This window comes from Petromyzon marinus, chromosome 23 (genome assembly GCF_048934315.1).
Source record: "Petromyzon marinus isolate PM22_M1 ecotype Great Lakes invasive population chromosome 23, UKy_Petmar_22M1.pri1.0, whole genome shotgun sequence".
Classification (NCBI taxonomy): Eukaryota; Metazoa; Chordata; class Hyperoartia; order Petromyzontiformes; family Petromyzontidae; genus Petromyzon; species Petromyzon marinus.
Window position 1 is genome coordinate 2060038 of NC_133689.1, and position 72089 is coordinate 2132126.

At 53.2% G+C, this 72089-nt stretch overlaps 1 protein-coding gene and 1 non-coding gene across 2 annotated transcripts; both read left to right on the top strand.

The window, feature by feature from the left end:
- Window positions 1-1644: 1644 nt before the first annotated feature.
- On the top strand, window positions 1645-1717 carry TRNAK-UUU (transfer RNA lysine (anticodon UUU)). The gene has a single exon. It is a non-coding gene; the product is annotated as a tRNA-Lys (tRNA).
- A 749-nt stretch (window positions 1718-2466) lies between these two features.
- Window positions 2467-34489, top strand: LOC116945160 (RNA-binding protein 24-like). The gene is made up of 4 exons (XM_032959357.2): window positions 2467-2854; window positions 28185-28308; window positions 29352-29406; window positions 30733-34489. The coding sequence occupies exons 1-4, from the start codon at window positions 2687-2689 to the stop codon at window positions 31052-31054; spliced, it is 669 nt and encodes a 222-aa protein (XP_032815248.2). The 5' UTR covers window positions 2467-2686; the 3' UTR covers window positions 31055-34489.
- The last annotated feature ends 37600 nt before the right edge of the window (window positions 34490-72089 follow it).

Genomic DNA, 72089 nt, shown 5'->3' on the forward strand with positions numbered 1-72089 from the left:
TGTGTTTCGCTAAATTCTCCTGTTTGATTTGTACTAGGTGCCTCGGTGAATGTACATGCTCTGACTTTAACATAGCTATTTCTGTGACCAGTTACAAGCTAATCACTCAGCTATTTCAATGCTAAATTCTATGCTAATTCCTGTGTCAAGGGGTGCCTCTGCGGATGTGTATACTTTAACTTAGCTATTTCAATGCTAAATTCTATGCTAATTCCTTTGTCAAGGGGTGCCTTTGCGGATGTGTATGCTTTAACTTTAACATAGCCATTTCTGTGACCAGTCACAAGCTAATCACTCAGCCATTTCAATGCTAAATTACATGCTAATTCCTTTGTCAAGGCGCTTTGTTTCTTCTCACACAGCTTAAAGGTCGTGATCTGAGCGTGGCTTTTTTCACTCCAGCGCTGTCCTCCAGACAGTCTCGTCCCTTCACCTGATGAAGGCCGCTTGTGTTGTGGCCAAAACGTCGTGATTTTTGTTATTTTATTTTTTACCTACGTGACTTTACCCAATAGAACCCGAGAGTATGGATCCTTGCAGTCACGAAAGCTTTAAATCTAGAATTGGCTATGTTGAAGTCAAAGCCTACACATCTGAGCTATTCACAGTAACTGGGTATACAGTAACTGGGTATACACTACAAATATACACTACAAATAGTTAAGTCTCTGGGCCAGGGAGACTTTGAAATGCATAAATGAATAAGCACATCGTGAAAAGGCAATAGGTATATGAGTATAATTACACAACTGCATTTGTGAAAAGCCAAGCAGAGTGAACCGTGCAAAAACAATGGGACGCTGTGACGATGCCTCGACGGGGTTTGTGTGTGGCGGAATGTTTGTCTCATCGCAAGATGAGCAAAACCGGAAACGCAGGTTTTGGGAGGGAACAGCTGGAATGAATTCCAAAAAGTTGAAAATGTAATCGGCCAAGTTCGCTTCGCGTTTTCAGTTTCAACAAAGTTCCTAATTAAATATATATTTTTATTGAACCTACAGTATTAATTTCCTCCTTCCACAAATGTTGTTCCAATGTTAATCTTGGTGGCGCGTCACGAGACAATGTCAATTCTCAACTCGCACAATGAGCGCCAATGCACGATAGAACTGGTCCGCGGAAGGTGAAATCACGGAACTACCTCCGAGAGAACGATTCAAATGGCCCTATTGATGGACATGCCCTGCACATGCACAGTGAACAAAAACAACCTCACGAATTCGTCAGTACCACTGTGTGTGTGGCCTTAAAATAAAAATATACAAAAGGCGAAATTTCAGACAATAACCCCTGTTCATAGCACATGATTACGATTACGAAACGATCCCAGTCACGTGCTATGAAGAAGGGCAATTGCTCGAAACGTTGCCTATTATACATTTATTTCCTTTTAAGACAACCGTCGTATTGACTAATCTATTGAGTTTTTTTTTTATTATCAGGGCTGGAGCTTTACCGGATTGGCTATGATTATGCAGCCATCGGTGTGGCCGCCTTTGTCTCCATCAATGCTAATTTAAGACCCAGGACTGCTTCAGATCCAACCGGCTACTAGAATGTTCGCCATGAGCCTGCAATGTGGTGGCTTTTTGTTTTAGCGCGGTGCGCAAACCACTGCGCCACCGCTCCAGTGGCTCGCTGAGAGCCCGGATAGCTCAGTCGGTAGAGCATCAGACTTTTAATCTGAGGGTCCAGGGTTCAAGTCCCTGTTCGGGCGCAATTATATTTTGTTCTTAAATTTGAAGTCAATATTTACATATCTGAAACATTAAAACATTGTGTATTTATACTTTGGCAGTATGCACATTTTTTTTATTAATAGACGAAGACAAAGATTCCCGCATGTAGCGTTTAACCAGACTGTTGGGGAAAATGTTGTTCGCGAGCACCTATTAAGTCCGGAACGCCACTCGAAGAGGAGTGGTGGGACGTGTGGTCACCACCACCACCACCACCACGCCCGGCCGCCTTTGTCGCCGCACCAGGTACTCATTTAAGTCCGAGTCGACCTAGGGAAGCCTCAGGACAGATTCAGATATCACTTCGCCTCCGATATTAAAACGTTGCAGGAAAATCCAACGCTCAGGTGACCCACGTGTTCAGCATCATTGACCGTGGGAGACAAAGGCGCTCCGTGCATGCTGCCGGCGTTCATCGGTTCTCGTCGCTAACATCACTTTGCCCCAAGCGACTGTGGGGGCTATACGGGGGATCTTTGTCTTTGTGTGTGGATGGGTGTGTTGGGGAGGGGGGCAAGCAGACACACACACGGAGGCCCGGGAGCTTTGTGTTGTGGCTTGCGAGTGGAGGAGGAGGAGGGGAGGGACGGCGAGACTGAGCGAGCGAGCGAGCTGCAGAGCGGGTTGGGTGGTGACCCAGGAGCGCGCTCTCAGCTGCCACTGCCCCTCGTGTGGAGGTGGGGCCCCTGCCAAACCTCGTGTGTGCGTGGGGAGGGGAGAGGAGGAGGGGAGAGGAGGAGGTGGGGGGAGGAGGGTGCGTGAGCCACAGGCAGTTTGTAGAGTCTATAAGTTCACTCTCCACCAAGCCACCGTCGTGTTCGTCTCCGCCGCCTCCTCCTCCTCCTTATTCTCCTCTTCATCGTCTTCTGCTCCCGCCGCCTCGTCTCGTCCGTGCCGCCCGGGCACGGGAACCACGCGAGGGCCTCTGAAAGCGCAGCACCCACGCCATGTACATCATGCAGAAGGACACCACGTTCACCAAGATCTTTGTCGGGGGGCTGCCCTACCACACCACGGACGCGTCCCTGAGGAATTTCTTCGAATCGTTCGGAGAGATCGACGAGGCAGTGGTGATCACGGACCGGCAGACGGGCAAGTCCAGAGGATATGGCTTTGTGAGTACAACTGGCGAGCTGTCGTCTCCTCTTCTCCCATTGATGATCCACGTGCCTCGCCTGTGTGTGTGGTGGTGGTGTGTGTGTAGTGGTGGTGGTGTGTGTGTAGTGGTGGTGGTGTGTGTGTAGTGGTGGTGGTGTGTGTAGTAGTGGTGGTGGTGTGTGTAGTAGTGGTGTGGGTGTGCGAGTGTGGAACGGTGGTGTAGCGGTGAGCGGGCTCCGCTCGCGAACCTGGCGACCCGACTTCGATTCCCAACACCGGTGACGTTTATCTGAAACGGTCCTGGGCCTCCTCTAGGTCGACTCGGCCTCAAATGAGTACCTGGTGCGGTGTGCGGTAAACATCGCCACTGGAGAGACAAAGGCGGCCGCGCGTGGTGCTGGCCACCCACCCCGTCATGTGCCGTTCCGGCCTTCATAGGTGCTCGCTAACAGCACTTGTCCTCTACAGTCTGTGCAGGCTACACGGGGGATCTTTGCCTTTTGTGTGCCTATGAGGAAGTGGGGAGCGGGAGTGCAACGGTGGGCGCGCTGCGCTCGGAACCCGGCGACTCGAGTTCGATTCCCGCTCACGGCCAACGTCAGCGACTGATATATTGAACCGGTTCTGGGTCTCCCCTCGGTCGACTCGGCCTTAAACGAGTAGCTGGTGCGGTGTGTTTAAAAGATCGGCTGCGAGGGAGACAAAGGCGGCCGGCACGTGGTGCTGAGCAGAACCTCGCTCCCGTGGTGTGCCGTGCCGGCCTTCATAGGTGCCACTCGCTACCAGGATTTGCCCCAACTAGTCCATTAGGGCTACACGGGAGATCTTTGTGTGTCTCTGTGCATCCAGTTCGATTCGTGACCCGCGTGTGTGTGTGTGGTGGTGTGTGTTGGTCTGTGGGTGGTGGTGGTGGTGTGTGTGTAAATACTTACCATCAGTATTGCGCAACGAACTCTCACAAATCTGGGTTCGAATCCTAACCGCGTGGATAAACAGAATATAAACAGTGGTGTCAAACAGAGCCCGACCGTGGGCCTCCCATAGGTCAACTCGGCCTTAAACTGGTATCTTAAAACGAGTGGGTTCACAAAGGGCCCCGGAGGGACAAAGGTGTCCGGGCACAATCACGGTCAAACCCACCACCCCCTCGTGTGCCCTCCGCGCCCTAATAGGTGCTCGCTAACAGCGATTACTCCAATAGATTCATTGTGCATATTTTGTTTAAATATCTCGCATCTCGCAATATTGGAGGTGGTTGCAGGGTTCGGCCGACAAGCCCAGAAATCTGGGTTCGATGCCGCTAGCCGGGTGGACTCGATTCTAATAGGCGCTCGCTAACAGCACTTGCCCCGGTGGTCTCTCACAAGCTACACGTGGGGGGTCTTGGTGGTGTGGCGAATCGTGCCTTGTGTGGCGCTGATGGGTGGTGCGGTGGATTGGTGCGGTGGGTGGGGGTGGGGTGGTGTGGGGTGGTGTTTGGGTGTGGTGGGGTGGTGTTTGGGTGTGGTGGGGTGGTGTTTGGGTGGTGTGTGGGTGTTGTGGTGTGGGGTGGTGTGTGGGTGTTGTGGGTGTGGTGGGGTATTTCGTATTCCGCTCACGGCCACCAACATCAGTTACCATTATCTGAACCGCTCCTGGGCCTCCCCTAGGTCGACTCGGCCTCAAATGAGTACCTCGTGCTGTGCGTAGTCATCGCCACTGGGGAGACAAAGGCGGCCCGACGTGGTGCTGGCCACCCACCCCCTCGTTTACCGTGCCGGCGTTCATAGGTGCTCGCTAACAGCACTTGCCCCAACTGGATATGAAGGCTACACGGGGGATCTTTATCTTTGCCTTTTGTGGTTGGAGGGGGTGGTGATTGTGTGGTGGATGGCTGGTCTGTGTGGTATAATTGATCGGTGGTGTTATATGCGATGGTGTGGGGTGTGTTGGTGTGCTGATAGGTGACGACGTGGTGGGTGCTGTTGTTGGTAGGTGGTTGGTGGTGGTATGGTAGACAATGTGGTAGGTGGTGGTGTGGTAGGTCATGTGGTGGGGGGTACATGTTGCTTGGTAGGTGGTTGCGTGGTGGGTGGTAGTGTGGAAGGCAATGTTGCTGTGTGATGGTAGGTGGTAGTGTGGTTGGTGTCAGGCAGGGTGGTAGGTGGTTGCTAGGTGGTGGTGGTGATGTGGTTGGTGTCAGGCAGGGTGGTAGGTGGTTGCTAGGTGGTGGTGGTGATGTGGTGGGTGTCAGGCAAGGTGGTTGTGTTGCTTTCCCAGAGTCGAGTGGAATAAACGTTGCTCGCGTCTGATGCATTCTTCACAAACACAATCGCCTCTTCGCGTTCAACTCGTGCGTGTGTGTGTACGCCTGCGCGTGTGTGTGCGTGTGTGCGCGTGTATTTTTGTCCTCAAGGGATTTTGAAAAGTAAAATTGTTCTGGTGGTTTCATTCTTTAATGTCATGCACTCTGTGTGTGTAAATGTTATATTTACACCTATTGACCAAGTCACCCCGAATGTGCCCGATCTCATCATTGGACCTCTTTTGCCAGTACCAAAATATAATAATAGGGTTTTCCCCTTTTTTCTGGCAACAAAACTGAAACCTTTTTACGAGGATTCATGTCTGCATTAACCACAATACCTGCAGTCAAAATGCAAACAAAAAACATACTATGGTAATATATGCATTGTCCTTGAAACTGTGCCCGATCTCGTAAGATCTCGTAAGAGCTCGAAAGCTAAGCCGGGTTGAGCCTGGATAGGCTTTGTATGGGGTGCCCGAGCAGCCGTGCATAACAGGTGCTATAGGCTGCTGCTGGGGCGATGCAGGTCGTGGCCGGTCGAGTTCACCACACTTCACCACGCCGGTCAGTGCGGTTTGGTGAATGTGCTGAACATTGCCGCATGCGAGCATAGAAGTGCAGTACAACGGATTGTGCTGCACTACCCTCCACGTCCCACGGGAGAGCAGCCTCACAGTCACGTGGCACTCTGTAGGTGACTCTCCTTGCAGGCCAGTATAATATTGTGTATATATTATATAGGCATTGTTCGTGTCGGATTGTGGATGGAGGACTATCCAGCAGTGGATTGATCATGTCTGACGATAAAGAAAATGCTCATGAGTGTAGTGTACTGCACTTATAGATGAACCTGTATATCATACGAAGTGTTCACGGTAAGCAAGCTCGGCTTACAAATGTAGCCGGTACGGTCTCCCGGGGCGCCGGTTTAAGCAATGGGGCAAGGTTCTAAACGTACCACTCTCCCCGCATCGCCTCTGTCCACTTGGCAGGATGAAAGGTTCACATGACGTTCGATCGTGGTGGGGCAAAGTGTGAGTATACTCCCACATCTTTGCAAGACGTCCGGCCCGTGTGGAAGATGAGGGCAAATTACTCCAAAACGTAGCTGCCCAGAGCTCCCTCTGGTGGAGGGCGTTCTGCCAGCAGTGGCTTCGGCAAGAAATTGCAGGGCCGCAGCTTTGACCCTCGACATCAGTTGAGCAAGGAAATCGGGAAGCACGCACGCGCGTGAGTGTTTGTTGTGTATGGTTCATGTCTGCGTGTGGCTTGCTCACAGCACTTGCCCCAGCGGGTCTGTTCAGGCTATACGGGGCGGATCTTTGTCTTTGTGTGTGTGTGGGGACTGGCACCGTAGCAGTTGGCCCGCTTCGCTGCGAACCTGGCGACCAAAGTTCGATTCCCGCTCACGGTCACAACACCAGTGGCGGTTATCCGAACCAGTCCTGGGCCTCTCCTAGGTCAATTCCACCTCGAATAAGTAATGCACCTGCTGCGATGTGTAAACATCGCCTTTTTGGAGACAAAGGCGGCCGGGTGTAGTGCTGGCCACCCACCCCTTCGTGTCCCTTGCCGGCATTCGTAGGCGCTCATGAACAGCACTTGGCGCAAAAAGTCTGAGGCTATACGGGGGGGGGGGGGGTTGTCTTTGGGAGTGTGTCTGTCAGAAACATTCCACAGTCATTTTTTTGTGCAAAGTTTTGGATGAACCCGTATTTGTTATTTTGCAAAGGAGATGTTCGGTTTCAATGGGGTCTCAGCCGGTCGGAATGAAGTCTGTTTATTTAAACACTGGGTGGAGAACTCTTTCCTTACCAAAGGCCGAATAGAACCTTCAGATACTTTTTGAAGGAGCCACACATCAACACGCACGCACACCAAAGTCCCCTCTGTCACTGCAAAAGATCCTGAAGCCGTTTACAACATTTGCATTTGTTCTCAGAAGTATTGAATGATTTTAGGTTTAATGAATGCATGCTGCCTGCTGTGACGAGGCTTAGAAATGAAGTACGTGGAACAAAAAAAAAAACCCTAACAAATTCACGGAGAGGTTGCGGAGTGTTCTTGGGATTTGAATCGAAGGGGATGGTCATCGTAACTGGTCGGAGAAGTCAAGTGGGCTCGGGGCCAGACGCCCAGTCGCGAGAAGGGACGATGGCCGAGGCGAATTGGAGGGTGGTGGCCAGAGGAGACAAATGGGCCCGGGAGGACGTCCAAGGTGGTGGAGCGATGGAATTGGCTCGTGTGTGGCTGCTCCGTGAGTTGTGACATCGAAGGACCGTGAGAGATGGCGACCACTTGGGGAAGACCCTCGACCAGCAGTGGATTGATCATGGCTGATGATGATGATGATTCGTGCACAAATTATTTACGGAATGTGTTCCAACGACTCATTGTTTCCACAGACAAACGAGTCGCACGAGGTGTGAGTGGAACACTGTGATTGACCTATCTAAACTGGAATATTACTTAACTAATTGACTGGATAAAGAGCTGCCCGGTGTAAGACTGTAAATTAGAAACACTCTGATTTTTGCTGCAAGAAAAACAACCTCACTACGTCGACATTAAGCAGTAATCTGTATTAATATCGAGTTGGTATTAATGGGAATGGGTGAGTGGGAATGGTGTACAGTTTCAGTATGAGATGGTGACTCATTTGAGTGCTTTATCTCAATTGTACATGAGAGTGTTTGCGTCTGGTGTAGTGGTTAGTGCACCCAACGTGGAGGCCCAAGTTCATTTCTCGGCCACGGCCGAAATCAATAGGGGCTATCTGAAACCACCCTGGGACTCCCCAAGGTTGTCTCAGCCTTAAATGAGTACCTGGTGCGGGGTGTTTTAAACGTTGGCACTGGGGAGACGAAGGTGGCCGGTTGTGGAGCCGACCACACTGGCCCATCATTGCACCATCTCGGCCTTAACTGGCACTGGCTAGCAATGCTCGTCTCAACAGTCTGCGTAGGCTATACGAGGAATCGTTTTGTCTTCACATCCTCACACCGCCACTGCGAACACAAATAAGCGCGTGAGGACAAATATTCCCCGCGTGGCCTACATACATTGTTGGGACAACGCGGGGCGTGACGGGGTGGTACGGCAAGCAACATGGTACTCGGTTCTAGCGTCATCGACCCAAGGCAGCCCCCCAGGACCGCTTCAGATATTCATCGCTGATGTTAGCCGTGAGCGAGTATATATCGAACTTGGTAGGCGTCCGGTTTGGTAGTGCAGTGCGCTAACCACTGTTCCACTGTTCGCACGCATGCGGTAGGCACACAAAGACCTACACAAATCCGTACAGATACACAAGACAAAGATCCCCCATATAGCCTTGACGGACTGTTGGGGCAACTTCGGTTAGCGAGCGCCTGTGAAGGCCTGCACGGCACACGAGGTGGGGTGGATGGCCAGGACCACACACATCCTAGCAGCTGTCCCTTTGTGTTGAGGGTGTTCATTGTCTTGCTCACTTGGTTTCAGACTCACCTCGCGGCATTAAGCAAACAGGTGAGAGCAGGAGGGGCAGGTGCAACTCGCAACTAAATTCGAAATTGGAATTTGTGCCGAATGTATTTGGTGTTATAGGACTTGCATTAATCTAGCAGTGGAGCGACCGTGGCCAATGATGTACGTTTTGGTGGCAGAGGGTTTGGTATTGTAGGATTTTGCTTCATCCAGCAGTGGATTGATCCCGATCATATAGGGTTTGGTGGAGTAGGGTTTCGTGTTTGGCGGTGTGAAGTTTGGCCTTCATCCAGCAGTGGAGTGGCCATATCTGACAATGATGTAGGGTGTTTTGGTTTGGCATTGAGCCGTCTTAGGTTTGGTTAAATATTTAAACTTCAATTGCCATTAGCCCATACAAAAATATACTAATGTTCACTTTACACTGCATAGGGCACAAAAGCATCGGGCCCACGTGGGGTCGGCTTTCGTGACATTGCTCTCCATATTGCGAGCCCCTTGTTTTCCCTCTGCCTTTTTGTGTTGGGTGTAAGCGCACAAACAACAATGATGATAATAATAAAAGCCAATCTATTAACAGTGTTGGTTTGGACTAGTTTTAAAATAACACACGCGCACAACAATAACAAACGCACCCCGCTCTTATCTTGCCCATATGCACTTGTGTGCCCTTGGCAGGGCCGGATTAACGCAGGGGGCTTTATGGGCTGTAGTCCGGCGCCTCGGATTTCTAGGGCCTCCCGGGAATATATAAAATATAAATAAGTAAATAAACCGGTTTATCGTGCCTGATGTACCCAACAGGTTGTGGGTGGATCGTTATACGTCATTATACGTCACGAGCGTCATGAGAGGTGGTGGCGGCTCGGCGAAGGCCCTAGTCTAGCAGTGAATTGGCCATGCTTGACAGTAATAATGATGGTGATGAATGCTTGAAATGCAATACTGTAGAACTGTAATTAATCGTACAGGTAATTAGGCCATTCGCCAGGCCAGAGCTTAATCTCTCGCTCGATGTTTTCCGGAACGCTGCTAGGCTGGGCTTGGAGAGCAGTGCTTATTGGAGTAAGGCACTACCACTAGAGTAAAAGTTATGCCTCTCCGTGATAATCCCGTATTATTGTACATCTATGTTTCTATAATCTTAGGAACAGGTTTGTAAAACAAAAATGAAGCTAGATGTGACTGGGTGCCTAAATGATTGCTCTGACAGCATTCCGGACTGCTCCGGCGACAATGAAGCACAGGCCAAACCATTGGCAGTGTGTGATATTGCCAGTTTTGTGGCATGATTGACGCAACTTAAAACTTTTTGACCTTCAGTTATCCTTACAATTCGTAGATAAAAAAAGGGAACTGAAAATAAGTATCCATGGTGACTAACAATGGAGTGTCTGACTTTGTCGACTTAGGGTGGTGGTGGTGTTGGTAACAGAGTTCGAGAACAGGACCTGACTTTACTACTAAGGCCCCCCCCTAACGAGAACAGCATTGGCCCCCCTCAAACGTAGTTTGGCCCTGGTCCTTGGCCGTCTGACACACAATCCAGAAGCTCGAGAGAAAGTGGCGCGTACGATTTTGAAGCGGCCCTCCAGAATGTTTGGCTTGTGTCACTTTGACGACACTGCTGTGGGTTTTAGAGTAACGTCACTGCAGTGGCCAAAGTAAATTTACAGTTTTTTTCTTGTTTTGTTCCCTCAAACGAAGCTTCAACCTTGCCCGGGACAGCCCGGGACAGCCCGGGACAGCCCGGGACAGCCCGGGACAGCCCGGGACAGCCCGGGACAGCCCGGGACAGCCCGGGACAGCCCGGGACAGCCCGGGACAGCCCGGGACAGCCCGGGACACAGAGGGCATCTGTCTCTCGTCTACATCTGTCTCCTCTCTTTCTGTATTATTTCATCTCACTGGCATCTCTGTGTCCCATCGGTATCTCGCCTCTCTCATCTCACTGCATTTTCTATCTCATGTCTATATCGATTTTGTTTATAAATAGAAAGGTTGTTGGTGGGGGGCTTCCCAATATGTTTAAAGCGAAGGGCCCCCAAATGGGCCCGCACCCCTGCTGAGCTACAAGATAAGAGGTGTTTGTGTTTTGAGTGTTTTACTCCCGAGGGCAGCTGCATAATTGTGGACGTCCACATTCCAGACGCTTTAGAGATGTTGGGTGATCAGTTGGCAATAATTACTGTGGATTATTTTCCTCTCTGCCTGGGCATCGGTGTGTCAAGAAAATTCAGTTAGGACCGTAATCGAGAGGGGAATGTTGCGCCTACCTTTTCCAACAAAGAAGAAATGCTCGTGAACGCTCGTAAAGCAGCAGCAAGGCTTGTGTGGCCGTGACGAGAAGATAATTTATGCGCAGTCTGTACGAACTCTCGCAGACTGAAGTGATTTAATAACGCTACTAGAGACTGCAGCGTGCCCAGTAAGACCACACATGGCGAGTGGCTGTAAATGTTACAGGCATAGCCCTGTTTGCGCCCAGGATGCGTTCCTGAAAACAAGAAGGTACATTGAAAGTACGTAAATTGGTGCATATTTGGTGGCTTGTAACGTGGTGCAGTACCATTTAAGAGAGGGTGCTCGGTAAACCCATTGCACATGTTTACTGTACAATTATCGGTGTGAAAAGTGAGTGTATAGCATTGATATATTAATATATTACCTTTGTCTATTATACTATAAATATTATTGTTTGTTTGTCACGTAAAAAAAGAGTGCACACTTGTATAAAACATAGTCGCTGTAAATACGGTGTTGTGGCGGTTACGAATCCGAATTGAGTAGAATTGAGAGAGACTATAGCCACCTTTAGCGCGATGTGGCGCATTAATGTTTGCCGTGGAACTTAAATCGTTTGGGGCTGAGTGGGAAAGTTATTAAATTTGAAGAACGTTACGGCGAGGTACACGGTACATTAAACGGGATTGGGTATCAATAGGTTGAGCACGTTGTAGTGAAAATACGTAACGTAGGATGGTGTATATCGGGGTATTACGGTTTATAACGATTTTAATTAGTTAACCAATTGGATGCTCTCATATTATTGCGTGGAATCGGTCGACCAGACTGAGTCTTGACTAAAATTAAACGCCTAAAAACAATCATGCAGTCGCTGTAGCGAATATGCCGCCACCATAAATTGGCAGACAGTACGCCTCCTTCACATATCTGCCCCTTGGCAGATCAACATTTAGTTTTATCCCATCAGCCACACGGCATCCTGGCAGTGCATATAAATTCAGCAGCAGTGGTTCAACGCAAGCAAATTCTTGGGCCGGTTTGAACTTTCGCTGCTTCATCGGCTTGCAAGGCTGATTCGAGCAAACTCGACGACGTTCGGCGTTTCATCAGTAGAGTCAAGCCTGATGAGACGCTGAATGTCGAAACCCGACTCTGCTGATGAGACGCTAAATGTCGAAACCAGGTCCGGTGATGTGCGCGTCGTCCCAACGCTGCTGGTAATTAAAAATACCGCGGTTTGAGAGCAACAACAAAAAGTAAAAGCGAAAACGCTGACTGCGTTTTGACTCCAGTAACGCGTGGGGATATAATATATTCTCCGGCGGCGTTCGGTAAATGCGATTTTGGCCACCCCACGCGCCACTTGGGGCCCGGTGCGCACGCTGCGACTTGCAGGCCGAATATTTTCCAATCGTTCACCGCCGCGCGTGAGTTGTGGGCGACCTAACGATACGAAACAGGTTTCCACCACCACCACCACCACACGCAACGACCTTCCACCCCCCCATCACCACGTAACACTGCATCACTTGTAAATGATCAACTTTGCTTTTATGAAAGCGCCCGTTGGGTTTGTATCGCCAGGGACTGGCGCTGGGGAGTCGCCAATCGGAGATTGTCTGTGCGTTGGCGATTGTTGCCGTTCAATGGGACAGATGGAATATAATTGTTCTCGGTTTATATGGGGAAGCCTTGCCGAGTCTCAAGACTCCATTTCCCGAGGGTTCTGCTACATTGTTTGCCATTTGTGGTCACTTCCCTGTCGAGGGATTCTTTTAATTCTGAGAAGAAGCTATAATATGCCGAGAGAGAACCCACAACGCCATCTGCACAGACAGGTCGACAACCCACTCTCTCCACTGCCGCCCCAGTGGCTTGAAAGGCTGACGGCATACGACGGTCTTTGCGTGATCCGCCAACCCTTGCCTCGCAGTGTGCAGGGGTGGAGCGGTGGCGCAGTGATTAGCGCCACGGCGCCACAAATCCTGGCGATCCGAGTTCGATTCCCGGCCACTGCCAACGTGCGCTGACCGCTCGTGGGTTTTGTTGACCTTCATTTCCTCGAAAGAAGCTCTCCCAGGCGTGTGGAGCGAAGCGTTGGACACATGGGGCCGAACGGCACGCAGCCGGTACGACCTGGAGGCGTGCCGCGGGGGAGAAGCCGTAACGGCGGCGGTGGAACTTTGGGAGCCCTCGTGGTGCCAGTCGAGCGTTTCGCCTCTAACAAAACACTCGGGAGGGCAGGCCGCGCGGAACAAATTGAGACTGATGAACCTGGGAGGCACTCGTGTGTGGCGATGGGTGCTTGTGCAGCAGCAAGCAAGCGATCAAAAAAACGAGCAGAGATTCGGCCCTCTCAGAGCTCCCACAACCCTCTTCCCCAAGGCTCGTCGAAGGGGCCGCAAATTTGTACAGCTTTTGGAGCGGAGAGCCACATACACGCACACACTCCGGATTTATTTTTGCGTGCGTGCGTGTGCGCGCGTCTCCGGAGAAAGGGGAAGAGAGATTGAGCTGAGCAAGGTGGGGGGGGGGGGCGTGTGCCGTTCGTTTTCACTCTGAGAGAATTGAGTCGAGCGCTCCCCAACCAAGGCTGAAACGGGCAACGCGCGTGGGTTGGTCAGCAGGGCGGGCAGCGAGCCGTGCCGCCTGCCGTCGAATCCACACAGGCCACGGCGGGCGCTTGCCTCCTGGACGCGTGGTGAATGAAAGTGTGACTCAAATGGGACCACGGCGCACCGCAACAAACGGCAGAGCGCATCGTCAAGTCGTGTCCACCACGGGCCCACGGGTCCCCGTGTGAGGGCCCACGGGTCCCCGTGTGAGGGGCCCACGGGTCCCCGTGTGAGGGGCCCACGGGTCCCCGTGTGAGGGGCCCACGGGTCCCCGTGTGAGGGGCCCACGGGACCCCGTGTGAGGGGCCCACGGGACCCCGTGTGAGGGGCCCACGGGACCCCGTGTGAGGGGCCCACGGGACCCCGTGTGAGGGGCCCACGGGACCCCGTGTGAGGGGCCCACGGGACCCCGTGTGAGGGGCCCACGGGACCCCGTGTGAGGGGCCCACGGGACCCCGTGTGAGGGGCCCACGGGACCCCGTGTGAGGGGCCCACGGGACCCCGTGTGAGGGCCCACGGGTCTCTGCTGATAGGAACTTATCCTATTGAAAATCGGCCCCAGTGTATCTGAAGGTTTGTCCAGACATCGTCGATGAAAACCAGCGCTAAAATGATTCACACTGCTGCAGGCCAGCGGCGCGTGATGTCACCTCGTTGTGTGGCTAAAGATACTAGTTATTATTGTGACGATGATAATGTTATCATCATCATCGTCGTCGTAAGTATTCCGAGGACAATCGCATGTAGCGAAAAAGTTATCTAAAATGCATGCGTATTCATGATCATGTGTTTTTTTTTCTTATCTCGTGCTTTTTGCGATGAGCATTTTCCAAGTCTCTGCGAGTTAATTGGCTTTGTGCATCAATATCAAGTGTCCGTCGCCGTGGCCACCGTGTTGCTTGCACGACAAAAACACCGTCCGTCTAAACTCTCGCTTACATTCAGAATACTTTCCGCGTGAGCGCGTAAATTATTTAAAGTTCTCTTCAAACTCCGGGGTTGTTCTCGTCTTGCGCGCACGACGGCGACAACGTCGCGACCACAACCACCATCACAACCACAACCACCATCACCACCATCACCACCACCATCACCACCACGACCAAGCTCTCGTTAAACTTGGCCCAGGTCGAATTACTGCCGCGACTGCGCTGCCGCCTCTGCGATGTTGAGTTGTGTGCGTGGCCACCCACCCCCCATGGCTCCTTCAACAGATGACATCACTCACCACCACACTCCCCACCACACACGCACCACCACACTCCCCACCACACACCCACCACCACACTCACCACCACCACACTCACCACCACCACACTCACCACCACCCCCACACTCCCCACCACACACGCACCACCACACACACCACACTCACACTCGCCACCCACACACTCACCACCCACACACTCACCACCCACACACACCACCACCACACTCACCGCCCACACACTCACCACCACCACACTCGCCACCACCACACTCGCCACCACCATCACACTCGCCACCACCATCACACTCGCCACCACCACACTCACCACCCCCACACTCGCCACCACCACACTCACCACCACACGCACGGGCTCTGTGTACATATCAACACAACAACAAGGCTCTGCCCACCACCACCCCCCACTAGCTCAGGGGAGAATTGTCCAGTGGACATTGTAGGTGGTGGCCCTTAATAGGCGGCTCGCTGACGGCAAGCAACTTGCTCCAAAAGCCTCGATCTTTGAGTTTTTAAATCTAAGAAGTACTTTACGGGGTTTTGTTTGTGAAGAGAAACCAATATGTGCAGGAGACGTGACATCCGGTTGCCTGTTTCGTTAATTTATATTTTCGACCGTCTAATTGTGGAACTCCACAGCGTAAGTGGGGAAGGGCTCCAGGTGTCTGTAAGATCACCAATTCACCAGCTGTCTGTAAGATCACCAATTCACCAGCTTTGATTAAAGCAGTGTGGGCACTGATGAGACCACTTTGTGTCGAAACCAGTGGAGTGTTTTGCTCGTCTTGAGACGATCCTGCTCATGTTGTACAAATCCCAAGAGGTCCGTGCGACTAATGGATTCTGTAAGCATTTAAAAAAAAGTCTTTACGTGGAGAGCTAGGATATTGCGTTGATATTTTGTTTGATTTATATATATGCAGTATATGGCTCTTTGTTATTGTCAGGAGCAGATGGCATCGGTGGCGAACAGGGTTAGAACCCATCCTGGGCCCTTCCCTGCGTCTATGAATGTGTAAACATCAGCACTGGGGGGTGGGAAGATAAAGGCGGCCAGGCGTGGCTAGGACCACACCACGGGCCCTCCGTGAATATAAGTTTTCGCTCGTGAAATGACTGGGGGGTGGCGGCTACGCTTGTTGGAGGGGGTCAAATTACTGTACGGACGCAGTTTTTAGAATCGTTCCCCGGATGCAGGAAACCAACGCAGCCGTCGTTTAAAAAGCAGCGCTTGGTAGCCGAAGCGAAATGAATGAAAATTGCAAAATAAGTCGGCGATTGTATCGCGCCTTAGTTGTGAGTCTCTGCGTTTATCTCGTCCCGTTGTTACTCGCACGCGTTGCAAACCGCCCCTCGCATACACGCGATGGTGTGCGTGTTGTGTGTGTGTTGTTGTGTGTGGGTGTGTGTGTTGGTGTGTGTGTGTGTGGGTGTGCGTGTTGTGTGTGTTGTGTGTGGGTGTGCGTGTTGGTGTGTGTGTGTGTGGGTGTGCGTGTTGGTGTGTGTGTGTGTGGGTGTGCGTGTTGGTGTGTGTGTGTGTGGGTGTGCGTGTTGGTGTGTGTGTGTGTGGGTGTGCGTGTTGGTGTGTGTGTGTGTGTGGGTGTGCGTCTTGTTGTGTGTGTGTGTGTGCGGGGTGTGCGTCTTGTTGTGTGTGTGTGTGTGCGGGGTGTGCGTCTTGTTGTGTGTGTGTGTGTGTGCGGGGTGTGCGTCTTGGTGTTGTGTGTGTGTGCGTGGTGTGGTGTGTGTGCGTTGTGTGTGTGTTGCCGGGTGTGAGCTGGGTGTGTGTGTTGCCGCGTGTGAGCTGGGTGTGTGTGTTGCGTGTGTTGTCGTGTGAGCTGGGTGTGCGTTGTGCGGAGCGGTAGTGTAGCGGTTGGCGCGCTGCGCTATGAACCCGGCCACCCGGGTTCGATTCCCGCTCACGTCCAACACCGGTGACGATTATCTGAACCGGTCCTGGGCCTCCCCTAGGTCGACTCAGCCTCAAATGAGTACCTGGTGCGGTGTGTAGTAAACATCGCCACTGGGGAGACAAAGGCGGTCGGGCGTGGTGCTGGCCACCCACCCCCTCGTGTACCGTTCCGACCTTCATAGGTGCTACTCGCAAACAGCACTTGCCCCTACAGTCTGTTAAGGCTATACGGGGGGTCTTTGTCTTTGTGTTGTGCGAGCGGCATTTATGGGTAAGTGTTGTGTGAGCGTGGTGTGTATATGTTGTGGATTGGTGAATGTTGTGTGAGCGTTGTGTGAGCGTGGTGTGTATGTGATGTGGATGGGTGAGTGTTGTGTGAGCGTGGTGTGTATGTGTTGTGGATTGGTGAGTGTTGTGTGAGCGTGGTGTGTATGTGTTGTGGATTGGTGAGTGTTGTGTGAGCGTGGTGTGTATGTGTTGTGGATTGGTGAGTGTTGTGTGAGCGTGGTGTGTATGTGTTGTGGATTGGTGAGTATTGTGTGAGCGTGGTGTGTATGTGTTGTGGATGGGTGAGTATTGTGTGAGCGTGGTGTATGTGATGTGTATGTGTTGTGTGAGCGTGGTGTATGTGATGTGTATGTGTTGTGTGAGCGTGGTGTATGTGATGTGTATGTGTTGTGTGAGCGTGGTGTATGTGATGTGTATGTGTTGTGTGAGCGTGGTGTACGTGATGTGTATGTGTTGTGTGAGCGTGGTGTACGTGATGTGTATGTGTTGTGTGAGCGTGGTGTACGTGATGTGTATGTGTTGTGTGAGCGTGGTGTATGTGATGTGTTTCTGGTGTGAGCGTGGTGTGTGTGATGTGTGAGTGGGATGTATGTGTTGTGGATTGGTGAGTGTTGTGTGGGGAGGTGGGAGTGAAGTGGTTTCGGCACTCGCTAACAGCAGTATACATTATAGACTGCCAGTACACTCACTAAGATTAAGAACCAGGCTACAGTCTACATTCGTTTTTTATTCACTTTATTATTTCTATTTTCTATCTACGTGACTACCGACAGAACCAAAGAACATGAATTTCTGTAGTCACGAAAGTTTTAAGTCAAGGCTTTTGTTGTCGTATGTATGCATGTGTTCTGTGCGTGCGTGCCTGCGAGTGTTTTGAACGTATGTGAGTGTGTGTATCGCCACGCGTGCATTTTCCACATCCCTAAAAAGGTGCCCGCTCACGGCACGCGAGCCCCCACAGAGTGTACGCGTGGTGGGGATGGGCAACAGCTCCCACTCGCTTGGTGGCCTGGCTGTCGAGTTTGCAGTGCAGTGCAAACTGCATTGCCTGGGCACCCGGTCCAAGTGTTGCCAACTCATTGATTTGTATCGCTTTGTGTAGCGGCAAACTTGATGCGTTTCTTTGAGCAAAGCAGGTTATTTTGTTGTCAAAATGACCGATGGCAAAGCCGGCGACTTTCTGCGACGATGACTTGTTGCAGATTCAGGAGCCATTCCAGGTTTTCCAGTAACTGTCCTGTATCCGATCACTGTGCAGTGAAACATTATAAAAAGATAAGTGTAACACGTAGGCTTATGAATTGTAAAAAGATAAAGGTGCAGCCCTCTAACAACTACCTTGGCTCTGCTCAAGGCCACAGTCCGCCAGAACACACTGGGGGTCATTGCTAGCAGTAGCGTCTTTACCACACGCTACTCAGGCTGCTAGGCGTGGCGATGGCAATGCTCCATCTTGAATACAAAAAGAAGATGATGTTGATGGAGACATTGGCATGTTTTAGCAAAAATTTGGACCAAATCCACCAGGCAATTTGCCACCACCACCGCCACCACAACTGCCGTCACCATCACTCACACCACCATGTGAATATGGCATCCCTTCTCCAATTAGCGGCACAAATTTGACCTGGCAGAGTTTTCACTCCATCTCGGCGGCTCACGTCCCCACGTGGGTCTGCCGGAAATTAATCCCAGTGAGGGCTGAACAGCAACGGGGTCTGTCTGGGTCTACGAGCTGGAAAATATTTCCTCACCCGGCACACCACATCGAGTACAGCTCTCTCGCTATGGCCGTCACTACGTGTCACGTGCCACCTACTCCAGTCTACCAGTGACCCGGAGAGGATTGAGTGAAAATTCAAGTGCTGCTCCCGATGCTTCCACTCCCATCTCGGTGGTCTCGTGTCGTATCACCACCATTATCACCACCATCACCGTCATCATCATCATCACCACCATCGTCACACACTGACGTTCATGACAATCGGCATCCACGATAAATCTACTGCTGGATGAAGGCCACGTGGTCCGCTAGAAATGAATCCCCGTGGGATGCTCCTGGCGAGACACCTCCATCAATCACGCGGCCTATGCCGCACCGCCGGACGTCCTAATTGTGGCCGTCTCTCCCTCTGTGTGTCTCTCGCGTTCGTGACGGAGAAACGCGCCTACAGGGAGAGGGAGCGAGACCGATTGCCAATGCGGGGGTTATTTTGTTTAACCCCCCCCCCGCCGTGCGCCTAAACGAGGTGGCAGAGGAATTAGTTTCCAGATCTGTAGATGTTTACGGACCTTGAAACCCACCTCCCCCCCCCCCCCCCCCCATCATTTAAAAACACACGCTGTGAATTCGGCAAATTATTGCGTAAATTTCAAATGGATTTTTACCAGATGCTTGTCGTGTTTAAGCTGAAAATTCGAATTATTATTACTACAGCTATGGTGATTACCGCTGCTGTTAGTGAATCCGAAACGTCTTGTGGTTTTTTTAAATCAAGGGATTTTTGTTGTGTATCAGGAAGTGGAATAGCAGTGTACAGTCATTGCACTGTGTACATTTTCTTAGTCGTTGCTGCTGTGCGACTCTGTGGGGCGTTTTCGTGTCGTGCCCGCCGGTTGGCCGGCACGATGTTCCGACGTTCCGCTGCACTTGCTGGTACCTTCTTCAGGAAGCAATCTGACACGGGCTGTGAAATGTCGGCCATGGTGCCAAACGGCGTGTGCGGTACAACCATAAAACACATCGGAGTTGTGCTCGTGTAGTAGTTCAGGCGCTGTGCTACGAACCCGGCGACCCCAGTTCGATTCCCGGTCACGGCCAACACCAGTGATGATTATCTTAACTTGTCCTGGGCATCGCCTAGGCCGACTCGGCCACAAATGAGTACCTGCTGCGATGTGTAAACATCACCACTGGGGAGACGAAGGTGGCCGGATGTGGTGTTGGCCACCTACCGCCTCGTGTGCTGTACTGGTCTTCACTGGTGCTACTCGTTAACATCACTTACGCCAACGTTCTGTTAAAGGCTATTGTAGAAATATGTTCATGGGCAGGCGTATATATTTACTTGTACGTGTTCGTTTACGTGCATCGACCTCCGTGTTAATTTGCATATATCCCCATGTATGTCCAAATGTATTGGTGCGTGTGGGCGCGTTTGTTCATATGCGTGTCACAACATTCCAAGCGTTGCCACACATCTTTCACTGCTCGTGTTGAATGTGAATGGCTCCACTTGCTGCTCTGCCCAGCGGCTCGGCGTTGTTCGCGCGGGGCCTGGCGCTGGGAATTAAATGGGGGGAGGGGTGGTGGGCCAGAGTGGGGGCTGCCCAATTTCCCCTCTGCCTTTTCGAAGCCCCGCAGCTTGGGGGCCCCATCCAGCCTGTGGGCTCCGGTGGAGTCGCACCGGGCCCTGTGTTAGCTTGTGGGTCACTGGTAAATCCATGGGGTCTGTATTTTGAGCCGATGGAGGTTTTCTCTGTGTGTGTCTATATATGAATCTCGGTTTCAGTCTATGGGTTTCTTTGCAAGTCTCTCGTCTTCATCAATATTTGAGTCTATGGGTTTCTATGCAAGTCAATAAATAAATGTAAGTCTATATATGGGTCTCCTATGTAAGCCAATGGTATATTCATCAATATGTGAGTGTATGTGTCTGAATGCGAGTCGATTTATCGGAAGTGAGTCTATGGGTCCCGGTGCCGGGAGCATGGTTGACACTCCCACGCATGTCCAGTCTCCCCTCTTCCATAGCCTGGCGGCTCCATGGAGCCCCGGTGCAGCTTCACCGCCTGAGGGACGGCCGTCGCTGGTGCCCCCTCCTTGTGGAGCGAGCAGCCGGTGGTGGCCCAGGTGTTCCCGCGCCGTGCCTCCCCACCGCTCCCCACCGCGACCCGCCAACCCCCGCCGACCACTTGTTATCTGGGGCCACGCAGCCCCGCGCGCCCTCCCCCACCACACCACCACCGCCACCCTCCCTCCCTTCCCACTTTCCGCTTGGCAGCACCAGAATTTGGCCAAGGAGTGGCCAGTTGTTTACAGGGCATAGGTTGGCGGACGGACAGATTGATTCGTGACAGCTAGGCTCTGATTGGTTAAGCAATCGGTGAATCGGCCAATGATCGGTTCGTTCACGCAAGCGGTAAGGTGGGAAACGGTTGGAAAATAAAGTTTCACATCCGTTCGCACGCGTGCTGCTGGACGGGAGGTGCTGGGTCAGTGCTTCGTGACATCGTCATCATCAGCCGTGTCACGCTGTGCCTCCCGTAGGTTGGCTCAACCTAAAATGAGCACCTGGCGTGGTGTGTAAATGTCAGCACGGAGGAGGCAGGACAACCAATCGTTGTGATGGCCTCCACCGCCACCCCCTCGTATGCTCTGCCGGACTTAACAGTCGTTCTCTGATAACGCTTGAAACGCGTTCTTTACATACCCCATATTTAGAACCCTTTACATAGCGTGTAGGTGTCCATGTGTTGGTGTGTGTCTTGGGGTAGTGGTGTGACAGTGGTTGGAGCACTGCACTACAAGCTGGGCGACGCGAGTTCGATTCCCGCTCAGGTCCAACATCGGTGACGATTATGTTAACCGGTGCTTGGGCCTTCCCTAGGTCGACTCGGCCTTAATATGGAGTACCTGTTGCCTTGTGTAAACATCGTTATTGGGGAGACAAAGGCGGCCCTGGCGTTGTGCTGGCCCACCCACCCACTTCAAGTACCGCATCGGCATTCATTGGTGCTCGCTCACAGCACGTGGCCCAACCGTCTCCTTAAGACTGTAAGGAGGTGGGGGATCTTTGTTGAGTGTCTGTGTCACACATACGTGCACCATTATTGGATATTGCTGGTACTTTGTATGTTTGGAGGATTGCTGGTCATCTTCTTTGGTTCTTTCGGTAAAGTCACGTAGAATGAGAATAAAATAATAAAATAAATCAATAAAATTCTCACGACGTTTCGGCCACAACACAAGTGGCCTTCTTCAGGTGAAAGGAACAAACCTGTCGGGACGACAGAGCTACAGAGTTGTAGCTCTGTAGCTACAGAGTTGTAGCTCTGTAGCTACAGAGTTGTAGCTCTGTAGCTACAGAGTTGTAGCTCTGTAGCTACAGAGTTGTAGCTCTGTAGCTACAGAGTTGTAGCTCTGTAGCTACAGAGTTGTAGCTCTGTAGCTACAGAGTTGTAGCTCTGTAGCTACAGAGTTGTAGCTCTGTAGCTACAGAGTTGTAGCTCTGTAGCTACAGAGTTGTAGCTCTGTAGCTACAGAGTTGTAGCTCTGTAGCTACAGAGTTGTAGCTCTGTAGCTACAGAGTTGTAGCTCTGTAGCTACAGAGTTGTAGCTCTGTAGCTACAGAGTTGTAGCTCTGTAGCTACAGAGTTGTAGCTCTGTAGCTACAGAGTTGTAGCTCTGTAGCTACAGAGTTGTAGCTCTGTAGCTACAGAGTTGTAGCTCTGTCGCTACAGAGTTGTAGCTCTGTCGTCCCGACAGGTTTGTTCCTTTCACCTGAAGAAGGCCACTTGTGTTGTGGCCGAAACGTCGTGAGAATGTTATTGTTTTATTTTATTATTTTATTCTCATTCTACGTGACTTTACCGAAAGAACCAAAGAAGATGAATCCTTGCAGTCACGAAAGCTTTAAATCGAAAGATTGCTGGCCAATTGATGTGCTTTGTTTAATCAGGCAAGAGTCCACTTAGATTTGTAAATAATATGACTGTACAGTAATTTATAAATGTTTTTTACAGACAGCTGGAGCCCCACAATAGCATGGGAATTTTACAATATGGGGTGGGTCGGAGGGATGGTGCAGCAGTTGGCACACTGCTCTATGAGCCCAGCAACCCGAGCTTGATTCCTAACCACAGCTAACATTAGTGACTTGTGATATACCAACCAGTCACTAAATCCGCACTGACCAATGTGGTGAAGTATGGCCAAACAACCCGAGTGACTAAACCGGAATGGGGAGCAGTAGCGTAGCGTGGTTGGCATGGGCCCTGTTGCAAGGAATTAAACGGGGTCCCCTCTCCAGTTCACCCCCCCCCCCACCCCCCTCCCCCATTCCTCTTCGTATCCAAAATTCTGGGTCCCTTTGACACCCGTGGGCCCCGGTGCAGTTGCACCGCCTGTACACCCGATACGCCGCTGGTGGGCAGTCCATCATCCAGCAGTGGACTGACAAAAGGGCTGGTACAGTGAATATCGTCAGTGGTTGAAATTCCACATTCACGTGGCGGGGACGAGGCCTACCCAAAGGACATTTGCTCTTGGCTTCCCCATGAAGTGGTACCTGTTTTATCGACGCCCGAAGGAAAGTGATGATGGGCTGGGTCAACCACCCCCCAACCAGGATTCGAACTGGCACCCTCCCCCCGATTGCGAGCCGGCCCGCTGATGCCGCTGGGCCGCCCCGGCCCCACCGCGCTCGGCCGACTTCAAAACGCCCGCAGACGTCGATCGCGGCTCTCTGCGACGCTCGCGTTGAAACCGCCGTTAATGGAATTGAGTCGTCGCGCCCGATGGGGGTTCAATAAGAGACGCGATCGATGGGGAGGGGGGCAGGGATTTGGGGTTGGGCCTCCTCGGGGGCGTCGGGTCCCCCCTACGCCTCGGGGCGTTTAATTTGTGCGCCGGGCCCTGAAGGCGCACGACGACGGACCCTCCTTACACGGCATCGGTGCGATGCCCGTGACGGCCTGAGCTGGTGACCCCCGTGTGACCCCGCGACCAAAGATTTGGGCCACGATGGAGCGGGGATAGAGGGGCGGTGACGTGGCCTCACCGTAGCGGGTTTTGCCGCTCGCCGTAATTTTTTTGGTTTTTCCACATTTTTTGCTCGGTGTGCTCACGATCGAGTAATTTGCCAGTAATGTTTCAGCATTGCGACGTTTAGAAACACCGGTTACATTGCGAGTGGATTTTGTTGTAGAGGTTGCCCTGGTTATAACCGCAGGTTTTAGTTACCGTAACATCCATGGTCGATCCACTGCTGGATGAAGGCCTCCCCAAGCTGCCGCCGTCTCTCGCGAATCCTGTGACGTACCGATCCACCCAGCAAGGGCTGCATTCATCGCTCCACCTCCCATCGTTATTGGCACCACCATCGTCACCATCATTATAACAACAATCACCACCATCATTGTCCTTCGAGCTACATTATTTGACTAGACTACAGGAATTTATAATAATGTTGAGGTGGGGGGGGGGCACTGAGCCTTCAATGGCGGTGGGGTGGGGGGCTCGTGGAGGATCTCGGCCCCCTCCTGCACCCCGACGCCACGGGGCTCGGTGAAGATAGGTCGATTGTCGTCACTTTGGTGGCAGAACAAAGAGAATGTTTCAGAAGACGGGAAAGGGCAGTGGCGGGAGCCCCTTTGTTCCCTTGCGAGCGCTGCCGCTTCCAGAGACTCCGCTGCTCGTTGTGGGGGGGGGGGGGGGGGGGTGCCATTGGCCAGGCCGCGGCGTCGGCGGCTCGCGAACGCAATGCCCGGCTCCGCGATGCGCTCCGAGGTTTTGTTGCCGTTTGAAGCCTGCCACCGGTGCCCGACGTTTCACTCCCACGTGCTGGGAGCTGCTTCTGTCCAGAGTTCTCTCCGGCAGTGAATGATTGAGCAAGCGGGCGGGCGAGTAAATTGGCGAGTGGGCGAGCGAGCGCGTGGGTGAGCGAGCTCTGGAGTGCAATGCATGAACTGTGTGCAGCTCCAGGATCCATTCCTGAAGAAGGTCCCTGCACGCAGAGCGAAATGCCGGCCATTGTGCCAAACGACGCGCGGCATGGCCCAAAAGCGGCCGCTGAGCACAAGCCCGAAGGCCCAAAACACCAAGTGGCCAGTGACAAACGGCACTGTTGCCAATGTAATATACAAGCGTGTAACATGTTTCTTAAGTTGAACAAGGTTCTTTATAAGAGATTGGGGAGAGAGTCGATGATGCAAAGAGAATTCTAAAGTGCGGCAGTGCGAGGGAATAAACTAAAATTGAAGTGTTGTGGGTGGGTTGCTGGGTTAGTGGGTGGGTGGCTGGGTTGCTGGCCGAGTGGGTGGGTGGGTGGCTGGGTTGCTGGCCGAGTGGGTGGGTGGGTGGGTGGTTGGGTTGCTGGCCGAATGGGTGGGTGGGTGGCTGGGTTGCTGGCCGGGTGGGTGGGTGGCTGGGTTGCTGGCCGAGTGGGTAGGTGGGTGGGTGGCTGGGTTGCTGGCCGAGTGGGTGGGTGGCTGGGTTGCTGGCCGAGTGGGTGGGTGGGTGGCTGGGTTGCTGGCCGAGTGGGTGGGGGTGGGTGGCTGGGTTGCTGGCCGAGTGGGTGGGTGGGTGGCTGGGTTGCTGGCCGAGTGGGTGGGTGGGTGGCTGGGTTGCTGGCCGAGTGGGTGGCTGGGTGGCTGGGTTGCTGGCCGAGTGGGTGGCTGGGTTGCTGGCCGAGTGGGTGGGTGGGTGGCTGGGTTGCTGGCCGAGTGGGTGGGTGGGTGGGTGACTGGGTTGCTGGCCGAGTGGGTGGGTGGGTGGGTGACTGGGTTGCTGGCCGAGTGGGTGGGTGGGTGACTGGGTTGCTGGCCGAGTGGGTGGGTGACTGGGTTGCTGGCCGAGTGGGTGGGTGGGTGACTGGGTTGCTGGCCGAGTGGGTGGGTGACTGGGTTGCTGGCCGGGTGGGTGGGTGGCTGGGTTGCTGGCCGAGTGGGTGGGTGGGTGGGTGAATGGCTGGGTTGCTGGCCGAGTGGGTGGGTGGGTGGCTGGGTTGCTGGCCGAGTGGCTGGGTTGCTGGCCGAGTGGCTGGGTTGCTGGCCGAGTGGGTGGGTGGGTGGCTGGGTTGCTGTCCGAGTGGCTGGGTTGCTGTCCGAGTGGCTGGGTTGCTGTCCGAGTGGCTGGGTTGCTGTCCGAGTGGCTGGGTTGCTGTCCGAGTGGCTGGGTTGCTGGCCGAGTGGCTGGGTTGCTGTCCGAGTGGCTGGGTTGCTGTCCGAGTGGCTGGGTTGCTGGCCGAGTGGCTGGGTTGCTGGCCGAGTGGCTGGGTTGCTGGCCGAGTGGCTGGGTTGCTGGCCGAGTGGCTGGGTTGCTGGCCGAGTGGCTGGGTTGCTGGCCGAGTGGCTGGGTTGCTGGCCGAGTGGCTGGGTTGCTGGCCGAGTGGCTGGGTTGCTGGCCGAGTGGCTGGGTTGCTGGCCGAGTGGCTGGGTTGCTGGCCGAGTGGCTGGGTTGCTGGCCGAGTGGCTGGGTTGCTGGCCGAGTGGCTGGGTTGCTGGCCGAGTGGCTGGGTGGGTGGCCGAGTGGCTGGGTGGGTGGCTGGGTTGGTGGCCGAGTGGCTGGGTGGGTGGCTGGGTTGCTGGCCGAGTGGGTGGGTGGGTGGCTGGGTTGCTGGCCGAGTGGGTGGGTGGGTGGCTGGGTTGCTGGCCGAGTGGGTGGGTGGGTGGCTGGGTTGCTGGCCGAGTGGGTGGGTGGGTGGCTGGGTTGCTGGCCGAGTGGGTGGGTGGGTGGCTGGGTTGCTGGCCGAGTGGGTGGGTGGGTGGCTGGGTTGCTGGCCGAGTGGGTGGGTGGCTGGGTTGCTGGCCGAGTGGGTGGGTGGCTGGGTTGCTGGCCGAATGGGTGGGTGGGTGACTGGCTGGGTTGCTGGCCGAGTGGGTTGCTGGCCGGGTGGCTGGGTTGCTGGCGGAGTGGGTGGGTGGGTGGGTGGCTGGGTTGCTGGCCGAGTGGCTGGGTTGCTGGCCGAGTGGCTGGGTTGCTGGCCGAGTGGCTGGGTTGCTGGCCGAGTGGCTGGGTTGCTGGCCGAGTGGCTGGGTTGCTGGCCGAGTGGCTGGGTTGCTGGCCGAGTGGCTGGGTTGCTGGCCGAGTGGCTGGGTTGCTGGCCGAGTGGCTGGGTTGCTGGCCGAGTGGCTGGGTTGCTGGCCGAGTGGCTGGGTTGCTGGCCGAGTGGCTGGGTTGCTGGCCGAGTGGCTGGGTTGCTGGCCGGGTGGCTGGGTTGCTGGCCGAGTGGGTGGGTGGCCGAGTGGGTGGCCGAGTGGGTGGGTGGCCGAGTGGGTGGCCGAGTGGGTGGGTGGGTGGCTGGGTTGCTGGCCGAGTGGCTGGGTGGGTGGCTGGGTTGCTGGCCGAGTGGCTGGGTTGCTGGCCGAGTGGGTGGGTGGGTGGCTGGGTTGCTGGCCGAGTGGGTGGGTGGGTTGCTGGCCGAGTGGGTGGGTGGGTTGCTGGCCGAGTGGGTGGGTGGCTGGGTTGCTGGCCGAGTGGGTGGGTGGGTGTGTGGGTGGGTGGCCGAGTGGCTGGGTTGCTGGCCGAGTGGGTGGGTGGGTGGCTGGGTTGCTGGCCGAGTGGGTGGCTGGGTTGCTGGCCGAGTGGGTGGCTGGGTTGCTGGCCGAGTGGGTGGGTGGGTGGCTGGGTTGCTGGCCGAGTGGGTGGCTGGGTTGCTGGGTGGCTGGGTTGCTGGCCGAGTGGGTGGGTGGCTGGGTTGCTGGCCGAGTGGGTGGGTGGCTGGGTTGCTGGCCGAATGGGTGGGTGGCTGGGTTGCTGGCCGCGTAGGTGGGTGGGTGGCTGTTTTGCTTGCCGAGTAGGTGGGTGGGTGGCTGTTTTGCTGGCCGAGTGGGTGGGTGGGTGGGTGGCTGGGTTACTGGCTGGGTGGGTGGGTGGCTGGGTTACTGGCCGGGTGGGTGGGTGGGTGGGTTACTGGCCGGGTGGGTGGGTGGGTGGGTGGGTTACTGGCCGGGTGGGTGGGTGGGTGGCTGGGTTACTGGCCGGGTGGGTGGGTGGGTGGCTGGGTTACTGGGTGGGTGGGTGGCTGGGTTGCTGGGTGGGTGGGTGGCTGGGTTGCTGGCTGGGTGGGTGGCTGGGTTGCTGGCTGGGTGGGTGGCTGGGTTGCTGGGTTGCTGGCTGGGTGGGTGGGTGGCTTGGTTGCTGGCTGGGTGGGTGGGTGGCTTGGTTGCTGGCTGGGTGGGTGGGTGGCTTGGTTGCAGGCTGGGTGGGTGGGTGGCTGGGTTGCTGGCCAAGTGGGTGGGTATGACCTGCAAGGTGGTGGTGGTGGTTGAACACAGTACTTCGGATGAGAGCGAGTCTTCAACGCGGGTGGATAGGGCAACGCTGTTCGCCCAATTGAGCGATGGCCTCCGATGCACTCCAGTTTGCGTGTGGTCTCGCGTCGTTGGGTTCGAGGAGGATGGGAGGAGGGCTTCTGCCATCTGACAGATGTTTACCACACTCGCACTGCTTGAACATTTATCATTTTGTATCTGTTGCATAAATAAGTGATGGTGGTGGTGCTGATGAAGCTGTTGCCGCTAATTGTGGTGGTAGTCGTGGTGATGACGGTGCTAGTGCTGATGGCGACGATGGCGATGTCCGCAGGTGACGATGGGAGACAGGGGAGCAGCAGAACGAGCCTGCAAGGACCCGAACCCGATCATCGACGGACGCAAGGCCAACGTCAACCTGGCGTACCTGGGGGCCAAGCCACGCGTGCTGCAGCCAGGTGAGGGCAACAAAGCAAAAGTTTAGGGCCCCAAGTAGCTCAGGAGGCTCCTCGGATTCATTAAAAATAATATATATGAGGCACCCCCCCCCCCCCCCCAAGGGCCGAATCTCTCACTCAATATTGCGGGCATAAGGCACTACCACGAGAGTACAAAGTATGCCAGGCCATAGTAAGCCTATGTTATGGGGCGAGGTGTATGTTGCTGGGCCTCCCCTCGGTCAACTCTGCCTCAAATGAGTACCCTGCGATGTGTAAATATCGCCACCTAGGGAGACAAAGGCGGCTGGGCGTGGTGCTGGCCACCCACCCTCCCTCGTGTGCTAACTAATAGATGCTTGCTAACAGCACTTGCCCAAAACTTTTGTTTTGACGATAATATGGGGAATTTTTGTCTTTTGTTCATGTGTGTGTTTGTGCGTGTGTGCGTTTGTGCATGTGTGTTTGCGTTTGTGCATGTGTGTTTGCGTTTGTGCATGTGTTTGTGCATGTGTGTTTGCGTTTGTGCATGTGTGTTTGTGCATGTATGCGTGTGTCGGGAGGGGTAGTGTAACGGTTAGCGTGCTGCGCTATGAACCTGGCGACCCGGGTTCGATTCCTGCTCACAGCCAACACCCAGTGACGATTATCTGAACCGGTCCTGGGCCTCCCCTAGGCCGACTCAGCCTTAAACGAGTGCCCGGTGTGGTGTGTAAACATCGCCACTGGGGAGACAAAGGTGGTCGGGTGTGGACGTTTGTGCTGCTCCACGTGATGCTGGCTACCCCACCCCCTCGTGTACCGTTTCGGCCTTCATCGGTGCTCGCTAACAGCACTTGCCCCTACAGTCTGTTAAGGCTATACGGGGGATCTTTGTCTTTGTATGCGTGTGTAGATTTGCGTGCGTATGTTCGTGTGTGTGTACCTGCAATGCATTTTGTGCATTCATGGGTGTATTTGTCTGCGCGTGCGTGCGCATGCGTGCGCATGTGTGAGCATGTGTGAGCATGCGTGCGTTCGTTTTGTTGACGTGTTTTCGCGCGTGCATTTGTTGCTGTCCGCAGGGTTTGGCCTCGGGATGCAGCAGATCCACCCGGCTCTAATCCGACAGCAGTACGGGTGAGTCTGCACCCCTCTTCCCGTCATCCTCGTTGCCCTGGTAACCATCGTCATAATCATCGCCGTCAAATTATCGTCGTCATCATCGTCGTCATCGTTAGTATGGTATTGTAAAGTTCTGCTGTGCCGGCCAAACTAAGCGGGAAATGTTTCTCAAGCACAAAGCGATCCACGCGGGAATCAAACGGCGATCTCCACGGTCCAGCGGGGTCTCGGTGCCGCCCCCCTCCACCGTAACCCCTGACCCCTGATCTATGACCCCCCCCCCCGCCTCATTGTAGCCGTGGAACAAATGTGATCGACATGCTGCTTCTCACACAGTCTCATTGAGCAGCACCGACTATATCGCCCTGATTGTTGATGGCGGTCGCCAATCCAAGCACCATCCTTTCAGTGCAGTATATTATATCTGCCCCTATATTTGTTACGTAGGCATTCTTCTGCGAGACCTTGCAAGACAAATAGCATTCGTCGTCCTGAGCCCATGAGAGATGCCCGTGGCTTTTGGCGTGGGAGTATGGAAAGTGTACGGTCCAGTCCAGTGATAGATTTTTCTTGCGAAACAACGCTAACAAGTGCGAGGTAACCTGGTACGGCCCAGGGCATGTGTTCTCCGGTTGTGTCGGTCCGCCACGTGCTATGCCACCAGTGGCCTCCCACGCTCTATCGCTAGGTCCAGTTGCGCGATGTTTTACCGTGCAGAATGTGTGGGAACGCCGGGTTGAGAGGGGGCTGCCTTGGCTGGGTCATGCAGCCCGCATGCCCAGCCACCGCATGCCCAATCGGCTTTTGTTCAGTCGAATAGAGGGGCTAAATGGGTGCTGCACGGGCTAGAGAAGAGATGGAGTGACGTGGTACAGGAGGACGTGGAGCTGTTTGGACTTGCCGATGACTGGTACCAGCGGTGTCAAGATCGGCCTCTGTGGAGGAGGCTCGTGAAGGATGCTACTGGGCAGTTGGAGGTAGTCGCCCTCCAACAACAACGGAGGGTGGAGGAGCGACGCTCACAACAACGAGCGGAGCGCCGAGTGGCTAAAACGCAGCAGGTTGGCACAGTAGGGGGCACAGGTGGTGCATCGGCCACTCACCTGCGTCTGTCCCGTGACCTCCTGCTTGCGGGCATTAGACACTTCACGTGGCCTTAACGTGCACCTAGCCAAGCACCGTGGTGACGTCACCGTCACTTAGTGGCAAACAGCGGGTGTTGAGGAGGGGGACCGCTCGGCCTCGCTAGCCCTTGTCGCCGCCACCGGTCGGCCGAGCGCCAGGGGCCCCGCGCGTGCGAGGCCGTCGTGGTAACGCCCATGTCCGTCCCTCGGCGATCAGGCTGGCGACGCAGTACGTCTACCCGCACGCCATGCTGCAGCCGGGCCTCCTGCTGGGAGCCCACACGCCTCCGGGCGCCGCCGCCGCCGCCGCCACCAGCGGCGCCAGCACGCCCTGCTACCTCGAGTACCCGGGCGGCGGCTTTGCGGCGCAGTACGGCGGAGCGTACGACTACTCCTACGCGTCGTCGGCGTTCCTCCCCGCCGGGTACGCGGGATACGTGCCGGCCCTGGGCGCCGGCGGCGTCATGCCCGCCGGCGCCTCTGCCTACCACCAGCAGTACGCCGTGCCGACCGCGATGCAGGATCGCGTCGTGCAGTGAGACGACGGGCGGGGGGGGGGGGCGGGGGGGGCGGGGGGGGGGGGCGGCCGGCCGGCGGCGATGGTGATCGTTCGACGGCGACGCGCGGGAAGGAAAAACGAAAAAAAAAACCGACAACAGAAATGAGGGAAGGTAACGATTGGTAAACAAGCAGAAAAGTTAACGGTGGAAAATTACGAAAAAAAAAATCGCAAGTGGAAGAATAATGAACACGAACGATGACACGCCCTGAGCTTGTACCGACTACTTTGCTGCGATGGGTCGGACACGTTCTGTCGCCCGGTCTCTATTTTTAACCTTCCCGAAGCGAGAAGATTGAATGTCGACGCACAGCAGCAGCAGCAGCGTAACAATGTTGAGCACTATATTAATGAATTCACACGTTATATCGTTATTGTTATATTTTTTACGTTCCGTTTGTCTTTACTTTTGACGACACTGCTCCGCCTCAGCGGCGCACGGCGCACTGTTCCACCGCAACCACCATCGCTGCGGCAAACGATGCCTCCGATGTGAACGGCGAAACGGAACCCTGGGGGGGGTGGGACACGGAACTACGGCGAAGCCGACCGGCCACGGGGGTCTCGACAGCAACCGGCCGCGTCCTCGGTACGCCGGCTCCTTCCTGGGTCTGTTTGGTGTTAAAAGGAAGCACACACCACTCTCACCAACCCCCCCTCCCCCACTCCAGCGCTGCCGGAGACAACGGTCCTCCTCCTGCAGCTCGACACGGAGGGGCGAGGTGGAGGAGAGGCGAGTGCGTCTCCGTAGCCCGGTTCTGCAGTCCGCCTGGCTCCTGCTGCGTGCTGTCTGCTTGTGTCTCGTGCCGCCCAAAGCATCGCTGTATCCTGCGCGTGTGTCTCCTGCTGCCTGTCGTCTGACTGCAGCCTGCGAATGTCTCGTGCCGCCTGCAGTGGGCCTGTGTCTCCTGGTGCCTACAAGACTGGCTGTAGTCTGCCTGTGTCTCCTGATGGTTTGTGGCTAGGTGATGTGTCCGGCTGTGTGGCTTGTTCTGTAGTCTGGCTGGGTGACTTGCTTGTTGCAGTCCGCCTGTTTGGCTCGTTAGCTGTAAGACCGGCTGTGTGACTTTGCTGGCTTCAGTCCGGCTGTCTCTCATAACAGCTGTTGCTTCCTGCTTACCAACCATAGTCCGGTTGTAGTCCTCGGCATGCTGTTGATCTTGGCGAGTGCCTACTGTGAGGAGGACCAACCCAGATTCTTAGTGTCACCGTGGACAAACCCTCCCGGGACCTCGGATCCAGAGCAAAGATCTCGCCTGCTCACCCACTCGCTCACTCACTAGTATTGCCACTCAGGCACTAAAACAGCTCCTTCGCTCACCGCTCACTTGGCTGTTCAGTCAATTAACCCCTTGCCCGCTCGCTTGCCCGCTCACTCATTCACTTGCCCGTTCAGTCACTCAACCCCTTGCCCACTCGCTTGCCTACTAACTCGTTCAATTACTCGCTCACTCAACAGCACCCCCCCCCCCCCCACTCCATGAAGACAATCTATGCAACGTGAAATCAATCTTGCGTTCGCAGGCAAGGATGAGACGACGCATTAGAGCAGTTATTTTTTTTAATGATCACACGGACGAGGCAGAGCACGGCCGAAGAGGCCACTGTCGGTCTGTCCGACCTGGTTCCAGGGATCGACAGCAATGATAATGATGAGGAGATGAAGACCTGAGAATCCTGACGATTGAGCCTCCCAAAGATGCCGACTTTCCAAGTCTCCCTCTCCGTCGTTCGCCCAGCAGAGAGATGCTCCGACATTCGACCGTACGCCAACAGATTTGTGCGTCGAGCCAGCATCGAACATCGACTGTCCTGGTCTGCTGACGTCGAGTTGTGTATCTACAACGGCTCCGTAAGGGAGTCCCCCCGGGTATTGTCCTCGTGTTTATTTTGTTGTTGTTTTTTTTATTTATTTTCATAGCGTGAATCGGTGATGTCAAATGCTGGATAATTGTGGTGGGGGGTTGTTGGCAATGTGGAGTCGAAACACAACTGTGAGCAACTGGATTGTGGGTATTTTTCTGATGGGCGGTGTCGTCATTTGGCAGACGTTGGGGAACCGCGTTGTAGGGCAGCGCAGTGGCAAGTAAAATCGGTTGTGAAAATGTAATTCTCGCAAGCGAGGAAATGTGTTTTTTTGCCGGGCGCATCGTCGAGTATTTGTCTCTGCCTCCCAGAAGGCTCGCGTCTCAACAACACGCCAGCACCTTGAGCTCGCGCGCGGAACGCAACAGTCGCTCAGGGGGGGGGGGGGGGGGACTCATTGACGCGAATGAATGCAGGGTAACGACGCTCGGTGACGCGTCATGACGGTGCACGGGATGCTGCCACACTGGACGCCGGTTCGATTCCGCCTCCCTGCGTGGCAATGGGGGGAGGGGCGAGTTTCTTAACCCCCCCCACCATCTCCATCTCTGCCCACCCAGCGGTGTCGATGGGTTACCGCGATCTGCAGATCGTTTGTGGGGGGGTAAAGTGTGGCTGCTTTCACCTCCTTCCAAGCAAGCTGGCCCGCGTGGAAGAGTAGGCCAAAATAAGCCCCTAGAAAGGCCCCCTCTTAGCGGAGAGGCCCCTTCCGCCAGCAGTGGCGCGCGAGCGAGCAACTCCAGGGACGCGGCTGTCCCTGGTGGGAGTGTGCGTGCCGCCGTGCGTTTCCACGGTACGAATGTCATGACTACAAGCTACTGTTTAAACTGTTTACAAACTCCTCCGCCACTTCCCCCCCCCCCCGGAGGGGTTTCAAGAAGATCGTCCCCGAAGGGGGCTTCCGTGGCACGGTAGAACGTCGCGTATCCGACCCGTCACGCGTCTGCCACGATCAATTAAGCGCTCGCAGCCAAGTGCTGCGTGATGGTCATCTTCCCCGAGGTGGCCGCAGATCCGAGCCTTTCGCGCGCGGTGACGCTGATCTCGCGTACATTCACTGTTCAGTAATCTGCTTGTGTGTAAGCGCCACTGTTGATGGCTGTGGGGTTATCCACTTATGCGACCATTTGACACGTACGCTTAATATGTCTTATCAGTCCTCCGGCGGATCGGATACACGACGTTGCGCTGTACATCTTTGGTCAAATTTTTTTTTTACAATTCGTTTTTACGATCGTCGTCATCGTTATCGTCTTTATTATTATTGAGAGTACTATTAGTAACATTATTGTAAGAAATCAAATGTTAAGATGCATCATGTGCAAATAGCAGAACGGATACATGTTTTTTTTTTGTACAAGTCACGCGCATAGACTTAAACAAAAATGAAAATGCTAAACATTTAATTCATGATAATACAAGTAATTTAGTTGCAACGCCGGGACACACACTCGCACACAAAGCGGAACGTCTGTGTGTTTCGTTGGCGTTACACTGAGCACAACATTTCACTTATGGTGGATATGCCAATAAATGCATCGTCCGTTCACCCTGAACGCTCCCTGCATCGTTCTTGACCGCGATTCATATCGGACGGGAGAGTCCGGAACACCCGCCGCTCTTCCGGGAACATTTTTTTCCACCCAGCCAACATCCATCTCGCTTTGTCTTGTCCTCGTAATACTGCGGTGGCGGCGGTGATGATGTGTTTATAGGGACACGGGCTCAGACTTTATACTTTCACCCGGCAAGCCACCCCCATTAAGCTGGGGGAGCTGCCCTTGCTGGGCGAATTGGGATTCATAGGTGAGCCGGGTAGCGGTGGAGGCTTGTGCTGCTGCACGTGATGCTGGCTACCCACCCTCTGGTGTGCCTTGCCGACCTTAATAGGTGCTCGCTAACAGCACTTCCCCTAACAGTCTGTTACAGGCTATACGGGCGGAGGGAGGCAATCTTTGCATAACTTGTCTGCGTCGGGTGTAACAAGTGCAGGGTGCGTCTTACTTTCCGGAGCGTCTTTGTAATCGAGAGAATGCAGTCGCTGAGATTATCGGAGCGATGCACACGCGCGCACGCTCGCTGGAGGACTCTGCCTAATGCCACTCGCCCTTCGTTAATCTCTCTCCTTGATCGACAAAAAAACATTTCCGCTGTAAACACGAGAAACGAGAGAGGCGAGCGGAGGGGAGAATCGCCTTCAAGTCCGGGGGTGGCGACGGGGAGGAGCGGCGGGATGCAGCAGCCGACACGAGCCAACCAGCCACCAGGACGAGCGTGAGGCCGACCTGCCACGACCAGCCAGTGGCGTCGCGTGGTTTGTACGGCTCCTGGTGGGAGAAATGAAATGGGGCCACCTGTCCAGTCCCCCCGCTCCCCAACCTGGTTCGTGTCCCGGCACCTGTGCCCCTCCAGCCCAACCCATGGACTCTCCGGTGCAGTCGCACCGCCGGCACACTCGATGGCCACCCCTAACACTGCCCTCCTCTCGCATCGGTCACCAATACTACCACGTCGAGCCCGAACCGTGACGCATGACCCACCGACTACTCGTATGATGTAGCCACCTCGCTGAGCTCAATTCTGACCTCGCCTCTGGTGCTGTGACGGCGCCCCCTCCATCCCACCTCTACCCCCAACAACCCCCTCGCTCGGTGGCGCTCGCTCTGCTCTTACGCTTTCTCCAGCGAGTGTCAAAACCTCCACGCAGGCATTCACGTGTGGCCGCTGACATTTACAAGGGGGATGGCTCCTGTTTATTTCCGACAGGTTGGTCCATAAAGGGTTCGAGAGACCCATGTACTTGCGTAGATTTACGTACGGGGTCTATAGAAAATCATAGACTTACAGAGATACCCATGTACTTTTACGGATTTTCAGAGACCCATATGCTCGCACAGAGCCCGAGATCAGAAACATCTCTGTTACATATAAAACTCGTGTTTGACACTGAAACCCCGTTCATGGAAACCCACGGCTCATGTGGACCAAGCATTTACAATTTTACATGGACCGACAACAGATCATAATCCTGGCAGCTGCGATCCTTAAGTTCGATTCCCACCACCCACTCGGATCGTCACGCATAATGCTGCCCCGGTCGGCGATCTGGAAATTAAATACCAACCCAGCCCACCACATCCAGTATACCTCTGGCTACGGCTGCGGCTACGACTCGCCACGTGCCACCTGCTGAAGTCGACTACCAGCCGATACATTGAGCCGTGATGATTACTTTTCAAGAATATTTACGCTTAGATACAGAAAGAGCAACACAGGCAGGTTAATGACATCACCAGCTCGACCCCCGCAGTAGTATAACTCTCGACTAAGCAACGAATCTCGGCATCTTTTTTTTGCCACCGAGAGAAAGGGGTGGGGTGTCGAGGTGGTGAGGCTTTTGCAGGATCGCCGAGGGATGTTTGTGCGTTCTGCGGCGGTCATCGGCGGGGGGTGGTGGTGATCGCGAGAGGGTGGGGGGGGGGCAGCAGCTCTGCTCGGGTCTGATAAGCGTTCGGCAGATGCTGTGGCTCTGCCCGGCGTGGCCGCACGCCGCCCGATAACGATCAGCGGTGGTAGAGCGGAGATCTGGATGGAGGGAGACGCGGCGGTGGGAGCGGTGGGCGCGTGCGTCGGGGGCTTCGCTCCCTCTGACGCGTGCGCGCTTCTAAAGATGTCGCCGCCGCTGCTGCTGCTGCCACAATGCCGATGCGATGGGTCAGCCGCACCGCACTGGACTTGCGATCCAGAAGTCGCCGGTTCGACTCCATCTCCCGGCAAGGCATGTGGGACAATGGGGCAAGTTTCTGAAATACCACGTGTTTTCCCTGACCTGCTTCTGTCCAATCCAGCGGTACGAATGGCTTGCACCATCGATCGCCTAGCTATGATGGGCAGGGTCGCGTGTGGGTACGCCCATCTCTCCAAGACTGTATGGTCAGCGTGGAAGAGTAGGCCAATAGCCTCGAGACCCATTGACTGGAGGCCCTTCCGCCAGCAGTGGCGTGAGCCGGCAATTGCAGGGGTCCCGCCTCGACCTGCCCGACGGGCGTCGTGTCATTAATAATCCACTCGCAGAGAAGTCCACCCCGATGTGCGGATATCACAGAACTACTGCTGAAATCCGTGTAAGTGACCTCTGGTCCACGAGGTAGGGGTGTGTATCTATATCCCCACACCCCGGCAAAGGTGAGTAATGTTCATCACGCGACAACCCGAGAGTGAAATTCGTAAATCTGAAGTGTATCCAATTCCAAGTTCAAAACCCAAACCTCGTGGTTTTGTGTGTGTGTATATAGCTTATTGGCGACCGGGCTGAGACCATCACAGCAATATAAGTGTAGATTTTACGAGACCCTCTGCGACGTGAAGGGAATTGGCCAAACGTCCCAGTGTAGTCGGTAGGACCCTATGGTGTGTGCAGCGTTTAGCTTCCCAACGAGGATACATTCTTAAACTCTATTAAAGCTTTCGTGACTGCATAAAATTACTCATTGTTTTTTTCGGTAAAGTCACGTATGTAGAAAAACAATAACATTATATTAAAACAAAAAACAATCACGACGTTTCGATCACAACGCAAGCGATCTTTTTCAGGTTTGTTGAATTCTCGTCTCTCATCTTTTTGTTGTATTTACCTCCCGTGATTTGTTCTTGACACCTGATGAAGATCGCTTGCGTTGTGATCGAAACGTCGTGATTGTTTTTTGTTTTAATATAATTTTATTGTATTTCTACATACGTGACTTTACCGAAAACAACAATGAGCGATTCTTAAACTCGTCACACTGCACCGCCACCTCACGCGGTTCGCTCGTGGAGAGAGAGGAGGGGGGGTGGGAGGACGAATCGGAGGCGCGAGGAGGAACCACAGCCGAGCGGGAAGCCAGCAGCAAGGCGGCGAGTCGGTGCCAAATCCCATCACTCCACGCTCTGCAGTCCTGTATATATGTACAAATATATTCGTTGCCAATTATTGAGTGTTTATACATGTGGGAGGCAACCAGAGCACCCGCAACAAACCCACGCGTTCGAGGGTGCAATACTCGATCCCATACAGATGATACAGGTGGAGTTGCACATTGTTTTGCTGTACCGCCTTCCCCTGGCGAGCCATGTGCAGAGACACCTCGACGCGCACGGGAAGAAGGGGAGTTTCACAACATCCGTGTGTGGTGGTGATACACCAATCCTCGCCGTTGCCTCCACAGCGCTGGATCATAGCAGCCACCGCCGCCACTACCGCCCGGATAAAGTCGTCGACGTTTCATATCTCTCGGCTGATTGAGTTTTGCGAATACAGCTGAAGTGGGTTTTTCTTTTGAGCGGACACGGTGTCAAACGCCCTCCATGAGTTCCAAATGCGGGACAAAACTACGACCACGTCAACAATAGTAATGTGGGTTTTTTTTGTTGGTGTGGTGTGAAATCGTAGCTGACCGACACACGCGCGTGTGTGTGTGCGTGTTTTGTTGAGGCCTCAGTAAAAAAGAACTGTGTATTCACACGGATTGCGACCCCCTGTTTATAGAAGGAGGAAACTGGGTGTTATTGATGTTGGTAGTGGTGGTGGGCTTTTTTTTCTTTACAAACAGGGAAGTTGTTGGGAATTAGAAACATCGCTGGCTCAGCTCTGCTCAGACAGAGATGTCAGATGTTGTGAACCAAATATTGTACCACAAGCAAAAAAGGGAATATACATGGTATAAGCAAAGACATACAAAGATCCCCCGTATAGCCTTGAACAGACTTTGGGACAAGTGCCGTTAGCGAGTAGCACCTATGAAAGCCGGCAACTGCGCACGAGAGGATGGTGTGACCAGCCTCACGCCCGGCCGCCTTTGTCTCCTCAGTGTTGATATTCACACACCGCACCAGGCACTGAGACTGAATCGCCTGCAGGAGGGTCCAGCAGCGGTTGAGATTACCGACCACTCATGCGAGACCGCCGGGCTCGTAATTCTTTGACCATACTTCACCACGCCGGTAAGGCGGGAAGCAAGTACGATTACGCGTTCAAAAATAAGCAGGACTTTATTATCCGCCAATGTGACATGTTACCGTTAGCTCTCGCCACGTGCCGTGACAAGGCGCGAGGCTGTTACAGTGAGGGACAAAAGTATTTGATCCCCTGCTGATTTTGTAAGTTTGCCCACTGACAAAGAAATGATCAGTCTATAATTTTAATGGTAGGTTTATTTGAACAGTGAGAGACAGAATAACAACAACACAATCCAGAAAAACGCATGTCAAAAATGTTATAAATTGATTTGCATTTTAGTGAGGGAAATAAGTATTTGACCCCCTCTCAATCAGAAAGATTTCTGGCTCCCAGATGTCTTTTATACAGGTAACGAGCTGAGATTAGGAGCACACTCTTAAAGCTGCTTGGCAATGGTCTTGTAGCCCATTCCAGCCTTGTGTAGGTCTACAATCTTGTCCCTGACATCCTTGGAGAGCTCTTTGGTCTTGGCCATGGTGGAGAGTTTGGAATCTGATTGATTGATTGCTTCTGTGGACAGGTGTCTTTTATACAGGTAACAAGCTGAGATTAGGAGCACTCCCTTTAAGAGTGTGCTCCTAATCTCAGCTTGTTACCTGTATAAAAGACACCTGGGAGCCAGAAATCTTTCTGATTGAGAGGGGATCAAATACTTATTTCCCTCATTAAAATGCAAATCAATTTATAACATTTTTGACATGCGTTTTTCTGGATTTTGTTGTTGTTATTCTGTCTCTCACTGTTCAAGTAAACCTACCATTAAAATTATAGACTGATCATTTCTTTGTCAGTGGGCAAACGTACAACATCAGCAGGGGATCAAATACTTTTTTCCTTCACTGTATGATGTCTCTAGAGCAGTGGTTCTTAACCGTAAAATTAATTAGAATGTTCATAAATACATGGAGGTTTGATGAAACAAAGTAAGTTGCACTTACGTGCCCGTTCTCAATTTGTGTTTTCCATTATTTACCTTCTAAAACAAATCTGGCCATGTCTGGCACCTTCAGAAAGGGCATTTCGCAACCCCAGGGGGTGCAGCTGACACCCCAGGTGAAGAAGAAGAAGCAGCAGCAGCAGCACTGCTCTCGAGCGATCGAGCACGCCGCCTCCTCCTCCTCCACAGAGACGAAGAGGGGATGGGACGAAGTGGGGATGAGTGGGGGTTGAGTTGGGGAGACGTTGAGGGAAGGAGGGGAGAGACCCCTTCAACTCCACGCGTGTGTTGTGCGTGAGTGCGCGTGTCACAGTATTCGGGGGGGGAGGGGGGGTGCGGTGGCGCTGCGCTACGAACCCGACGACTCGAGTTCGATTCCAGCTCACGAATGCTGTATCTGAACCACTCCTGGGCTCGGCCTCAGATGAGTACCTGGTGCGATGTGCAAGCATCGCCATGAGAGAGACAAAAACGGCAGGATGTGGTGCGCTTTCTACCAACCGCCACGAGGCCACCAACAGTGTTTTGTGTTTGCTGTACGCATGTCCATATATCTGTGTGTGTGTGTCCATGTATCTGTGTGTGTGTGAGCTGTGTGTGTGTCCATGTATCTGTGTGTGTCCATGTATCTGTATGTGTTGTGTGTGTGTGTGTTGTGTGTGTGTCTCTCTGTGTGTATCTGTGTGTGTGAGCTGTTTTTGTGTATCTGCGTGTGTGTGTATCTGCGTGTGTATGTATCTATGTGTGTGTGTATCTGTGTGTGTATCTGTGTGTTGGTGGGGAGCGGTAGTGTAGCGGTTAGCGCGCTGCGCTATGAACCTGCCGACCCGGGTTCGATTCCCGCTCACGGCCAACACCAGTGACGATTATCTGAACCGGTCCCGGGCTTCCCCTAGGTCGACTCAGCCTCAAATGAGTACCTGGTGCGGTGTGTAAACATTGCCACTAGGGAGACAAAGGCGGTTGGGCGTGGTGCTGGCCACCCACCCCCTCGTGTACCGTTCCAGCATTCATAGGTGCTCGCTAACAGCACTTGCCCCTACAGTCTGTTAAGGCTATATGGGGATCTTTGTTTGTAGCTGCGTGTGCGTGTGTGTGTGTATCTGCGTGTGTGTGTGTGTATCTGCGTGTGTATCTGCGTGTGTATCTGCGTGTGTATCTGCGTGTGTATCTGCGTGTGTATCTGCGTGTGTATCTGCGTGTGTATCTGCGTGTGTATGTATCTGTGTGCGAGCTGTGTGTATGTATCTGTGTGCGAGCTGTGTGTATGTATCTGTGTGCGAGCTGTGTGTATGTATCTGTGTGCGAGCAGTGTGTATGTATCTGTGTGCGAGCTGTGTGTATGTATCTATATGTGAGCTGTGTGAACTCCGCAAGCTGCGTGACTCGCCAGGACAAAGGTCCCCGGCCACTCCCCACGTGGACCGAGTCGGGTGCCGTCTGACGCGGGCAGCAGCAGCCACCGAACCCGCACCGTGAGTTACAAAGTGCACCCCAAGTACGCCCACAGCCACCTCGTCAATCCACTGCTAGATGAGTGCCTTCCCACACAGTGGAAGGTGGTGGGGGGGGGGGTATTTTAACATCTACCGGACATCTTTGAACGACTGTAAGATCTGTGAAAAAGAGCTTTATAGCTCATCGGATTTCTCCAGTATATAAAAAAAATATTATTTGACCGTACTTCACCACGCTGGTCAGTGCGTGTTTTTTTTAAATCAGTGGCACACAACAAACGAGGAAATAAACATCACACAACACACGTGGCATCTCGCCTTCCTAGCAAGCTGAACCCAGCTAGCTAGGAAGGCCACACTCGCTTCTTTTATTAACGTTCCCTGTTTAACCAGGCGGAGTGCCGTTGGCATTCTTTATCTGCGCTCCCGTACGCCCAATCTCACCGAAGCTAAGCGGGGGGGGGGGGGTTGGTGGGTCTGCTTTGGATGGGTGAGCCCACTCACACCGCAGGCTTGCCACGTGGGTTGCGGGATTTTGTGTCTGCGGACCCCACATGGGAGCCGGCCACGTGGGTCTTCCGGCTCTCTCGGTGGGAGCCACCTGGCGCCCAGGGGGAGGTCGAGGGGGAGGGAGGTGGGGGTGAGGAGGTGGGGGGAGGAGGTGGGGAGGAGGGGGGGGGGCACCCCGTACGTGGGAGGGGGCGGGAGGCGACATCAATATTTACCCAGCTGCGCACACCGAGAGTATCAGTGTGTGTGTGAGAGCGAAGGTGTAAGTGTGAGTGTGTCAGTGTGTGTGAGAGCGTGCGAGGGTGAAGGTGTCAGAGTGTAGGTGTGAGTGTGTCAATGTACGTGAGAGTGAAGGAGTGAGACACCACCACACACCACCACACACACACACACAACCACACACACCACCACACACACACAACCACACACACACCACCACACACACACACACCACCACACACACACAACCACACACACCACCACACACACACACACCACCACACACACACCCACACACACACCACACACACCCACACCACCACACACCACACACACCACCACACACTGCCACACACAACAACAACCGCCATTCGCCACTAAGTGGCGGTGACGTCACCACGACGCTTGTGCCAGGCTATGTGCACCCTGAGGCCACGTGAAGTGTCGAACGCCCGCTGACAGGAGGTCACGGGGCAGACCCAGGTGCCACAGGTCGACTGACTGAGATGACTGGCTGATGCACCACCTGTGCCCACTACTGTGCCAACCTGCTGTGCTTTAGCCACCTGGCGCTCCGCTCGTTGTTCTGAGCGTCGCTCCTCCGCCCTCCGTTGTTGTTGGAGGGCGACTACCTCCAACTGCCCAGTAGCATCCTTCACGAGCCTCCTCCACAGAGGCCGATCTTGACACCGCTGGTACCAGTCATCGGCAAGTCCACTCAGCCCCACGTCCTCCTGTACCACATCACTCCATCTCTTCTCTAGCCCGTGCCGCGCCCACTTAGCCCCCTCAATCCGGCCGAACAAAAGCTGTCTCGGCATGCGGCGGCTGGGCATGCGGGCCACATGACCCAGCCATCGCAGCCTTGCCCGCCGGAGGAGCTCACCGATGGGACCTTGCCCAGATCTTTCAAGGATTTGTGAGCTCCTCACACAATCCAGTCTGGTTAAACCCAGGATGGATCGCAGGCAGGCCAGCCCAAATGCTTCCAACCGGCGAAGATGTTCCATTAAGGGGGTCCACGTTTCGCAAGCGTAGAGAAGTGAGGGAATGACCGTGGCCGAGAAGACCTGAAGCTTAGTGCGGAGCGACAGACCAGGTAGCTTCCACACAGCGTTACGCAACCGATGAAAAGATATTGCCGCTCGACTGATTCGGAGTGAGATCTCTGCTGTTAAACTGGAGCCAGTCATAAGCACACTGCCCAGGTATGGGAAACTCTCCACTCTCTCCACAACTGCCCCATCACCGATTGGGAGTTGTGGGGGTGGAGTGTCCGATGGTACAAAATACCCAGGCAGGTGCTTAGTTTTGGTGGGGCTGATGGTAAGGCCCCACCTCTTAGTGGCATGCTCCAGTCTCAGCAGCAGCGTCTCCAACTCCTCCTCTGACTGAGCAGCTATTACCAAATCATCAGCATACATAACGTGGTTGAGCAATACCACACCACCACACATACAACAACAACAACAACCGCCATTCGCCACTAAGTGGCGGTGACGTCACCACGACGCTTGTGCCAGGCTATGTGCACCCTGAGGCCACGTGAAGTGTCGAACGCCCGCTGGCAGGAGGTCACGGGGCAGACCCAGGTGCCACGGGTCGACTGACTGAGATGACTGGCTGATGCACCACCTGTGCCCCCTACTGTGCCAACCTGCTGTGCTTTAGCCACCCGGCGCTCCGCTCGCTGTTGTGAGCGTCGCTCCTCCGCCCTCCGTTGTTGTTGGAGGGCGACTGCCTCCAACTGCCCAGTAGCATCCTTCACGAGCCTCCTCCACAGAGGCCGATCTTGACACCGCTGGTACCAGTCATCGGCAAGTCCACTCAGCTCCACGTCCTCCTGTACCACATCACTCCATCTCTTCTCTAGCCCGTGCCGCGCCCGCTTAGCCCCCTCAATCCGGCCAAACAAAAGCTGTTTCGGCATGTGGTGGCTGGGCATGCGGGCTACATGACCCAGCCATCGCAGCCTTGCCTGCCGGAGGAGCTCACCGATGGGACCCTGCCCAGATCTTTCAAGGATTTGTGAGCTCCTCACACAATCCAGTCTGGTTAAACCCAGGATGGATCGTAGGCAGGTCAGCCTAAATGTTTCTAACCGGCGAAGATGTTCCATTAGGGGGGTCCACGTTTCGCAAGCGTAGAGAAGGGAGGGAATGACCGTGGCCGAGAAGACCTGAAGCTTAGTGCGGAGCGACAGACCAGGTAGCTTCCACACAGCGTTACGCAACCGATGAAAAGATATTGCCGCTCGACTGATTCGGAGTGAGACCTCTGCTGTTAAACTGGAGCCAGTCATAAGCACACTGCCCAGGTATGGGAAACTCTCCACTCTCTCCACAACTGCCCCATCACCGATTGGGAGTTGTGGGGGTGGAGTGTCCGATGGTACAAAATACCCAGGCAGGTGCTTAGTTTTGGTGGGGCTGATGGTAAGGCCCCACCTCTTAGTGGCACGCTCCAGTCTCAGCAGCAGCGTCTCCAACTCCTCCTCTGACTGAGCAGCTATTACCAAGTCATCAGCATACATAACGTGGTTGAGCAATAGGGAGCCATCCCTTGACCGCACCCGGGCATCGATTAGCCTCCCATTATATCTGTACCATATGGAGATTCCCCCGGTACAGCTATTGAAGGCTTCACGAACTACGTGGTCAAAATAGATGTTAAATAATGTGGGAGCCAGAGGACATCCCTGTCGCACCCCAAGGTGTACAGGGAATGGCTCTGACTCCCGGCCACGTAGTTTTACCCGGGCCCGCTCACCATCATGAAGGTCCTTAATGATCGTGAGCAGAGGGTCAGGTACTCCAAAAGCACGAAGAACGACCCAGAGCCCAGGCCTACTGATGGTATCATAGGCCTTGACCAGGTCAATAAAGCAGAGATGTAGGTCTTGTTGGAATTCCCTACACCTCTGCTGTAGCAGACGGACAGAAAATATGGCATCCGTGCAGGACCGCCCTTTCCTGAAACCGCATTGGGGCTCCGCAAGCCTCTCCTCAGCGTGCCTGGCAAGGCGATGCTGAATAATCCTTGCCAGGACCTTTCCCGGCACACTGAGGAGTGAGATGCCCCTGTAGTTGTTACAGTCTGTGCGGTCCCCCTTCTTAAAAAGGGGGACCACCAGGGCATCCTTCCAATCCTGCGGAACCCGTCCAGTGGTCCAGACTGTTGTTATGATGTCATATAGGGCAGTCTGTGCACAAACGCCACCCTCCCTCAGCATTTCGCTTGGGAGATCATCTCTGCCCGCTGCCTTTCCTGGTCTCAGACTCCGTATCGCCTTCAATACTTCCTCAGCAGATGGCACCTCAGCCAGCCACTCACAGGGGGTGACTTCATCCAATATTTGAGGCACCGCAGCCTCAGCAGGGTCATCCTCACTTTGTGCCACGATGTTTTCCTGGCTGTGGGATTTTCCCTCCCCCAGGACCTCACAGAAATGCTCAGCAAATCTGCGAACCTGTTCCTGGGGGTCGGAAATTGGATCACCGTTTTTTCCCCTAATGATGGTAATAGGTGTGGCGCTGCAGGTTACTTTTTTGATGGAGTTAAATAGCGATTTGTGATCACGGGCCACTGAGGCAGACTCCATCTCCTCAGCAACCCGCGACCACCACCCATCCTTGCAGCGCCTCACGGCTCTCCGAACCTCCGAGCGAAGGCTGCGGTAAGCCTCCTCATTCTCTGACGTGGGATTCTGTAGCCGATGACAGTGGGCCTGTCGCTTTTTCTCAACCATCCTGAACAACTCCTCTGTCATCCAGGGTGTCTGGGGAGGTCTGGACCGCGTACCCAAAGCAGCCATTGCAGCTGCATGAGTCACAGTCCTAAACCTCGCCCATTTACCCTCGACATCAGGAGGAGTCGGGGACGATGCCAATCCCAGCTGCAAGCGATGATGAAATTCTCGCTTGCAACTTTCATCAGATAACTGAGACCAGGCCACTTTAGGTTGGAATGGGGTCCTGGGTGTACACCCACCACCGGAGTGGAAGAATGGCAGGCGCATCTTACAGATGACTAGTCGATGGTCAGAGGGCAGATCAGCTCCACGGTAGTTCCTGGTGTCAAGGACATGGGCTCGCATTCGCTGGTCCGTCACTATGTAGTCCAGCAGATGTTCTTGCTTGGACCCGGCATGCATCCATGATGTTGTGTGGATGCGCCGATGCCGGAACAGCGTGTTGGTAATTACAAGCCCATGGGCTGCACAAAAATCTAGCAGCCTCCTACCGTTGTTATTGAGCTGATCTGGCCCATGCCCTCCAATCACTCCAGACCAGGTGCCAGTATCATGACCAACTCGGGCATTGAAGTCACCCAACATGATGACTCTATCCCGAGGGGCCACTTTAGCCAGCACCTGTGAAAGGAGGTCATAGAAGGCATCTGACTCATCGGCTTTGCCTGCATCCCTCCACGGATGTTCATCTTCGGTGGGGGCATAAGTAACCACGACCACCATTCCTCGCCTCCGGTTGATGGGAAGGCGAGCCCAAAGTAGCCTGGGGCTTACAGCTTCCCACACCTCACCGCCACGCTCCCACGCCCCCTTCATTCTTTTGTTCAAAAGAAGACCCACACCCTGTTGTTTGGCAGTCTGCTGCCCCGAGTAGAGGACTGTCCACCCCTCATGGTGGCAGGAGCCAGAGCCGGTCCACCGGACCTCCTGAATGCCGCATAGATCCAGGCGGTACCGGTCCAGCTCCCGACAGAGGAGTGGCAGCCTCTCCTCTGCAGTGAGCGTTCGAACATTCCACGTGGCCACCCGTAGTGGCTTTTCGTTGTTTCTGGAGTAGCCCCGAGGGTAGGTATTCAATCTCCTGGCTCCGCCAATTGGGGTTTGGCCAGGAGACGTCATAGACGCCTGGCCCCCCGGGGCCTCCGGCACAAGCTTAGTTGTTACATATTTCACTTTAATTCGTGGTTTTGTGGTAATTAATTGAAGGTGGAGGGGTTACCAGCCCCTCGCACCCGTCCAGAGCCCCCGTTTAGCCCCTGTGGTGGACACATATGCCATGAGGGGAGGAGCCAATCAAAATTGGAACTCCCCCCACAGCACTGTCCACGACAGAGTTGCCCGTCCGGCACCGCGAGGAGGTAGGGGGTTGTTTTGCCGGACCCACACATACACACCACCACACACAAACACCGCCACAAACAGACCACCACACACACACCACACACACACACTACCACAAAGACAAAGATCCCCCGTATAGCCTTAACAGACTGTAGGGGCAAGTGCTGTTAGCGAGCTCCTATGAACGCCGGCACGGCACACGAGGGGGTGGGTGGCCAGCACCACGCCCGACCGCCTTTGTCTCCCCACACACCATCACACACACCACCACCACACACACACCCACACACACCATCACACACACCATCACCACACACATGCAACCACACACACCATCACACACACCACCACCACACACACACAACCACACACACCATCACACACACCACCACCACACACACACAACCACACACACCATCACACACACCACCACCACACACACACCCAACCACACACACCATCACACACACTACCACCACACGCACACCCACACACACCATCACACATACCACCACCACACACACCACCACCACACACACACACATACTCACACACACCACCACCACACACACCACACACACCACACACACCACCACCACACACACACCACCACACACACACCACCACACACCATCACACACACCACCACCACCACACACACCACCACACACACCATCACACACCATCACACACACCACCACCACCACACAACACACACACCACCACCACACACACCACACACACACCACCACCACACACACCACCATACACACCACTACACACACCACCACCACCACCACACACACCACCATCACACACACCACCACCACACACACCACCACACACACCACCACCACACACACCACCACACACACACATACTCACACACACCACCACACACACCACCACCACACACATCACACACCCCACCACCACACACACCACCACCACACACACCACCACCACACACACCACCACACACCACCACACACACACACCACCACACACACCACCACCACACACCACCACACACACACACCACCACACACACCACCACACACCATCACACACACCACCACCACCACACACATACTCACGGGCACCCCCGTACACTTTGCCGTGTTTGGCAAACACTTGAACGCTCCTCACAAACGCAAGCATGCGCGCACGATGCCGCCCTCTGTGCTTGCCCGCCTGAAGATCGATGGCGAGTTATTTGTGGCCTCTGCACGAACCTCATCCAATGTCGAACGCATGCGTACAATAAACCCGTCACGTAGAAACATCTACGGTCATGATCAATACATCAATTGGTACGTTAATCAATTAAGTGATTAATTAGCTAATTGGTTATCAGGGAAATTCCCATGAGGGTCGACGAATGACAACATTTTCTCAAGGGTCCCGCATTCTATTGCAAGGCGGTCAGCCAGAGGCTCGCGTGCCCTTGTTTGGATGAATAAAATAAGTGGCTTATTGAATGAATGAAGAATCAATTAGTGAAGGAAAGGGTGGAGCGGTGGTGGTAGTGGCTCCATAATAGAGGGGTTCTTTTTTTAGTTAGATCGCATAAATATATAAATGTGTCGTTAAAACCCGCTACCACCCGACACAGCCAACTAGTAAGGGTTGTGGGGTACGGTGGCGGGTTTAAACGACACATTTACATATTTACGCGATTTCACCCAAAAAAAACCTCTTATGGATATTGGTCGCGAAAGCCTCCTGGGTGTTACATTGGTCGTGGCTTAGGGCATCTGCGCCACGAACCCGGCGTCCCGAGTTCAATTCTGGGCCACGGCTTTCATATCAGTGGCGAGCGACGTCTGGAACGCTCCTGGCTCGGCCTCTTCACTCGCGCGCCCTGACCGGCGCGGTGAAGTATTGGCCGAGGTTGGAAACCCGCCGGTGGAGAGAAGGCGGGGTGGGCCCAGGGAGCGATTAGGCAAACGGGGTTTTGTTGAGTCGCGTTCATTGATTGGAATAACCAAGAGGTGCATCGTCTCCCCCCTCCACCCCCGACTGGCAGACGACATGCTCCAGTGCTAGGTGGGAGCTGCGTTCACTTTGTCGCACGGTTCCCTGAGGCTAAATAGGGGGCTTTGTTTGCGACCACGGGGCGAGACTATGCAACACGGCAAGAAGGAGGACCAGGGTTAGATTCCCAACCCGGGCTCATTTTTCCGTGGACTTGTGTACGTTCTCCCCCTGTTCTGCGTTCATTTACTCCGGGTTCTCCGGTTGCCTCCTCCTGCCGCAGCTAAAGGAACCCCCCCCCCCCCCATACAATGTAAGCGGCATTGACCAAACAATGCTGAGCAATGTCACCTGCAAATTACACGGTTGGGATTACGCGTGGCAGAAACATCGCCCCCGACTGTAAAAACTTGGCAGGACCCGATACTTTGCGCTCCTATCGTGTTTTGTTTGTTGTAACATTCTGATCTCGTGCTCCGGACTGGACATCTGTGAAAAAGAGCTTTACAGCTCATCAGATTCCTCCTGCAGTGTAAATAAATATTCTGATAAAAAAAGCCTGGAGCGTTGTTATAGTTGTTGTAGTTGTTGTTGTCGTAGTAAAATTCAATTTCCATGGTTGTCCTCGGCTGAGTGGCTCAGGCTTGGGGGAGGTCTGCTCCCAAGGTTCCTGCTTCACTGCCCCCTTCCAGGGGGGGTGGGAGAGGCGGCCAGGGGTGGCGAGGGGTGAGGAGGAGAGGGTAGCGGGGGGGTGATTAAAGGGGGTGACAGAGAGAGCAGGGGGTGAGGGGTTGGGCTTGTGCTGAGTGGAGGGGGCAGCCAGTGATGATGGTTGGGGCAGAGAGGGAGAGAGTTGAGCGTGGATGGGTGAGGGGTCCACACGTCGACACGAGGGTGGTGCGTGTGTGCGTGTTTCTCTTTGTGGGTGTTGGCCACCCAACCCCCTCGTGTGCCGTGCCGGCCTTCATATGTACTCGCTAATCGCACTTGCCCCAACAGTCTGTTGAGGCTATATGGAAGATCTTTGTCTTTGTGTGTTTTTTTTTTGTGGGGAGCGGTCGTGCAGCGGTTAGCGGCATGGCGCTGCTAACCCGATCACATTAATAACGATTCCCGCTCACGGTTAACACGAGAACATCTGAACCACTCCTGGGCCTCCCCAAGGTTCACTCAGCGTCAAATGAGTACCTGGTGGCGATGTGTGAACATCGCCGCTGGAGAGACAAATACGGCCTGACAAGGTGCTAGCCACCCACCCCCTCGTGTGCTATGCCAGCCTTCATAGGTGTTCGCTAACAGCACTTGCCCAACAATCTGTGAAGGCTACACGGCGGACCGGCCTTCTCACAAGGTGTACCAAGCTCAAATAACAAAGAAACCCTAAAAACATTCGTCATTGACATTGTGGCCTTAAAAAGGAAAACAATATGCCGTATAATAGGCGACGTTTCGGCCAATGCCCCTTCTTCATAGCACATCGTGTGTTATACTGGGCATCTGTGAAAAAGAGCTTCATAGCTCATCGGATTTCTCAACGATAAATAAAGATTATAATAATAAAACATACATCGTATCAAATCTCTACAAAAGACGGTGTCACCGGAATACTGGCAAATTAATCTGATCCATGGGGGCGGTCGGATATGGGATCGTTCTACGCCAGTAAGGTTGGGGGGCACGTGTGTTTGAGAGGCACGTGTGTTGTGGGGCACGTGTGTTTGGAGGCACGTGTGTTGGGGGGCACGTGTGTTGGGGGGCACGTGTGTTTGAGAGGCACGTGTGTTGGGGGGCACGTGTGTTTGGAGGCACGTGTGTTGGGGGGCACGTGTGTTGGGGGGCACGTGTGTTGGGGGGCACGTGTGTAAAATGCGTGGTGGGGACACAGAGGGGGTGGGGGTGAGAGTGGGGAGACAGAGGGGGTGGGGTGAGAGTGGGGATACAGAGGGGGTGGGGTGAGAGTGGGGATACAGAGGGGGTGGGGTGAGAGTGGGGATACAGAGGGGGTGGGGTGAGAGTGGGGATACAGAGGGGGTGGGGGTGAGAGTGGGGATACAGAGGGGGTGGGGGTGAGAGTGGGAACACAGAGGGGGTGGGGTGAGAGTGGGGATACAGAGGGGGTGGGGGTGAGAGTGGGGTACAGAGGGGATGGGGTGAGAGTGGGGATACAGAGGGGGTGGGGTGAGAGTGGGGGTACAGAGGGGGTTGGCTGAGAGTGGGGATACAGAGGGGATGGGGTGAGAGTGGGGATACAGAGGGGGTGGGGTGAGAGTGGGGATACAGAGGGGGTGGGGTGAGAGTGGGGATACAGAGGGTGTGGGGGTGAGAGTGGGGGTACAGAGGGGGTTGGGTGAGAGTGGGGATACAGAGGGGGTGGGGTGAGAGTGGGGACACAGAGGGGGTGAGAGTGGGGATACAGAGGGGGTGGGGGTGAGAGTGGGGATACAGAGGGGGTGGGGTGAGAGTGGGGTACAGAGGGGGTGGGGTGAGAGTGGGGATGCAGAGGGAGGTGTGGTCATTCAAAACGTGGTTTACTCTCAAACACACCGATGTGCTGAGCTAGTAACTAATTGGCACTTTTTGTATACGTGACAACCCTTGCTAATTGGCTGTGTCGGGTGGTGGCGGGTTTAACGACACATTTATATATTTACGCGATCTAACCCAACAACAAAACCTTGATTACGGATAATTTTACAGATAACATAGGTCAGCCTCAAATGAGTACCTACTGCGATGTTGTCACCACTGGGGAGACAAAGGCGGCCGGGCGTGGTGCTCTCACACCCACGGCCCGGCTTTCATTGGTGCTCGCTAACAGCACTTGCCCGAAAAAAGTCTGCTAAAGCTACACGGGGTAGGGTGAGTGGGGGGGGGTCTCTTTGTCTCGTGATACAAACAAGCGGGCAGGTAGCGTGCATCCTGGTTCTGGTTAAACATTGTCAGGAGCAATAATATTCGTGGCGAGCAGAAGGCTCGACAAAGGCGCGTGGCCACGCGGAGCAGCTAAGTTAATGTTTAACGCGGAAGGGGGGGGGTGACCGGGCAATGATTTAAATTGCATTCACACCACCGGCCTCGAACAACACCAATAATAATACTACTGGCGGTTGAAACTTGTGTAACAACGACTTGACACACTTCTTGAGATGGCACTTTATTGAAGACGTGTTCGCTTGACATCAGGCGGAGACCCCCACTGCAACAGCCCCGAGTCTCCCGCGCATCTCCCCCTTTTATACCGACACGAGGCCACGCCCCCCTTCTCGATCATTCTCTCAGATTCTGGACACTCGCTCTACCGGCAGACTCCACCGTCCTCTTCCGTCACCTGACCACGCTCCCTTGTCGATAATTCCCGTACCCACCAGTCCCTTCACACTCACAACTGATACCCCTGTCATTACCTCCCGTGGCCACTAGTCCCTTCGCACTCACAACTGATACTCCTGTCATTACCTCCCATGGCCACCAGTCCCTTCACACTCACAACTGACTCCCCTGTCATTACCTCCCGTGGCCACCAGTCCCTTCACACTCACAAATGACTCCCCTGTCATTACCTCCCGTAGCCACCAGTCCCTTCACACTCACAACTGACTCCCCTGTCATTACCTCCCGTAGCCACCAATCCCTTCGCACTCACAACTGACTGCCCTGTCATTACCTCCCGTAGCCACCAGTCCCTTCACACTCACAACTGACTCCCCTGTCATTACTTCCCGTAGCCACCAGTCCCTTCACACTCACAACTGATACCCCTGTCATTACTTCCCATGGCCACAAGTCCCTTCACACTCACAACTGACTCCCCTGTCAATACCTCCCATAGCCACCAGTCCCTTCGCACTCACAACTGACACCACTGTCATTACCTCCCGTAGCCACCAGTTCCTTCACACTCACAACTAATACTCCTGTCATTACCTCCCGTAGCCACCAGTCCCTTCACACTCACAGCTGACTCCCCTGTCATTACCTCCCGCAGCCACCAGTCCCTTCACACTCACAGCTGACTCCCCTGTCATTATCTCCCGTAGCCACCAGTCCCTTCACACTCACAACTGACTCCCCTGTCAATACCTCCCGTAGCCACCCGTCCCTTCACACTCACAACTGACTCCCCTGTCAATACCTCCCGCAGCCACCAGTCCCTTCACACTCACAGCTGACTCCCCTGTCATTACCTCCTGTAGCCACCAGTCCCTTCACACTCACAACTGACTCCCCTGTCATTACCTCCCGTAGCCACCAGTCCCTTCACACTCACAACTGACTCCCCTGTCAATACCTCCCGCAGCCACCAGTCCCTTCACACTCACAACTGACTCCCCTGTCATTACCTCCCGTAGCCACTAGTCCCTTCGCACTCACAACTGACTCCCCTGTCATTACCTCCCGTAGCCACCAGTCCCTTCACACTCACAGCTGACTCCCCTGTCATTACCTCCTGTAGCCACCAGTCCTTTCACACTCACAACTGACTCCCCTGTCATTACCTCCCGTAGCCACCAGTCCCTTCACACTCACAACTGACTCCCCTGTCATTACCTCCCGTAGCCACCAGTCCCTTCACACTCACAACTGACTCCCCTGTCAATACCTCCCGCAGCCACCAGTCCCTTCACACTCACAACTGACTCCCCTGTCAATATCTCCCGCAGCCACTAGTCCCTTCACACTCACAACTGACTCCCCTGTCATTACCTCCCGTAGCCACTAGTCCCTTCGCACTCACAACTGACTCCCCTGTCATTACCTCCCGTAGCCACCAGTCCCTTCACACTCACAACTGACTCCCCTGTCATTACCTCCTGTAGCCACCAGTCTCTTCACACTCACAACTGACTCCCCTGTCAATACCTCCCGCAGCCACCAGTCCCTTCACACTCACAACTGACTCCCCTGTCATTACCACCAGTCCCTTCACACTCACAACTGACTCCCCTGTCAATACCTCCCGCAGCCACCAGTCCCTTCACACTCACAACTGACTCCCCTGTCATTACCTCCTGTAGCCACCAGTCCCTTCACACTCACAACTGACTCCCCTGTCAATACCTCCCGCAGCCACTAGTCCCTTCACACTCACAACTGACTTCCCTGTCAATACCTCCCGCAGCCACTAGTCCCTTCACACTCACAACTGACTCGCCTGTCATTACCTCCCGTAGCCACTAGGCCCTTCGCACTCACAACTGACTCGCCTGTCATTACCTCCCGTGGCCACCAGTCCCTTCACACTCACAACTGATACTCCTGTCATTACCTCCCGTAGCCACCAGTCCCTTCACACTCACAACTGACTCGCCTGTCATTACCTCCCGTGGCCACCAGTCCCTTCACACTCACAACTGATACTCCTGTCATTACCTCCCGTAGCCACCAGTCCCTTCACACTCACAACTGACTCCCCTGTCAATACCTCCCGCAGCCACCAGTCCCTTCACACTCACAACTGATACTCCTGTCATTACCTCCCGTAGCCACCAGTCCCTTCACACTCACAACTGACTCCCCTGTCAATACCTCCCGCAGCCACCAGTCCCTTCACACTCACAACTGAATCCCCTGTCATTACCTCCCGTAGCCACTAGTCCCTTCGCACTCACAACTGACTCCCCTGTCATTACCTCCCGTAGCCGCCAGTCCCTTCACACTCACAGCTGACTCCCCTGTCATTACCTCCTGTAGCCACCAGTCCCTTCACACTCACAAATGACTCCCCTGTCATTACCTCCTGTAGCCACCAGTCCCTACACACTCACAACTGACTCCCCTGTCAATACCTCCCGCAGCCACTAGTCCCTTCACACTCACAACTGACTTCCCTGTCAATACCTCCCGCAGCCACTAGTCCCTTCACACTCACAACTGACTCCCCTGTCATTACCTCCCGTAGCCACTAGGCCCTTCGCACTCACAACTGACTCGCCTGTCATTACCTCCCGTGGCCACCAGTCCCTTCACACTCACAACTGATACTCCTGTCATTACCTCCCGTAGCCACCAGTCCCTTCACACTCACAACTGACTCCCCTGTCAATACCTCCCGCAGCCACCAGTCCCTTCACACTCACAACTGACTCCCCTGTCATTACCTCCCGTAGCCACTAGTCCCTTCGCACTCACAACTGACTCGCCTGTCATTACCTCCCGTGGCCACCAGTCCCTTCACACTCACAACTGATACTCCTGTCATTACCTCCCGTAGCCACCAGTCCCTTCACACTCACAACTGACTCCCCTGTCAATACCTCCCGCAGCCACCAGTCCCTTCACACTCACAACTGATACTCCTGTCATTACCTCCCGTAGCCACCAGTCCCTTCACACTCACAACTGACTCCCCTGTCAATACCTCCCGCAGCCACCAGTCCCTTCACACTCACAACTGACTCCCCTGTCATTACCTCCCGTAGCCACTAGTCCCTTCGCACTCACAACTGACTCCCCTGTCATTACCTCCCGTAGCCACCAGTCCCTTCACACTCACAGCTGACTCCCCTGTCATTACCTCCTGTAGCCACCAGTCCCTTCACACTCACAACTGACTCCCCTGTCATTACCTCCCGTAGCCACCAGTCCCTTCACACTCACAACTGACTCCCCTGTCATTACCTCCCGTAGCCACCAGTCCCTTCACACTCACAACTGACTCCCCTGTCAATACCTCCCGCAGCCACCAGTCCCTTCACACTCACAACTGACTCCCCTGTCAATATCTCCCGCAGCCACTAGTCCCTTCACACTCACAACTGACTCCCCTGTCATTACCTCCCGTAGCCACTAGTCCCTTCGCACTCACAACTGACTCCCCTGTCATTACCTCCTGTAGCCACCAGTCCCTTCACACTCACAACTGACTCCCCTGTCATTACCTCCTGTAGCCACCAGTCTCTTCACACTCACAACTGACTCCCCTGTCAATACCTCCCGCAGCCACCAGTCCCTTCACACTCACAACTGACTCCCCTGTCATTACCACAAGTCCCTTCACACTCACAACTGACTCCCCTGTCAATACCTCCCGCAGCCACCAGTCCCTTCACACTCACAACTGACTCCCCTGTCATTACCTCCTGTAGCCACCAGTCCCTTCACACTCACAACCGACTCCCCTGTCAATACCTCCCGCAGCCACCAGTCCCTTCACACTCACAACTGACTTCCCTGTCAATACCTCCCGCAGCCACTAGTCCCTTCACACTCACAACTGACTCCCCTGTCATTACCTCCCGTAGCCACTAGTCCCTTCGCACTCACAACTGACTCGCCTGTCATTACCTCCCGTGGCCACCAGTCCCTTCACACTCACAACTGATACTCCTGTCATTACCTCCCGTAGCCACCAGTCCCTTCACACTCACAACTGACTCCCCTGTCAATACCTCCCGCAGCCACCAGTCCCTTCACACTCACAACTGATACTCCTGTCATTACCTCCCGTAGCCACCAGTCCCTTCACACTCACAACTGACTCCCCTATCAATACCTCCCGCAGCCACCAGTCCCTTCACACTCACAACTGACTCCCCTGTCAATACCTCCCGTAGCCACTAGTCCCCTCACACCGCATGCAGGCTCTATTGTCATGACACATGCAACGGACTGCGCCGCCATGGCCACCACTGCATTCGCTCGCTCTCGTAGAGACAGAACCGACGAGTCCAGAGAGGGAGGGAGGCGTGACGGAGAGGAGGGAGGCAGCCAAGCGGTGAGGAGCCAGCGCCAACAACAATTACCCAAGCTCTGTGATCCTCTATTATCACAAATGTTGATAGCCATAATGTATGAGTTTTTATTTTATTTTGGGTTAGATGAATGCGTCGTTAAACCCGCCACCACCCGACACAGCCAATTAGTAAGGTTTGTCACGTAAATTAGAACGTGCCAATTCGTTACTAGTACAGTACACCGGTGGTGTTGGAGAGCAAATCCACAACATTTACAATCTGGTGGTGGCGAGATTAACGACACATCAATATTCACGTGATACAATCCAACAAAAAAAACCTATATGGCCATTTAATGGAACTATTTACACGCTCGAGGAAACTGGACTACCCAGAGAAAACCCGACGCGTGCGAGGGAGGAACACTCTATCCCACACTAGAGGCCGACCGAAACTGAATTTATGGTTTCGGCCGAAACCGAAACCAGACCGAAAGTTAAACATTGACTTTCGGCCGAAACCGAAGCCGAAAGTTTAACTTCACTTTTGGTTGAAACCGAAACAGAAAGGTATATAAACGAAGTTACCGAACACAAGATTTATGAAATATGTCATGATGCAATGCTACTTTAATCAAAAAGAAATCTAGAACGAATCATTCAGAGCCTGCAGTAAGAGTCGCTAAATATCAAATCTTTAGGTGTTACTTACTTAGTAATTATATCCAAGCAAACGAATGTTGTATTATGAGACCTCCTTTGCCAGTAGCAAGATATAGTAATAGGTTTTTACCCTTTTATCTGGCACCAAAACTGACACCTTTATACAAGGGATCATGTTTGCAATAACCACAACACAAGCTGTCAAAATGCAAACAAAAAGAGACAACTCTGATAATGATATGCACTGCCCTTGAAATTGATTGGTCCACACCCGAGACGGCTTTTCTTAGAGCCTAGTCTCCAATCAAGTTCAAGGACAGTGCATATCATTATCAGAGTTGTCTCTTTTTGTTTGCATTTCGACTGCTTGTGTTGTGGTTATTGCAAACATGATCCCTTGTATAAAGGTGTCAGTTTTGGTGCCAGAAAAAAGGGTAAAACCCTATTACTAAACGAATGTTGTAGTTAAGAAATATCAGTTTTTCCGCATTCGTGCCCAGCAGGTTTTGTGCGCCTTGCTTTGATCAAAATCGACTTTAGTGAAGTAATCCTACACCGCATGTTTCGACATTCTTCACGGTGTAATCTAGATTTGAAGTTTCGTGACTGCAGGGATCCATACTCTTTGGTTCTTCTGGTAAAGTCACGTAGGTATAAAAAAATAAAAATAAATGTAATCACGACGTTTCGGGCGTCCGTTATCAAGTGGGACACCCACACAGTGGGCCACTTCAGCAAATTGCCTTCTGGCTGTGGGTGTCCCACCTGATGACGGACGCTTGTGTTGCGCCCGAAACGTCGTGATGACATTTATTTTATTTTTTATACCTACGTGACTTTACTCAAAGAACCAAAGAATATTCTTCACGGCGATTAACTGCTCCGTTTATTAACTTTAATTTTTTACTTCACTCAGATTCGTAATTTCGTTGTCACTAATTCGCTACGGAACTATTAACTAACTGAATATTTCGATTTAAAGCTTTCGTGACTGCAAGAATTAATCTTCTTTGGTTCTTTCGGTAAGGTCACGTAGAATGAGAATAAAATAATAAAATAACACTACAAAATTCTCACGACGTTTCGGCCACAACGCAAGCGGCCGTCTTCAGGTGAAAGGTACAGACCTTCAACATTGAAGCTCTGTCGTCCCGACAGAAAGAACCAAAGAAGATAACTGAATATCAATATTGTCAGACTTAGAATCTCGGTATCAACACGCGTGTAGACTGAAGCGAACGCAACACAAAAGCCAAGGCGGGCAGGCGGCTGGGAACAGACAACAGAGGCACTTTGTTGTCGTCCCGCCAAAGAGACTCCACCCACGGATGCAGATGCAGGCTGCCGTCTGTTGACAGCAGACCATCGTTGCGGCTGTAACCTCGCTCCCAAGCTGCTGCTGCTGACGTGTGTGTGTCTGCAGCCTATCGCATAGGATTGCCTAGCCCGATAGGCAGTGATAGACGTAGCACGAGCGTTATATTCTAAAAATAGATCTTACGTTGACGACCGAAAGTCAATATCAGTTTCGGCCGACATCGAAACCAGACCGAAAGTTACAAATTTACTTTCGGCCGAAACCGAAAGTCTGCCGAAAGTGGCCATTTGCCAACTTTCGGCGCCGAAACCGAATTTCGGTCGGCCTCTATCCCACACCAACGGAAACAGGCGGAGTCCACACTTTGCTGTACCTGGCGAGCCAGAGCAGGTCAACCTCATCGACACCCAGGGGGAGGGAGTTGCGTAAAATCTGTGTGTGATCCACCAACCCTCCTGGAGTGAGTCGACCGAGGGGAGGCCCAGGACCAGTTCAGACAATCGTCACCGATGCGGCCCGTGAGCGGGAATCGAACCTGGGTCGCCAGGTTTATAGTGCAGCGAAGCGCTAACCGCTACACTACCGCTCCCCACTTGACACACACAACAACTACCATTTGCCACTAAGTGGCGGTGACGTGACTACGACGCTTGTGCCAGGCTATGTGCACCTTGAGGCCACGTGAAGTTTTGAACGCCCGCTGCCAGGAGGTCACGGGGCAGACCCAGGTGCCACGGGTCGACTGACTGAGATTACTGGCTGATGCACCACCTGTGCCCCCTACTGTGCCAACTTGCTGTGTTTTAGCTACCTGGCGCTCCGCTCGTTGTTATGAGCGTCGCTCCTCCGCCCTCCGTTGTTGTTGGAGGGCGACTGCCTCCAACTGCCCAGTAGCATCCTTCACGAGCCTCCTCCACAGAGGCCGATCTTGACACCGCTGGTACCAGTCATTGGCAAGTCCACTCAGCTCCACGTCTTCCTTTACCACATCACTCCATCTCTTCTCTAGCCCGTGCCGCGCCCGTCTAGCCCCCTCTATCCGGCTGAACAAAAGCTGTTTAGGCATACGGTGACTGGGCATGCGGGCTACATGACCCAGCCAACGCAACCTTGCCTGCTGGAGGAGCTCACCGATGGGACTTTGCCCAAATCTTTTTAGGATTTGTGAGCTCCTCACACAATCCAGCCTGGTTAAGCCCAGGATGGATCGTAGGCAGGCCAGCCTAAATGTTTCCAATCTGCGAAGATGCTCCATTAGGGGGGTCCACCTTTCGCAAGCGTAGACAAGGTATGGAATAACCGTGGCCGAGAAGACTTAAAGCAGGGGTGTCCAAACTACGGCCCGCGGGCCAACTGCGGCCCGCCATCCATGTTTAATTGGCCCGTATCAAAGTCTAAAAATATAATGGACTATGGCCCATGGAATTGCACTTCTTAGTTTAAACACTAGGTGGCGATATTGTCTTGACAAGGCAGCGTCTCCACAAAGCAAGCAATCGAAGAAAAAATTTGCTCAGGGTCACCAGAAATGCCGGAACTGAAGAGACGCAAGATTGCAGACAAATTTCAGACTCGGTGGAAAAATGAATATTTTTTTCATAGAAACCAAGGAGAGGTGTGTTTGTTTGATTTGTAATGAGAGTGTTGCCGTGATGAAAGAGTACAATGTACGGCGGCATTATGAAACGAAACATCAGACCTTCAAGTCCTACACTGGCGCCGAGCGGAAAGAGAAGGCAAAGCAAATGGCAGCTAGCCTGCTAACGCAGCAGCAGGTTTTTTTTTCCGTGCTAACAAAGCTCAAGAAAATGCAACAATGGCCAGTTATGAAGTAGCTCAACTCATTGCCCTACACGGGAAACCTTTCTCAGACGGTGACTTCATCAAACAGCGCCTCACTAAAGTTGTGGGAATAATGTGCCCGGAGAAAATGCAGGATTTCAACGATGTTAGTATGTCCAGAAATACGGTTGTGCGGCGAATTGAAGACTTGTCGGCTCACTTAAAACAGCAAGTGTCAGATAAAGCTTGTGCTTTCGATTTTTACTCGATTGCATGTGATGAGAGCACAGATTCCACGGACACTGCACAGCTGTTAATTTTTTTGCGGGGAGTTGATAATTTTTGCATTACGGAGGAACTGCTCGATCTTCGGAGTCTAAAGGGGACAGCAACTGGGAAGGACATGTTTGAAGCTGTGTTAGATGCAATTGACCAGGCTGGACTTCAATGGGACAGCTGTGTGGAATTACAACGGATGGGGCTCCTGCAATGACAAGCGAGCGCAAAGGAATGGCCTCTATAGTGAGTGCCAAGGTGCGAGAGAGCAGAGGTGAGGCTGTCAAAATGCACTGTGTCATCCACCAGGAAGCCCTCTGTGCCAAGATAATCCAGCTTGGCGATGTGATGAACACAGTTGTGAAAACTGTCAACATAATTCGGGCACGAGGGCTTTGCCACAGAGAATTTCAAGCGTTCCTCTCTGATGTCGACGCTGAATACGGGGACCTACTCTACCATTCTGAAGTGCGCTGGCTCAGTCGCGGCTCCGTGCTGCAGCAGTTTTATTCCCCAAGATCAAATATCGACAAGTTGTTGAAAGAAAAGGGCAGACCTCTCCATGAGATCAGTGACCCTTTATGGTTGGCAGACCTGGCTTTTTCTAGTTGATCTCACTGATCATCTCAACACCCTGAACAAGAGACTACAAGGCAAAGAGCAGCTGGTACCACAGCTGTATGCGCACATGAAAGCATTCCGTGCGGAGCTCCGTCTCTTCGAGTCACAACTGCGCAACTTCAATGTAGCGCACTTGCCCACGCTGAACGAAATCAAATGCGCATTTCCAAATGCCAAGCTCTCTGCAAAAATGGGAGAATGTGTCTGTGATCACATCTCTCATGACAGAATTCAGTCAGCGCTTCCAAGATTTTTCTGTCATTGAGAAGGAAATCACACCGTTTGCGGCTCCGTTTTCAATGGATGCAAAAGAAGTGGAGGAGAGTCTGCAATTAGAACTGATCGAAATTCAGTGTGATGATTCTCTGAAGAATCAGCATCAGCTTCTCTCCCTACCTGACTTCTACCGGAGCTTGGAAAAGGCCAAGTTTCCTCTGGTGAGACGCCACGCAAAACGAATGATGAGTCTGTTCGGCTCAACATACCATCTGTGAGCAGACATTATCTCTGTTAACGCTGAACAAAAGCAGACTGAGAACCAGAACGACCGACAGCGATCTCCGTGACGTCCTTCGCATCTCAACCACCAAACTTACTCCTGACCTGCCAGCTATCCTTCAGATCACTGCTCCCACAGAGCGCAACATTCTTCCCATTACAGGTGAGTTAAAAATATACACAGTTTTAATTTGTTAATAAGCCCAATTACTTAATAAATTCAGTCAAATAAAGTTGATGCCAATTTTTTTAACAAACGTTAGTTGATGTGTTAACAAGCCCAATAATTTATTTGTGTAATAAGCTTGAAATATCCACATCCCCTATTTATCTTCTTGTCTCTCCCTTCATACAGGACAATGAAGGGGGATCAGCACCCTAAGAACCAATCTGAGGCTGTCACTGAGAGAATGACCTGCCAACCTTTTTGTAAAAAATAAAATGAAAATCTACTAATGGAGAGCTGTGATGGAGTCTTTTTTTCTTCAAACATGTTCAATTATCAAGCGTAATTTACCTGCATTTGATTGATGTTGCAAATATTAGTGCATGAGAAGTGAGGTAGTATACCTCACGTCTAGTGAGTGGCCCAGTTCTTCGTATATTTTTCTGTATGTGGCCCTCGGGGGAAAAAAGTTTGGACACCCCTGACTTAAAGCTTCGTGCGGAGCGACAGACCAGGTAGCATCCACACAGCGTTACGCAACCGATGAAAAGATAATGCCGCTCGAATTATTCTGAGTGAGACCTCTGCTGTCAAATCGGAGCCAGTCATGAGCACACTGCCCAGGTATGGTAAACTCTCCACTCTCTCCACAACTGCCCCATCACCGATTTGGAGTTGTGTGGGTGGGTTCACCGATGGTACAAAATACCCAAGCAGGTGCTTAGTTTTGGTGGGGCTTATGGTAAGGCCCCACCTCTTAGTGGCACGCTCCAGGTTCAGCAGCAGCGCCTCCAACTCCTCCTCTGAGTGAGCGGCAATTACCAGATCGTCGGCATACATAAAATGGTTGACCAATAGGAAGCCATCCCTTGACCGCACTCGGGCATCGATCAGCCTCCCATTGTATCTGTACCAGATGGAAATTGCTCTGGTACAGCCATCAAAGGCTTCACGGACTACGTGATCGTAAAAGATGTTAAATAATGTGGAGCCAGAGGACATCCCTGTCGCACCCCAAGGTGAATAGGGAATGACTCCGACTCCCGGCCACGAAGTTTTACCCGGGCCCGCTCACCATCATGAAGGTCCTTAATGATTGTGAGCAGAGGGTCAGGGACTCCGAAAGCACAAAGAACAACCCAGAGCCCAGGCCTACTGATGGTATCATAGGTCTTGACCAGGTCAATAAAGCAGAGATGTAGGTCTTGTTGGAATTCCCTACACCTCTGCTGTAGCAAACGGACAGAAAATATGGCATCTGTGCAGGACCGCCCTTTCCTGAAACCACATTGACAGACACACAGACACACACATCACGACCACCCGGTGAGTGAGTGACATACAGTCATGGGGTTTAACGCTTAGACACAGAAGGCGGTCACCATTGCATTCCACAGACCGAGGAGAGTCCAGGGGCTACCGTTGTTCTCCCGATTATAAGACGCTCCCGAAAGTAAGACGCATCCCGCATTTGTCCGCGGTTTCAATACGGTTCATCAAATCTGATCTTTGTCTCTCACAAAGACAAATATGGTCCGTATAGCCTGAACCTGACTGTTGGGGCAAGTGCTGTTAGCGAGCACCTATGAAGACCGGCAAGGTACACGAGGGGGTGGGTGGCCAGCACCACGCCCGGCCGCCTTTGTCTCAATAGTGGTGATGTTTGCACACCGCACCAGGTGCTCATTTGAGTCTGAGTCAACCTAGGGGAGGCTCAGGATCGGTTCAGATAAGCGTCACTGGTGTTGGTCGTGAGCGGGAATAGAACCCGGGTGGCCAGGTTCGTGGCGCAGTGTCGCGCTAACCGCTACACTACCGCTCTCTGTCACACTCACACACCCATCGGATCATAGCTCAATGCATTCGTCAACAACATCGCCCTACAGGAAACAAATATGCATGACAGGCGACGTTTCGGGCAATGGGTCTTCTTGGTACATCACGCAACGCATTGTGTCACGCGTGTTTGTGATGCTTCTGTGGTAGTGGTGCACAAACAAACAACAACAACGATAACCACCACTCGACGCGTTCGTCACTCACCGCCGTGACCCTCAGTGGGGGAAGAGGCGACGTGCCGGACGGACAAGGGCTGTGAAGAACGATCATGGACTACGGCGTAAGGAGTAATAATAATAGTTATTAGACGCACCCACAACTATTGCTGGAAATCAAGTGCTATTCTACCCCCCTTGTTGAATCCCGTTTCAACCGAGACACCCTCTTGCCTGACCCAACATGGTTCTGAGAAATAAATGTATGACTAATGAACATCAGTATAAATTTTGATTTAAAGCTTTCGTGACTGCAGTAATTCATATTATTAGCTCTTTCGGTAAAGTCACGTTGAAGCGAAACAATAAACTAATAAAATATATAAAGCAATTAAAATTCTCACGACGTTTTGACCATAACACAAACGGTCATCATCAGGTGTGATGACCGTTTGTGTTATGGTCGAAACGTCGTGAGAATTTTTATTGTTTTATATATATTTTATTATTTTATTGTTTCCCTTCAATGTGACTTTACCGAAAGAGCTAAGAATATGAACATCAGTATTTTAACAAATTGTCCGTTTCGTGAGGTCTCCGTACCAGCTAAGTAACTGCACGCGCCACGTAATTTGTTCGTGCTAGCTGGTTGCTCTTGGAAACTAAAATTGTTTACGACCAATGAGCTTGGAAAGGTGTTCTATATCGTTATCGGTCACCATATGGATGTAAGTGTTATCGTAGTTATCTTATATGGGCAGATTCATACGCGCTTATTCATACGATGACTCTCGCGCACGATATAATTTCACACGTTTATAAATCACCCTCGCGTTACCCCCCCCTACCACCACCCACCCGGGACATTGCCACGTGTGCCCCCCAGGAGGGTAACAGCGCACCCCCTCGGGCTGAGAGCCACTGCTTTAATAGGGCAGGTGCGGAGTAAGCGCGCGTGGCACAGGACATCGCTGGACCACCCCCAGCCTCCCGCCCACGTGGCGTGATGCGCACACCACGCGGACCGTGACCGACTTCACCCCCTGCAGCCAGAGCCCCCCCCTCTCTCCCTTCCACACCCCCACGGGTAGAGGCGCAGCCCTGCAATTGCTATCCCTCACCGCACTGCTGGAGGAAAAGGGGCTGTGGGGGGCTTGAGACAGCCAACTTCTCTCCCGCTCGAGCGTTGTTTTCGTTTACTTCCTGCACGCTGACCAGATGTCTTTGAAGAAGTATTCATATGATTACAAGTGGGAGAACCCACACTTTACCCCACCACACGCGACTCACCGATCATAGACTAACTGTGGCGTAAGCCATTTAAACTGCTGGGCGCACGGAGAGGGAGGGAGGGAGTTGGGATTTAAGAAACGTCCCCCACCCCCATTGTTCCCAAGTGCCGCACCGGGAGATCGAGTCGGAGCGGCGACCTCCGCGCTGCTGACCACTGCGCCCCCATCTCCAGGCACCGCCTCTTGACCCCCAAACCACTCCGTGTTGGGGTCAGCAAATGTGATCCCCCGCCGCGCCGCTAACACCACCAACCCAGCACGTGGTGCTCGTGGTATCAGCAGTGAAACTGAAGACGTGTATGCTTAGATGGGAATGTATTTAGGGATTGGTTTTAGGATGGGGGGGGGGGGGATTTCTCAGCTGGTGAATCGCTCTCCCACCAATTATCTCCTCCAATTCTTACGAGACATTACACTCACACCCACTCACTCTCAGTGTGCCTTCTTACTTAGCACTATGGCTAACAGCATATATCCCAAATTCCCTTCTGTGTCCCGACGTGAAAGTGAAATATGTTTTGGACCATCAGCCTGTTGGCGTTCGAGACCAATACTATCGACGATGCATTTGTTCAAAAGCCAGCAATCGCTTTACCGGCTTCGACCCTCGTGGGTCTCATCAGGAGTCAGGCTTGCGAAATCAATGCCGGCACATTGCGCGTAATTTTGTCAGCCTAGATTTGTTATTTTTTCTTCTAATAAATAAATCACCTAAGAATATGAATTCCTGCAGGCGCGAAAGCTTTAAGTCAACATAAATCACGGTCAGTGAGCACAGATCCAAAATGCCAAGCGGCAAGCAACAGACAGCCAACACTGCACATGCACTGCAGCCTACGCGAATGCTTATTATGTAATGATGTTATTATATGGCGTTGCATTCAACTAGGACCCTTGCATATAAACGTACGGTAATTCACCACCAACATTGCAAGCCTGACCCTGCCGATGAGACGCCGCGTGTCGAAACCGGGTCCGGAGTCGTGCGCTGTTTTGAAGCAAGAATGCTGAAAGGTATGTGGTCCCAGAAGACCGCGTGACTGATGGGATGTGTAAAAAACGATTGCATGTTGTTATGCGGAGGGGTATGGCCTCGTTGAGTCCCGGGTGTCCCGCGGTGTTTTCGTAGAAAAGAACCTCAAGGTCCAAACCCCCATCGCTCCCCAAAGCAGCCGTCAGCCCTCACCCGCGGCCCTCCCAACTCGCATGCACAGGTGGGAAAACACACACACACGGAGGAGGAGACACACGCAGAGACACACAAAGAGACACGAGGACACTGAGACACGGATAAACTCACACAGCCACTGAGACACACACAGAGACGCGGAAACACTCACACAGCCACAGAGACACGGAGACACTCACACACAGCCACTGAGACACACAGGGACACGGACCGAGACACAGAGACACAGCCACTGAGACACACACACAGAGACACGGACACACTCACACACAGTCACTGAGACACACACACAGAGACACGGACACACTCACACACAGCCACAGAGACACGGAGACACTCACACACAACAACAACCGCCATTCGCCACTAAGTGGCGGAGACGCCACCACGACGCTTGTGCCAGGCCATGTGCACCTTGAGGCCACGTGAAGTGTCGAACGCCCGCTGGCAGAAGGTCACGGGGCAGACCCAAGTGCCACGGGTCGACTGACTAAGATGACTGGCTGATGCACCACCTGTGCCCCCTACTATGCCAACCTGCTGTGCCTTAGCCACCCGGCGCTCCGCTCGTTGTTGTGAGCGTCGCTCCTCCACCCTCCGTTGTTGTTGGAGGGCGACTGCCTCCAACTGCCCAGTAGCGTCCTTCACGAGCCTCCTCCACAGAGGCCGATCTTGACACCGCTGGTACCAGTCATCGGCAAGTCCACTCATCTCCACGTCCTCCTGTACCACATCACTCCATCTCTTCTCTAGCCGGTGCCGCGCCCGTTTAGCCCCCTCGATCCGGCCGAACACAAGCTGTTTCGACAAGCGGTAGCTGGGCATGCGGGCTACATGACCCAGCCAACGCAGCCTTGCCTGCCGGAAGAGCTCACCGATGGGACCTGCCCAGATCTTTCAAGGATTTGTGAGCTCCTCACACAATCCAGCCGGGTTAAACCCAGTATGGATCGTAGGCAGGCTAGCCTAAATGTTTTTAACCAGCGAAGATGTTCCATTAGGGGGGTCCACGTTTCGCAAGCGTAGAGAAGGGAGGGAATGACCGTGGCCGAGAAGACCTGAAGCTTAGTGCGGAGCGACAGACCAGGTAGCTTCCACACAGCGTTACGCAACCGATGAAAATATATTGCCGCTCGACTGATTCGGAGTGAGATCTCTGCTGTTAAACTGGAGCCGGTCATATGCACACTGCCCAGGTATGAGAAACTCTCCACTCTCTCCACAACTGCCCCATCACCGATTGGGAGTTGTGGGGGTGGAGTGTCCGATGGTACAAAATACTCAGGCAGGTGCTTAGTTTTGGTGGGGCTGATGGTAAGGCCCCATCTCTTAGTGGCACGCTCTAGTCTCAGCAGCAGCGTCTCCAACTCCTCCTCTGAATGAGCAGCTATTACCAAATCAAATGAGTACTCACACACAGCCACTGAGACACACACAAAGACACGGACACACTCACACAGCCACCGAGACACACATACAGACACATACATAGTCACCGAGATACATAGAGATACGGACACACAGATACGGACACACTCACATAGACATGGACACACTTACACAGACACTCACACACACAGACACGGACACACTCACACAAACACACACAGACACACAAAAGCACTCGCGCAGTTGGGAAAATTCTTGTCACAGATTTTGGCAGCGCCACTTTGATTTCCTTGTTTTCGGTGAGGTCAGAACGAGCAACGGGGTTCGTCAATGACATCATCTATCAGCCACCACGCATCCCCATGCACCCATCCAACCATCCAACCCCACGGCGAGTCGCTGGTTCGGTGTGGCCGCGAAGGTCGGGCCATCTCGAAAGCGTGAGTGGGTGCAGCGGAATACAAAATAAACAAAAGTTTGAGAAGCACTGGGCTACAACGGCCCCAACATCCGCGGCCTGTCGGAGGGGCCAGCACCTCGGCGTCTTTTCTCGACCCGCACGACAGGAGGAAGAGACGAGGACGAGGAAGATGAGCGGGCGACATGTTCGTGATGGGAGGGGAGAGGGTGGGCTGCAGGAGGCGGGGGGGGAAAGTGTTTGGAGAGCAAATTTGTTGGGCGATGGCCCGAGAGACGAGTGGACTTTCTTACCTCATAATGCAGGGTTTTTTTTGGGGGGGGGGGGTTAGATCGCGTAAATAAATAAATGTGTCGTTAAACCCACCACCACCCGTCACAGCCAATTAGTAAGGTTTGCCACGTAAACAGAACATGACAATTCGTTACTAGTACAGCAACACCGGTGTGTTGGAGAGCAATTAGTAAGGGATTTGTCACGTAAACAAAACGCCAATTAGTGACTACTTCAGCCCACCGGTGTGTTGGAGAGTAAATCCACAACATTTGCAATCTGAGTAGTCCGACGTTTCGCTGGTAATTACATCAACCAGCATCATCGGGCCATTTGCCAGAATACTCTGGCTAATCGTACCCAAAACCTTTATTATGAACCACAACATTTACATGGCTTTGCCCTCCAACTCACCGTGGTGTGTTGGAGAGCAAATCCGCAACATTTACAAACTGAGTTCTGACCCCACGCTGCCACCTTTTGGCGACGCAGAGCAGCGCGGAACTTCGTGGTGAGAAACTTCGCCGCTAATGATCATGATTAGTGGCGGCTGGCTGTTGTGGGACCTGACATGTGGGTGAAGTTGGTGGTGGAGAAGTGATGGGTTTCCGCGTTGTCGTGCAGTTGCTGTGAGACGTGTGGGGGGTTTTGAATCGCGCTCTTTGTTGACGACGCAAACTCGCGCTGATTGTGTTGAAGGGTTCACGGCGAGCAGAAGTTCGGCTGGAAGGTTTGCAGGGCTGTGTGTGGGCGGTGGTGGTGGATTTTGAGTCGGCGGTCGAAGGTTGTGGGTTCAAGGTTTGAGGGCCTTGAGCACTGTGTGGCTTTGATAGCCCTATGGGGCCGTCCATAAATGACGTCACGCGATTTTGGACGATTTTTGAACCCCCCACCCATCTCGTCACACGGCGTCACAATAAGTCAGACCCCCCCCCTCAAATATGACGTCACAAAGCTCTGCCCCCCCTCCCCCCAAAATAACACATGCTTCAAATCGCTTTATTGTCATTGTAGTGCGTATTTAATGTGGCGCTGGACTGTGATGTTGTAGGAGAAAACATTTACTAAAAAGTCTATTTAATTAAGTAGAACGTGTTGTCTATATTTATTTAAAGTTGCGCATTTTGATGTGACGTCATATTTCTCAACCCCCCCCCCCCTCGTCACACATGTCTGACCCCCCCCCCAGGTGCGTGACGTCATTTATGGACGGCACCTGTGGGTGTTGGGGGAATACAAAAGTGATCGGTCCTCGAGTGAAATTGGCGGAAATCAAAACTGGGGCCAGGCCACTTGCAACAAATACAATGTAAAACAAAGCGTGCTTCATGCAAGCGGGGAGTGAAGTTAGTGGGCCATCGTGAGTGGAGGAGAGATACATTCCACCACTTATCGAAACACTCGCGCCTCCGAATAGCGCTGTTGGCTACGCACGGTGCAAAATAAGTTCACCATACAAAGACAAATACCCCCCCCCCCATTATAGCCTTAACAGACTGTTGGGGCAAGTGCTGTTAGCGAGCACCTATGAAGGCCGGCACGGCACACGAGGGGGGGGGGGGTGACCAACACCGCGCCCGGCCGCCTTTGTCTCCCCCAGTGGCGACGTTCCCACATCGCACCAGGCACTCATTTGAGGCTGAGCCGACCAGGGGAGGCCCCGTACACAAGTACACGCGCAAACCAATGAATAAACAGCTGCTCGACACGACCTCAAACGATGAGGACAAGCTTGTCCAGACGTGGCGAGTGGCGTGGGTTATGGGTTATAGGAAATGGGTTATAGGATATGGGTTATAGGATATGGGTCATGGGTTATAGAATATGGGTTATGGGTTATAGGATATGGGTTATGAGATATGGGTTATAGGATTTGGGTTATAGGATATGGGTTATGGGTTATAGGATATGGGTTATGGGTTATGGGTTATAGGATATGGGTTATAGGATATGGGTTATAGGATATGGTTTATAGGATATGGGTTATAGGATATGGGTTATGGGTCATAGGATATGGGTTATGGGATATAGGAAATGGGTTATAGGATATGGGTTATAGGATATGGGTTATAGGACATGGGTTATGGGATATAACATATGGGTTATGAGATATGGGTTATGGGATATGGGTTATAGGATATGGGTTATAGGATATGGTTTATAGGCTATGTGATATAGGATATGGGTTATGGGTTATAGGATATGAGTTATAGGATATGGATTATGGGTTATAGGATATGGGTTATGAGATGTAGGATATGGATTATAGGATATGGGTTATGGGTTATAGGATATGGGTTATGAGATGTAGGATATGGGTTATAGGATATGGGTTATGGGTTATAGGATATGGGTTATGAGATGTAGGGTATGGATTATAGGATATGGGTTATAGGATATGGGTTATAGGATATGGGTTATAGGATATGGGTTATAGGATATGGGTTATAGGATATGGGATATGGGATAAGGGTTCGAATCCACACGCTAGGAGCTGCTTTGTTTCTCACCCCCTTAGCGGCTGCAGCGTCACTCCCAGTGAACATGACATTCATGACATTTACGATGTACATGACATTCATGACATTTACGATGTACGTGACATTCATTAAACAACGCAGCCAAACTGTGGTGATTGGCGGCAGAAACCCAATGTCTAATTGACGTGTGTGTGTGTCATTTTCCCGGTTGCGTAAATTGGAGTGTTCACGACTCGACACCCGATCCTTGCCCTGTCCGTTCTTGCCAACAGAGGGAGCAGAAAGACAGGGAAAGATTTTATGTCATCGCCGCCGAATATTGTGGTTACGGCGGTGTGTATATAGCGACCCCTAGTGGCGGCAGGAGTGGAATGACGATATGGAGTGAATTCTAAAGGTGAGCGTGCACGCGATGTAAAGTTACTGTGACTCAAGAGTAGACTACAGTTCCTGTGACTCGAGTGAACACAAAAACTCCTCTGACTCAAGTGAACACCAAAGTTACTGTGAATCACGTGAGCACCAAAGTTACTGTGGCTCAAGTGAACACCAAAGTTACTGTGGCTCAAGTGAACACCAAAGTTCCTCTGACTCAAGTGAACACCAAAGTTACTCTGACTCAAAGTGAACACCAAAGTTACTGTGACTCAAGTGAACACCAAAGTTCCTCTGACTCAAGTGAACACCAAAGTTACTGTGAATCACGTGAGCACCAAAGTTACTGTGACTCAAGTGAACACCAAAGTTACTGTGACTCAAGTGAACACCAAAGTTCCTCTGACTCAAGTGAACACCAAAGTTACTGTGGCTCAAGTGAACACCAAAGTTACTGTGAATCAAGTGAACACCAAAGTTCCTCTGACTCAAGTGAACACCAAAGTTCCTGTGACTCAAGTGAACACCAAAGTTACTGTGACTCAAGTGAACA

Excerpts from the sequence above, each read along its gene's own strand:
- LOC116945160 (XM_032959357.2), top strand. The coding sequence starts at position 2,687 with ATGTACATCATGCAGAAGGACACCACGTTCACCAAGATCTTTGTCGGG. Across the intron at positions 28,309-29,351 it reads GCCACGCGTGCTGCAGCCAG|GGTTTGGCCTCGGGATGCAG; the intron begins GTGAGGGCAACA and ends TGCTGTCCGCAG. Across the intron at positions 29,407-30,732 it reads CTAATCCGACAGCAGTACGG|GCTGGCGACGCAGTACGTCT; the intron begins GTGAGTCTGCAC and ends CTCGGCGATCAG.